The sequence below is a fragment of the Giraffa tippelskirchi genome, chromosome 2 (assembly GCF_054371585.1).
Source record: "Giraffa tippelskirchi isolate mGirTip1 chromosome 2, T2T-mGirTip1v1.2.pri, whole genome shotgun sequence".
NCBI classification, from domain to species: domain Eukaryota; kingdom Metazoa; phylum Chordata; class Mammalia; order Artiodactyla; family Giraffidae; genus Giraffa; species Giraffa tippelskirchi.
The window spans coordinates 217,171,628-217,243,716 of NC_137276.1; positions in this window are offsets into that span (position 1 = coordinate 217,171,628).

Sequence of the window (72,089 nt, forward strand, 5' to 3'; positions counted from 1 at the left end):
TGTCACCACCTTTATGGAAGAAAGTGAAGAAGAAGTAAAGAGCCTCTTGATGAAAGTGAAAGAGGAGAGTGAAAAAGTTAGCTTAAAACTCAACATTCAGAAAACTAAGATCATGGCATCTGGTCCCATCACTTCATGGCAAGTAGATGGGGAAACAATGGAAACAGGATCAGTTGTTTTTAGGGGGTGGGGAGTAGGCTCTAGAATCACTGCAGATGGTGACTGCAGCCATGAAATTAAAACACACTTGCTCCTTGGAAGAAAAGTTATGCCAACCTAGACAGCATATTAAAAATCAGTCTTTATTTTGCCAACAAAGGTTTGACTAGTCAAACTTTGGCTTTTCAAGTAATCATGTATGGATGTGAGAGTTGGACTCTAAAGAAAGCTGAGCACCAAAGAATTGATGCTTTTGAACTGTGGTGTTGGATAAGGCTCTTGAGAGCTCCTTGGACTGTGAGGAGATCCAACCAGTCCATCCTAAAGGAAATCAGTCCTGAATATTAATTGGTAAGAGTGATGCTGAAGCTGAAACTCCAATAATTTGGCCACCTGATGCTAAGAACTGACTCATTTGAAAACACCGTGAAGTTGGGAAAGATTGTACACTGAGGAGAATGGGATGGCAGAGAATGAGATGGTTGGATGGCCTCATCGATTCGATCGACATGAGTCTGAGTAAGCTCCAGTGTTGGTGATGGACGGGGAAGCCTGGCTTACTGCAGTCCGTGGGGTCTCAAAGAGTCAGACGTGACTGAGTGACTGAACTGGACTGAACTGAATTGCATTTCGGACTTTTGTTGACTCTGGGGGTTAATCCATTTCTTCTACAGGATTCTTGCCTACAGTAGTATATATAATGTTAATCTGAATTAAATTTGCCCCTTCATGAGCATTTTAGTTTACTCAATCTTAGAATATTGATGTTCACTCTTGCCATCTCCTGTTTGACCACTTCCAGTTTACCTTGATCATGGGGCCTAACATTCCATGTTCCTATGCATTGTTGTCTCCTACAGCATTGGACTTTGCTCTCACCACCAGACACATCCACCACTGGGTGTTGTTTCCGGTTTGCCTCAGCCTCTTCATTCCTTCTGGAGTTATTGCTCCACTCTTCTCCAGTAACATATTGTACACTTACCATCCTGGGGGATCTCTCTTTCAGTTTCTTATCTTTTTGCCTTTTCATACTGTTCATGGGATTCTCAAGGCAAGAATGCTGAAGTGGTTTGCCATTCCCTTCTCCAGTGGACCACATTTTGTCAGAACTGTCCATCATGACCTGTGCATGTTGGGTGGTCCTGCATGACCTGGCTTATTGTATCATTGAGTTAGATAAGTCTGTGAACCATGTGATCAGTTTCTTTTTAGTTTTCTGTGATTGTGGAATTCATTCTGTCCACCCTCTGATGGATGAGGATAAGAGGTTTGCGGAAGTTTTGTAATGGGAGGGCCTGGCTGTGGGGAAAATTGGGTCTTGTTCTAGTGGGCAAGTTCATGCTCAGTTAGTCTTTAATCCAATTTTTAGCTTATGGGTGGGGGTCTATTCCCTTCCTGTAATTTAGCCTGTGGCTAAATTATGGTAGGGGTAATGATGACCTTCTCCCTTAGGACTTATACCATCACCCCACACCTCTCACGACTGATATAGTCAGTGCCCCTGACCCCGCGCCAGTCCACTGTAGACCCACGCCTCTGCCAGAGACTCCTAGACACACATCGGGAAGTCTGGCTCAGTCTCTTGTGGGGTCTCTGCTCCTTTCTCCTGGGACCTGGTGGGCAGAAGCTTTTGTTTGTGCCTGCCAAGAGTCTCTGTTTCCCCACTCCTGTGAAAATTCTGTAATAAAATCCCACTGACCTTCAAAGTCATATTCCATAAGAATACTCAGTCCTTTTGTTGGATGGCCAGATTGGGAAATCTGTTGTGGGACTTAGAACTTTCTCAGTAGTGCAAGATCTTTTTGATATAATTGTTCTCCAGTTTGTGAGTTGCCCACCCAGTGGCACTATAGTGGGGCTAATAGCAACCTCCTCCAAGAAGACTTATGCCACATGCCACCCCTCCCAGGACTGCTGCTGCCAGAGCCCCTGTACCCCAAGCAGGGTACTGCTGACTCATGCCTCTGCAGGAGACCTTCAAACACTCAAAGCCAGGTCTGGCTCACTCTTGTATGGGTCACTGCTCCTTTCACTCCATCCTGGTGTGCACAAGGATTTGTTGGTACCATCCAAGCATCCCTGGCACCTAAGTGGTTTGGTTTTGAAGGTGATTGCTGCCCTCATACCATCTTGTTGAGGCTTCTCCTTTGCCTTTGGTTTTGGGGCATCTTTTTTTTTTTTTTTAACTACACCAGTTCAGTCAGTCCAGTTCAGTCGCTCAGTCGTGTCTGATTCTTTGGGATCCCATGGACTGCAGCATGCCAGGCCTCCCTGCCCATCACCAACTCCTGGAGAATACTCAAACTCATGTCCATTGAGTCAGTGATGCCATCCAACCATCTCATAATCTGTCGTCCCCTATTCCTCCTGCCTTCAATCTTTCCTAGCATCAGGGTCTTTTCAAATGAGTCAGTTCTTCTCATCAGGTGGCCAAAGTATTGGAGTTTCAGCTTCAACATCAGTCCTTCCAATGAATATTCAGGACTGATTTCCTTTAGGATGGACAGGTTAGATCTCCTTGTGGTCCAAGGGACTCTCAAGAGTCTTCTCCAACACCACAGTGCAAAATCATCAATTCTTTGGTGCTCAGCTTTCTTTATAGTCCAACATCCGTACATGATTACTGGAAAAACCATAGCTTTGATTAGATGGACCTTTGGTGGCAAAGTAATGTCTCTGCTTTTTAATCTGCTATCTAGGTTGGTCATAATTTTTCTTCCAAGGAGCAAGCATCTTTTAACTTCAAGGCTACAATCATCATCTACAGTGGTTTTGAAGCCCCAGAAAACAAAGTCTGTCACCTTTTCCCAATCTATTTGCCATGAAGTGATGGGACCAGATGCCATGATCTTAGTCTTCTGAATGTTGAGTTTTAAGCCAAGTTTTTCACTCTCCTCTTTCAATTTCATCAAGAGGCTCTTTAGTTCTTCTTCACTTTCTGCCATAAGGGTGGTGTCACTTGCATATCCCAGGTTATTGATATTTCTCCTGGCAATCTTGATTCCAGTTTGTGCTTCATCCAGCCCAGTGTTTCTCATGATGTACTCTGCATATAAGTTAAATAAGCAGGGTGAGAATATACAACCTTGATGTACTCCTTTCCCTATTTGGAACCAGTCTGTTGTTCCATGTCCAGTTCCAACTATAGCTTCTTGACCTGCATGCAGATTTCTCAGGAGGCAGGTCAGGTGCCATCTGATGGAGGTATTCCCATCTCTTTCAGAATTTTCCACAGTTTATTGTGATCCACACAGTCAAAGGCTTTGGCATAGTCAATAAAGAAGAAGTAGTTGTTTTTCTGGAACTCTCTTGCTTTTTAGATGATCCAACAGATGTTAGCAATTTGATCTCTGGTTCCTCTGTCTTTTCTAAATCCAGCTTGAACATCTGGACATTCACGGTTCATGTATTGTTGAAGCCTGGGTTAGAGAATTTTGAGCATTACTTTACTAGCTTGTGAGATCAGTGCAATAGTGTGGTAGTTTGAACATTCTCCGGCATTGCCTTTCTTTGGGACTGGAATAAAAACTGACCTTTCCCAGTCCTGTAGCCACTGTTGAGTTTTCCAAATTTGTTGGCATATTGAGTGCAGCACTTTCATAGCACCATATTTTAAAATTTGAAATAGCTCTACTGGAATTCCATCACCTCCACTAGCTTTGTTTGTGGTGATGCTTCCTAAGGCCCACTTGACTTCTCATTCCAGGAAGTCTGGCTCTAGTTGAGTGATCACACCGTCGTGATTATCTGAGTCATGAAGATCTTTTTTGTATTGTTCTTCTTTGTATTCTTGTCACCTCTTCTTAATATCTTTTGTTTCAGTTAGGGTCATACCTTTTCTTCCCTTTATTGTGCCCATCTTTGCATGAAATTTTGACTTGGTATCTCTAAATTTCTTGAAGAGATCTCCAGTCTTTCCCATTCTTTTATTTAACTACATGGACAAATTCAAATAATTATTGCTTTAGAAAATTTGCCATTCTTCCATGTTTTTTCAAGTTTTCTCTAATTGACTCCATGGTTTTAAGTGTTTTCAAAATTTCGCATCTTTAGATGTGTTTCTGAATTTAAAAACAAATTTTTAAAAAATGAAAACCTTTAATGGAATATGGTTATAGCTTAATTCCTTGTGGTCCAGTGGCTAAGGCTGCCCTCTCAGTGATGGGGGCCTGGATTCAGTCCCTTCTCTGAAACTAGATCTCTCATGCCACAACTAAAGCTTTAGAATTCCACAACTATTAAACAACAACAATTAAACAATGCTCCCACATGCCACAACTAAGACCTGGTGCAGCTAATTAAATAATTCTTCCACTTGGCCATAAATAGGGCTACATCATAAACTAAAATTAAAATTGCAGAACTGAAGTTTTCAATAAAATGATGGATACTTGATTTCTTCATTGCCGTTTCTCAGTTGGTAAGTTGTGTCTGACTCTCTGTGACCATGTGGACTGCAGCACGCCAGGCTTCCCTGTCTTTCATTATCTCCTGGAGTTTCCTCAAACTGGCATTCACTGAAGCAGTGATGTCATCAAACCATCTCATCCTCTGTCACCCCCTTTGCCTCTTGCCCTTCATCTTTCCCAGCATCAGAGTCTTTTTGAGTGAGTTAACTCTTCACATCAGGTGGCCAGAGTATTGGAGCTTCAGCATCAGTCTTTCCAATGAATATTCAATGCTGATTTCCTTTAGACTTGACTGATTTGATTTCCTTGCTGTGCAAGGGACTTTCAAAGTCTTCTCCGGCTCCACTGTTCGAAAGCATCAATTATTCAGTGCTCAGCCTTCTTTATGGTCCAGTTCTCACAACCATGCATGACTACTGGGAAAACCATAGCTTTGACTATACGGACTTTTGTCAGCTTGGTTTCTTGTTTCTTTTCTCATCACTATTACTCAGTCTATAAAACACCAACTATCCATAGAAAATCCTGTTGTATGTTTTAGCCTCATGCTTTCCTGATTTTACAGTAGTGTAAAATCAAGGGTTGAGTTTAGCCTATAGTATGTATAATAATAGTGTTTAATTTTATCTTGGAGTGGAACCAAAATTATTAGAGCCCAAAATTCAGTCACCCAACAGGAATATAATTCATTCATAGTGACCTTCCCAGTGGGTTCTTGGACTACAAGGGAGACTCCTCAGCTGGCATTTGGCTTTCCTGTGTCTCCCAAAGCAAGAGAGGGGTGGAAACACTGTGGAGTGTCCTTCCCTTTGCTCTGTAATTTCCTACCAATGTGTCCCAAAACTTGTCCTTAGGTGGAAGACAGTTGACAAGGGAGCCATGTGACCATGATTGTCACAAGATATTTGCATCTCTCATCAGAGAACCAAAGCAGATAAATGATGAACACAATAGTGTTAATCATTATGCCTTTGATTTATACTGCCTAATCTATTGGAAAACTTTCTTCATAGTCTATCAGTAGGTAATATGGAGGAAGAAAAAGTCTTAATAATTACTAGCCTTGTACAATTATATGAATTTCTAATTTGCAAAGGGAAAGCTTTAATAACTTTAGATATTTGTAGGTATGCTTTTCTATATTGTAGCACCACTGTGTTCTAGTAATGCTATGTGATATGCTCTACTTCAAATTTATATTTTTAGTTATTTTGATATTCATATAATCATACCGATCATATATTATTCAATGTTTAAAATTCCTCCTATCTATGTTCATACTGAGCAGAATCCAAAGAACTGTTCAACATCTTTATAACTTATATATTGGCACATATGGTAAATTGCTAAGTCAAAATAACAATATTTTGAATAAAATTTATATAAATTATGTCACATAGTATATTATTTTTAAAACTGAATTAGTGATTGTATAACAATCACTAAGTACTGATTTTACAGCTCAATGTTAGTCATTCTTTCATACTTTGTCTGCCTTCCTGCACTTCAAATGTCTATTTGTCTAATTGGACCTCTTTGTTCTAATTTGGGATAATATCACTACCCTTTTAAAATTCCTCAACATGTTTTAACATATCAATGACTTTATATTCTTTAAGTGTTAGTTACAATAATATTTTACTCTTAAATTTCCATTGAAAAATTTCATTTAAAATAACTCCAGCAAATATTAGCATGGCTCATTTTACCCAAACAATTATGCTTTCATTTCTTTTATTTTGAGAGATAGTATAGCCCATGAAGAACACAAACTCTGGTATCAGTTTTTCTGAATTCAGATCTGTTTTGCAGCCTTAGAGATATGTGACCTTGAACAAATTCTGTTTCTTATTTTCCTTTCCATAATAGTAGCCAACTGGGTTGTGAAGAAAATTAAAGGATTAAATTCTTATAAAGCACTTTCCACATTGTCTGACACAAGATAAATATGAGGAAAGTATTAATTAATAGTTCTAATATTAATGCTTATTAAACAATTGAGATTCTTTTTCCTTTTACATAATTTAAAGTGTCAGTATCAAAATCAGTTTTTATTAACACATGCATTTTATGTTTATCTATTTTAGGAATTACTTAAAATCTACTTTTATTGAAAGTGTGATAAAAGTTTTGCCCTTGAGAAGTTTTAGCCAATTGTTTTTATAATTCAATTGGTAGTTTTAGAATTTATTCTCTTATTATTTATTTGATTATGCTGGGTCTTCATTGCAGCATGCAGCGACTTCTCTCTAGCAGTGGCATGAGGGCTTCTGGTGGTGTGTGGGCTTCTGTTGTGCAGCATGGGCTCTAGAGCCTATGGGCTTCAGTAGTTGTGGTGCACAGGCTCCCTAGTTGTCGCACATGGGCTTAGTTGCCCTGGGGCATGTGAGATTCTTGTTACCCAGCCAAGGATCAAACCCACGTCACCTGCATTGCAATGACGGTTTCTTAACCACCGGACCACCAACCACCAGAGAAGCCTCATAGTTGGAAATTTATATGTGAATAATATCATGAGATATTGAACTTATGACTTTGTTTGATTACATAATATTCATAAAACATTAAGCTAAAATATTTAAAGTTTTGCCTGGTAGCTTAGTGGTAAAGAAGTTGCCTACCACTGCAGGAGAAGCAGGTTTGATCTCAGGCTCAGGAGGATTCCCTGAAGAAGGAAGTGGCAACCCACTCCAGTATTCTTGTCTGGGAAATCCCATGGACAGAGGAGCCTGGTAGGCTATAATCCATAGGATCACAAAAGATTCAGACACCACTGAGCAACCAAACAACAACAACAAAAAACTATTTACATCTTTTAGCTTATGTGCGTGTGTGCTCAGTCGTGTCTGGCTGTTGGTAACCCTGTGGACTGTAGCTCACCAGACACCTCTGTCCATGGAATTTTCCAAGTAAGAATACTGGAGTGGGTTGTCTTTACCTCCTCCAGGGGATTTTTCCTGGTCAAGGAAACTGTGTCTTCTGTGTTTCCTGCATTGGTAGGCAGATTCTTCCACCTGTAAGACCTTTTATTTTTCATACCCTTCATGGGATTCTCAAGTCAAGAATATTCCCAAGTATATAGGTGCTCAATATGCTACTGGAGATCAGTGGAGAAATAACTCCAGAAAGAATGAAGGGATGGATCCAAAGCAAAAACAACACCCAGTTGTGGATGTGACTGGTGATGGAAGCAAGGTCTGATACTGTAAAGAGCAACATTGCATAGGAACCTGGAATGTTAGGTCCATGAATCAAGGCAAATTGGAAGTGGTCAAACAGGAGATGGCAAGAGCGAATGTCAACATTCTAGGAATCAGTGAACTAAAACGGACTGGAATGGGTGAATTTAACTCAGATGACCATTATATCTACTACTGTTGGCAAGAATCCCTTAGAAGAAATGGAGTAGCCATCATGGTCAACAAAAGGGTCCAAAATGCAGTACTTGGATGCAACCTCAAAAACAACAGAATGATCTCTGTTCATTTCCAAGACAAACCATTCAATATCATGGTAATCCACGTCTATGCGCCGACCAGTGACACTGAAGAAGCTGAAGTTGAACGGTTCTATGAAGACCTATAAGACCTTTTAGAACTAACACCCCAAAATGCTGTCCTTTCCATTATAGGGGACTGGAATGCAAAAGTAGAAAGTCAAAAACACCTGGAGTAACAGACAAATTTGGCTTTAGAGTCCAGAATGAAGCAGGCAAAGGCTAATAGAGTTTTGCCAAGAGAACACACTGGTCATAGCAAACACCATCTTCCAACAACACAAGAGAAGACTCTACACATGGACATCACCAGATGGCCAACACCGAAATCAGATTGATTATATTCTTTGTAGCCAAAGACGGAGAAGCTTTATATAGTCGGCAAAAACAAGATCAGGATCTGACTGTGGCTCAGATCATGAACTTTTTATGGCCAAATTCAGACTAAACTGAAGAAAGTGAGGAAAACCACTAGACTATTCAGGTATGACCTAAATCAAATTCCTTATGATTATATAGTGGAAATGAGAAATAGATTTAAGGGACTGGACCTGATAGACAGAGTACCTGATGAACTATGGACAGAGGTTTGTGACACTGTACAGGGGACAGGGAGCAAGACCATCTCCAAGAAAAAGAAATGCAAAGAAACAAATGGTTGTCTGAAGAGGCCTTACAAATAGCTGTGAAAAGAAGAGAGGTGAAAAACAAAGGAGAAAAGGAAAAATATGCCCATTTGAATGCAGAGTTCCAAAGAATAGCAAGGAGAGATAAGAAAGCCATCCTCATTGATCAATGCAAAGAAACAGAGGAAAACAATAGCATGGGAAAGACTGGAGATCTCTTCAAGAAAATTAGAGATACCAAGGGAATATTTCATGCAAAGATGGGTTCAATAAAGGACAGAAATGGTATGGACCTAACAGAAGCAGAAAATATTAAGATGAGGTGGCAAGAATACACAGAATAATTGTACAAAAAAAGATCATCATGACCCATATAATCATGATGGTGTGATCACTCACCTAGAGCCAGACATCCTGGAATGAGAAGTCAAGTGGGCCTTAGAAAGCATCACTATGAACAAAGCTAGTGGAGGTGATGGAATTCCAGTTGAGCTATTTCAAATCCTAAATGATGATGCTGTGAAGGTGTTGCAGTGAGTTTGTCAGCAAATTTGGAAAACTCAGCAGTGGCCATAGGACTGGAAAAGTCAGTTTTCATTCCATCCCAAAGAAAGGCAATGCCAAAGAATGCTCAAACTACCGCACAATTGCACTCATCTCACGGGCTAATAAAGTAATGCTCAAAATCCTCCAAGCTAGGCTTCAGCAATACATGAACCGTGAACTTCCAGATGCTCAAGCTGGTTTTAGAAAAGGCAGAGGAACCAGGGATCAAATTGCTGACATCCACTAGATCATCAAAAAAGCAAGAGAGTTTCAAAAAGATATATATTTCTGTTTTATTGACTATGCCAAAGCCTTTGACTGTGTGGATCACAATAAACTGTGGAAAATTCTTCAAGCGATGGGAATACCAGACCACCTGACCTGCTTCTTGAGAAACCTGTAGGCAGGTCAGGAAGCAACAGTTAGAACTGGACATGGAACAACACACCGGTTCCAAATCCGGAAAGGAGTACATCAAGGCTGTATATTGTCACCCTGCTTATTTAACTTATACTCAGAGTACATCATGAGAAATGGTGAGCTGGAAGAAGAACAAGCTGGAATCAAGATTGCTGGGAGAAATATCAATAACCTCAGACATGCAGATGACACCACCCCTATGGTAGAAAGTGAAGAAGAACTAAAGAGCCTCTTGATGAAAGTGAAAGAGGAGAGTGAAAAAGTTGGCTTAAAACTCAACATTCAGAAAACTAAGATCATGACATCCGGTCACATCCCTTCATGGCAAATAGATGGAGAAACAGTGGTTGAATTTATATTTTTGGGATCCAAAATCACTGAAAATGGTGACTGCAGCCATGAAATTAAAAGGCACCTGCTCCTTGGAAGAAACGTTATGACCAATCTAGACAGCATATTAAAAAGCAGAGACATTACTTTGTCAACCATGTTCCATCTAGTCAGGACTATGGTTTTTCCAGTAGTCATGTATGGATGTGAGCGTTGGACTATAATGAAAGCTGAACACAGAAGAGTTGAAGCTTTTGAACTGTGGTGTTGGGGAAGACTCTTGAGAGTCTGTTGGACTGCAAGGAGATCCAACCAGTCCATCCTAAAGGAGATTAGTCCTGGTTGTTCATTGGAAGGACTGATATTGAAGCTGAAACGCCAATGCTTTGGCCACCTGATATGAAGAGCTGACTCATTTGAAATGGCCCTGATGCTGGGAAAGATTGAGGGCAGGAGAAGAAGGAGACGACAGAGGATGGGATGGTTGGATGGCATCACCAACTAAATGGACATGAGTTTGGGTAAACTCTAGGAGTTGGTGATGGACAGGGAGTCCTGGCATGCTGCGGTTCAAGGGGATGCAAAAAGTCGGACACGACTGAACGACTGAACTGAGCTGAAGCCCTTTTAGTTTATAGATCATTCAACAGTCCCCTTGATTGATACAGTTATTAATTACAATTTTCAGATGAGGAGACAGAAGCTTAGGGAGTTTAAATATATTCCTAATACTGCACAGCTGGTTGCTGCACATAGAAGTGATTTTCCTGAATGCCGAGCTGCATATCTCAGGCATTTTGCTTTGTAGATTTGTTTTAATACTCTTTATAACTGTAATGAGATTGTGTTGTTTTTTCTGGAATATTCTTGCTTATATTTGTTACCTTAGCTCAATTATTTGTGCACTTTACATAAACAAGGGACATCCCTGTAGCTCATATGGTAAAAAGTTTGCCTATAATGCCGGAGACCTGGATGGAATCCCTAGGTCAGGAAGATCCTCTGGCAAACTGAATGGAAACCTACTCCAGTATTCTTGCCTGGCAATCCCTTGGACAGGTGAATCTGGTGGGCTACAATCCGTGGGATCACAAAGAGTTGGACACAACTGAGCAAGTAACACAAACATTTTTCAGTGAACTGAGTATTCTTTTCTTGAAAGAAGCAGATATTTAATGTCACTAACCTAGCTTTATTGAATTTTTCCCATGTTAACTTTCAAAGAAAGTATGAGCAAACACACACACCATCATGATATGAATGTTTGGCTTCCCTTGTGGCTCAGCTGGTAAAGAATCCACCTGCATTGTGGGAGACCTGGGTTCCATCCCTGGGTTGGGGAGATCCCCTGGAGAGGGGAAAGGCTACCCACTCCAGTTTTCCAGCCTAGAGAATTCCATGGACTCTATAGTTCATGGGATCGCAAAGAGTTGGACGTGACTGAATGACTTTCACTTCACTTCATGAGCAAACACACACACACACCATCATGATATGAATATGTTAGCCATGTCAGATGAGGTGCTTACATTTCAAATGATGTGAGATTTTTGAAGAGCTAAGGATTAAATGCGGGATGTCACTTGAAAGCCCATTCTCATCTCCTCAGCCTTCTCTGGGAAGGAACAGGTAGACTGATGATGAAATGGAGCTGACCTATGGGGTCTTCCCAGGACAACCCCACTCACGTCCTCTGTCCACCTCTTCTCTGTGGGAAAAAAAAAAGAAAAAAAAAACTTCAGTCAAGGAATAATTTTAATCAGAGAAGTTAAAAAGGGTAGGGACAAAGAAGAAGCAGTCAAATAGGCCAAAGTAATAATTAAAGTGAAAAAAAATCAAAGTTTTAGTTGCTCAGTCTGTCTGACTCTTTGTGACTTCATGGACTATAGCCCACCAGGCTCTTGTCTTCATGGAATTCTCCAGGCAAGAATACTGGAGTGGGTTGCCATTCCCTTCTCCAGAGGATCTTCCTGACCCAGGGATCAAACCCAGTTCTGCATTGCAGGCAGATTCTTTACTGACTGAGCCATCTGAGAAGCTTCAAAATAGTTTAATCATTAAATAAAGTCAAGGACATTTAGTTCCTCTTCAAGGACTATAGATAATATTCTTAGCTATATCCATTGAGATATATTGTAGATACTAAATATTGTAGATACTAAAATCCCCACCAGGTGGAAAGGTCTACTATAATACATGATGATCCATTGTAGCCATAACATAAGTAAGTAAGAAAGTCAAAGTCATTCAGTCGTGTCTGACTCTTTATGACCCCATGAACTATAGAGTCTGTGAAATTCTCCAGGCCAGAATACTAGAGTGGGTAACCTTTCCCTTCTACAGGGGATCTTCCCAACCCAGGGATTGAACCCAGGTCTTCTGCAATGCAGGTGGATTCTTCACAAGCTGTGCCACAAAGGAAGCCCAAGAATACTGGACTGGGTAGCCTATTCCTTCTCCAGTGGATCTTTCCAATCCAGGAATCAAACTGGGGTGTCCTGCATTGCAGCCATAACATAAACTGCCATAATTCTTCTGAAATATCCCCATTTCTCAAGGAAATGGGAACAAATTGACCCTGAAACTGAAGTTTAACAGTGCTGAAAAGAATTCCTATGAAGCTGATGAGAGCACTACATGACCAATTTCAAGATGACTTCTCTTTGTAATATAGAATCAAGAAATCAAAGAGAAAAAAAATTAAAATATCGAAGTGCTGAAAAAAGTCAACATTTATATATATATATATATATATATATATATATATATATATATATATATATATATATCCTCCTTAAATTCTTGGGAATTTTTTAATCTGGCTTTGCTACTTTAGAAGTAACTCTGAGAAACTTGTATTTCTAACACTTGAAGATAAAGACTGAATCAAGTGAGGTCAGAAAGCCTTCTGAAGATCTAATAACATCACAGGAGGAAGGAATCCAGGGTGACAAATCTATACTTTTGGATAGTCAATAGCAGTTTTGAACACAGGCATCTCTATCTTGAAAGAAAAAAAAGAAAAAAATTCATATTATTATTATTTTTTTTTAGCCCTTTTGAATATACTAAACCGTCTTTATTTGGTTATTTCTATTGACTTTATAATCTTACTGACACAATGAAAGAGTTCAAGAAAACAAGCTTAGCATAACAATGCAACTTGAATCAGCAAAGTAATGAATGTGTTGTTCTGTCAAATCCCATTGCCACAATAGCTCTGTCAATTTATTTGAAAAATAAAAAAAAATAATACAAAAAAAAAAATATACAACCCTGGAGTCTCAGCACCACTTAACAGCCAAGGAGAACAGAGTGTGTACAGTGAGATACAAATCTTCTATACCATTAGTTCAATATATTTCTGCATAGCAGCTTTTCAAAAATTGGAAGCATATTTTGGCACTATGCTGTTTCAAAACAACAACAAGAGCTGTGAGATATATGCTGAAATCTGTCAGAACTTAGAAACACTGCTTTTGATTTCTTTCCCATAGAACTTCTGCCTGCTTGGCTTGCTTCTTTTTCTCTATATCTTTACGAAGTTTGCATTGAAAATATCACCAGGTAGACTTAAAGTTTATTGTGTACATGTGTGACGTACAGAACTTTGAACAGGGTGAATAAATAAGTTTTAAATTAATAATCTGCAGACATATTATAGAAGGGCAGGCTTTATATCTTACAAGAGGGCAGGAAAAAATAAAGCAACTAAAAATCAGTACCACCTGGAACATCACCTTCAGAGCACCAAATAAGCATTGTTTGTATTTTCTTTTCTTAAAAGAAGGGGTATGCAAATGACTGGAGGCAAGTAGTTTAAAATTAAATTAAAAATTTTAAGTAAATAATTCTCATTTGACATTATTTCTACTGAGTAACACTGTTAGAAGATAATGCTATAATTTATATCTTAATAAAATACCCTTGTACGTTAATGATACACATATCATTGTGTATGTATAATTAGATACTATTTATTTTCAAAAACTATGCTAGTTACTTACATGCATTCGCTTGAATTGTCACATTAATTCATTTTAAGTTTTTTTTTTCTCTCTCTTTTTCTGATGAGGAATCTGAGACTCCAAGAGAGTTGAAAATCACATAACTAAAAATAAAATAATTTCTTTGATTTCAATAGAATTATTTTATATTTGCAGAAGTAACTACTGATGATATTACCAGTACTCTTAAGAATAATGCTCAGGATAAAATTCTCAAGTTTGAGATAAGGTTTCACTGTCAAATATTGGATATGAAATATAATATAATAGTTAATGCTATTTTCTTAATAAACAATATTTTTTGTGTCAAATATATGAACAAATAAGAGTGCTTATTGATCATATAGTGAAATAGCCTAAAAATCCAGCTAGTTAATGTTTAGATATGTCTTATGGAATATAAAATATATTTTGGAATAGACTCTTGAATATGAGTGAGCCTTCCATCCATCCATTTGATTTGCAATAAAGGAAAAGGTAAGAACATTTTTACTGACTCAGCTGAGAAGAATGGCAGAACTTCAATCACATAACATGGAAGAGAAGCAATTCACTCAGGAATGAGTGGGACCAGATTTAAAGGAAAGTGAACACAAGTGTAGAATACACTCTTGCAGAGAAGAGAAGCTGCGTGGCGCAGGCCAACTTTGTCTAATTTTTCTTGTCTGGTGGAATGGCAGGAGGACTCCCCAGGAGTGAAGGCAAATATAAAGCAGCCAAGGGCATGGTGTCATGAAAAGAGTGGGTCTTTGGTTCATTTAGTGTGTGGGAAAGAGAAAGTCCTAGAAACCTTTTCAGAGAAACAAAGCTGATAAGATCTAGGAAATTATCACAGGTTCAAGCAAGGGATCTGGGCTACAGGAAAAAAAAAAAAAATAGAAAAGTTAAAGAGGTGGCAGAAAACTGAAATGTTCCATCAGAAACCAAGGTGAGATCTCTTTTCTAATGTTGCTGAGCGTATAGATGCCCAAGTCCACTCATAGCCATAGGAAACTGGAATTTGGACTCTTAGACAGATTCCAGGATCAGCTGGAGTTTCTAACAAGTTTTCTGAAGAATGCCCATCTGCTAAGGAAATGGATGACTTGGTTAAAAGTCTACATTCCTAAATGGAGGACAATCTGAAGCATTGCAAACCCTCTTAATGTAAAACAAAGTTCAAATGTTATCTAAAAGACTCAAGGCATTCAGATACTTGCCATCAGAGAGTTCTGAACTTGCTCACTTCAGGGAAAGGGCATCTTAAAAAGATAATGCTATCTATATGTGACAGGAGTCATTTCTATAGCTAGCCTATGGTCTTTGGTGTCTTCTATAAAGTCCAATGGAAGAAAAAAAAAGTGTATCATCTAGAATAGAATGAAATTGAAGAAAATTTATTAATTTTTGATGAGCAAGTTAATTTATGTATGCTAGTAAATGTATTTTCCATTAGTCAATTTTTTTATTTAGCAAAAATTCATTGAGCATCCAATATATTCTAGATTCTGTACAGGTTTATGGAGAAAAAAATAATAAAACTTAGTCAATCTTCTGAAAAGTTAGAACCGTTCTGTTGTTGTTGTTGTTTTTCAATCGCTAAGTTGTGTTCAACTCTTTAAGACCTAATGGACTGTAGCACACCAAGCTCTTCTGTCCTCTACTATCTCCCAGGGTCTGCTCAGATTCATATTCATTGAGTCAGTGATGCTATATAACCATCTTATCTTCTGACATCCCTTTATCCCTTTGCCTTCAATCCTTCCCATCATCAGTGTCTTTTCCAATGAATTGGTTCTTCACTCAGGTGATCAAAGTATTGCAGTTTCAGCAACAGACCTTCCAACGAAAATTTAGGGTTGATTTCCTTTAGAATTGACTCATTTGATTGCCTTGCTGTCAAGAGTCTTTTCCAGCACCCAAATTCAAAAACATCAAGTCTTTGGTGCTCGGCCTTCTTTACTGTCCAACTCTCACATTCGTATATGACCACTGGAAAAACCATAGCTTTGACTATAGGTACTTCTGTCAGCAAAGAGATGTCTCTGCTTTTTAACATGCTGTGTCATGGTTTTCCTTCCAAGGAGTCAGTGTCTTTTAATTTCATGGCTGCAGTCACTGTCTGCATTGATTTTAGAGTCCAAGAAAAGAAAATCTGCCACTCCTTCCCCTTTTTCTTCTTCTATTTGCCATGAAGTGATGGGATCAGATGCCATGGTCTTAGTTTTATGAATGGTGAGTTTTAAACCAGCTTTTACACTCTCCTCTTTCACCTTCATCAAGAGACTCTTTAGTTCCTCTTTACTTTCTGCCTTTAGAGTGGTATCATCTGCATATCTGAGGTTGTTGATATTTCTCCCCACAAGCTTGATTCTAGCTTGTGATTCATCCAGTCTAGCATTTCCCACGATGTACTCATTGAAGGAAAATAAGCAGAGTGACAATATATAGTCTTGTTGTACTCTTTTCCCAATTTTGAAGCAGTCAGTTTTTTCTTGTTTGGTTCTAACTGTTGCTTCTTTACCCACATATAGAACCATTCTATTATGAGTAGAATTGTTAAGTAGAATCTCCCTTTTTCAGATAAGAAAGTTAATAGCAAAATTTTGGTGACTTGTCTGATATTGTAGTCCCACCCACAACTTTGAATTGCATTTTTTCCCATAAAACAATGAATCAGAAAAGTAATCCTCCTATCTAACTTAAATGATATATAAATGCTAGACAATATTGTTAGGACTTTAAAGACCATGGCATTATGAATATTAATTCATAGCAACATCATTTGTTGTAGTCAGTGCAAATAAACCAAGTATTTTTACACTGATGGATGGATAAATACAACATTGTATATTTATGCAATGGAATATACTGTGCTCAGTCACTCCTGTCATACCTGACTCTTTGCAACTCCATGGACTGTAGCCTGCCAGACTCCTCTGTCCATGGGATTCTCCAGGCAAGAATACTGGAGTGGATTGCCATGTCCTCCTCCAGGAAATCTCCCCAACTCAGGGATCAAACCTGTGTTTCTTATGGCTCCTGCATTGGTAAGTGGTTTCTTTACCATTAGCCCCTCCTGTGAAGCCAAATGGAATATTACACATAAATAAAAATGAGTGAAGTACCAACTTATTCTACAATATAGATGGGTCTTGATAACATTATGCTAAGTAAAAGAAAACAGTTGAAAAAGACCATGTATTATAACATTTATTTGTAATTTCAAAATAAGCAAATTATAAGAGTCAGAAATTAGATTAGAGGTTGCCTACAGCCTAACAGTTTGGGGGAAAAGGAGAGATTAAATAGTGTGGAGTTACGTTTGGGGGCGGGTGATGAAAATGTTCTAGAATTGATTGTGGCAATATATGTAAAATGTGTAAATACACTAAAAAACATGAATTTGCACAAATGAAATGAGTGAGCTGTTTGGTATATGAATTACAGTTCATATAACTGTAAACACACACACACAATGCTAAAGATTCTTTAGCCTCAATGTGTTATTTAAGTCCCAAATGTTCAATTTACCAGATTATGATCTTGCTTCCCTGGTGGCTCAGACAGTAAAGCATCTGCCTGCAATGTGGGAGACCTGGGTTCAAACCCTGGGTTGGGAAAATCCCCTGGGGAAGGAAATGGCAACCCATTCCAGTACTCTTGCCGGGAAAATTCCATGGACTGAGGAGCCTGGTAGGCTACATACAGTCCATGGGGTCACAAAGAGTCGAACATGACTGAGTGATTTCACTTTCAAAGTTACTTAATCTCCTGTGTCACATGTTCATAGTCTTGTAAAATGGGTATAAAAAATACTACTGACTTACTATATAGGATTATAGTGAACATTTAAATAAATTGATAAGTATATACAAAGAATTGACAAGAATGCCTGGCATATTCTTGCCAGGTATATTTTCTTCTGCTGCTGATGTTATTATTTTAACAGCACTATAAGTAGTGCAATAAAAGTATTTATTGTCATCATAATTATTGCTGTTATAAGTCCAACCTAATTGTTTAACCCATGAAAATAGTATCTGATCTCCTTTTAGTAATTTAACTATTCCCTTTGTTAGTTAAATTGTAGCAACATATTTATATAAAGCTAAAGTTTATTGACAAGCAAATATGTTTGTTAATATATTCTAATCAGTTATATAAAAAAGTCTTGTGACTTAAGTTCATATTTCTTTATGAAAATATTAACATCTTATTTGATATGAAATAGGGAGCTGTATTTTTTTTTTCCTACTAAGACAATGAAAATATTATTTGCACACCCTACTCAATTAAACCCAACCTATTGAGCTGGATAATGGTTCTCATTACACACCAGCTCACTATGTATTTCCAAGTAGGATGTCAGAGTTATAATGTCAGTTATATGGCAAGAATATGGGATAATAACACACCACTAAGAGACTGACTATAACCACTTAATTTTTTCACATAAAGTACTCAGGATATAGTCCCTCCACAGGGAAAAAGAAAAATCTTTAACTATTATAGCTTCTACCCTCTTTTTTTTTTTATTTTCACATCTCTATAAGTCTTGACTTAGTCTAAATGCATCATTAATCTTTAATATATCCACCTAAGAACACAATTAAAGTCACATAGAATAATGAGTGGCATTACAAGGAATACAAAGTAACACAGTGGAGAATGGATTCAGTGATTCCATATGTTATGTAATTACACACACCCACTCATTTGCACCGTGCCAGTTCTAGAAAATAATTTTAACTCGTTGCTGAATAAGAACCAACATATTTATATTATCAGTTAATTTGGAAACAAAATAAAAAACTTCAGAAGGTTAGCTTGTAACGTGAAATCTGTTCAGGCATGAATTGCACCATCAAGCTTTATATTCATGTTTTATTTCTTCAGGTCTTACTGTGATTTCAGAGAAATTTAGCTTTAGTTATAGATATGCTTTTTACTTATTGGGTAACAGTGAGTGAAATCTTAATCTCTGGGCATCTCAGTTTCCCAAACTCTTATATATAGGAGGTTGATTATTTCACTGATTCTCAATTTTCACCCAGAATTATCTGAAGCAAACCCTGAGATTGACACACTCACAGAGATATGGTTCAGATGGTTATTTCAATGTACAGCCAGAACTGGGAAGTTATTGGACAAATAATATTAGTTGTCTCCCGATTCTATAAGCCTAAAGTTTTCTATGTGGGTGTATAACCTGACTCAGTTCTCAATAGTAACATAGCATTACCTCACAGAAAAGTAAGTTTAAGTGATTAGTAATTACAGTTGAAAAAATCTTACTAATTTGATTTCACATGCACGAAAAATCAAAGGAAAAGCTATTTTATCACCTTGCATTAACACACACAAAAGGCTTCAATACAGAGAAGAAATAAAACAAGTCAATCCAAAACAAAGACAACACAAAAATCTACCATCCGTACATTATATTTTCTCACTGTGCATGATATACTTATAAAAATTTGTGATACCCTTTGCTAGACAAAAGAAAAAAGCTTAAACCAAATATTTAAAGATGTTATGTACTATATTCTATTATCATAATCCAATATAATTGGAAAATAATTAAGTTGATGATAGAACTTTCATCTACTTAGAAATTCTGAAACACATCAGTGAAAAATCCTCAAGAAATATTCTTGTTTTTGAAGAGTTTTTATATGGGATTGGGCCAAATTATTCAAGAATTCAAAACTCAATGTGGAACATGTGATAAGTGCTATGGAAGACTAGATTAAATTAAGGAGAATTGGAAGTGATACTGTATTAGTTTTCTGTTGACAAATAACGAAATACCATAAACTTAGTGGCTAAAAACAGCAGAAACGTTTTGATTGTGAACATGGCTTAGCTGGGTCATCTGATCTGAGTCATAGAAGACTACAGCCAAGGTGTCAGTTGGGCTGCAGTGTCATTTGAAACTTGGGTTTCTCTTCCAAGCTCATTAATTATTGGCCTAGTTCAGTTCTCTGCAATTTTTAAGACTGAGGACTTTAGGTCCAAATATATTTTTCTACAACATGGAAGTGTTCTTTAGTCTCACCAGATTATCTACGGTTTCAAATCTCTCTCTTCAAAGAACGATTGAAAATAAAAGGGTTAGTCACTCAGTCATGTCTGACTCTTTGTGACCTCATGGACTGTAGCCCGCCAGGCTCTTCTTTCCATGGGGTTTTCCAGGCAAGAATACTGGAATGGGTTTCCATTTTCTTCTCCAGGGGATCTTCCTGATCCAGGGATCAAACCCAGGTTTCCTGGATTGCAGGCAGATTCTTTACCACCTGAGCCACCAGGGAAGCCCCAAAGAGAAAGATTAGACTCAGTTTAAAGAGCTCACAAGATTAGATTGGTTCTATATACTATAAGCCCACCATTGATTCATTTGATGCTAACTGGATATAAAATTTAATTACATCTGCAAAATTCCTTTACCACTGTTATTTAATCTAACTTAACCCCATGGACAGAGGAGCCTGGTCGGTTACAGTCCATAGGGTCGCAAAGAGTTGGACACGACTGAGAAGAAAGCTGAGCGCCGAAGAATTGATGCTTTTGAACTGTGGTGTTGGAGAAGACTCTTGAGAGTCCCTTGGACTGCAGGGAGGTCCAACCAGTCCATCCTAAAGGAGGTCAGTTCTCGATGTTCATTGGAAGGACTGATGTTGAAGCTGAAACTTCAATACTTTGGCCACCTCGTGTGAAGAGTTGACTCATTGGAAAAGACCCTAATGCTGGGAAGGATTGGGGGTGGGAGGAGAAGGGGACGACAGAGGATGAGATGGTTGGATGGCATCACCGACTCGATGGACATGGGTTTGGGTGAACTCCGGGAGTTGTTGGTGGACAGGGAGGCCTGGTGTGCTGCGATTCATGGGGTCACAGAGTCGGACATGACTGAGCAACTGACTCGATGGACATGGGTTTGGGTGAACTCCGGGAGTTGTTGGTGGACAGGGAGGCCTGGTGTGCTGCGATTCATGGGGTCACAAAGAGTCGGACATGACTGAGCAACTGAACTGAAATGAACTGAGCAACTAACGCTTCACTTCAATCACAGGAGAAAAAGCATATTAAAAATTCTGTTCTACACTCAAGATAAAGAGATAATAGAGACAATGTACATAAGAGAGAAAGAACGTTGGGGAACCATCTTAGAATTCTGCCCACTACCTGTAGAGAATAGTTTTCATTACTGAATAGCAAGATCAGGCTTAAATGTGTACAAAACATCAGCACAATTGAAGAAGCTAATCAAACACATATCTTGATGAATGTTGCTCAAGCTTGATGGAATAGTCAAGTATGCATGGAGCAGCGTATTTGAGGAACATCAGATAGGTTTGATTTTTTGGAGCCAAGTGTGCAAAAAGGGAACGCTTTAGAGGATGAATTCAGAAATGAAACAGAATCTTGGAGGCTATTGCAAGGACTTTGGACTCATTTACTCTGAGTAAACGGGAAGACACTTAGAATTGCAAGGAATGAGTCAGGAAAATAAAAAGAGAATATGGTATATGGTTGCCTGAGAATATCAAAAGTCTTCTTGTTATTCATGCAGGTCATCAAATTTATATAGAGAACCATTGGTATGAATGTTCTTTTTCTTCCAGTACTAGGCAACAGTAACAGTACAGGATCAGATAAAGTGGAGAGATAGATGCAATCAGGCTGGAGGTTATGCCAAGGGGAATAAGGAAATGAGATAATGGCAGAGTAGACAGAGATAGAACAGAAATTAAATGCATTAGAGCGATTAAAATGATTAGCCATGGATTTTAAGCTGGGTGAACAAACAATGAAAATGAGATAGAAAAAAATAAGTGGTAGTGATAGAGTGATCTGATGTGTAAAACTGGAATAAAACAAAAAAAGAAACATGACATGTAAAAATTTGGCATGTAAAATTTTAATATCATAAAAATATCAGTCTTCTGAAATTAATAATTATATCTAATATGAAAATATTGAAATTTAATTAGAATCACAGCAGCATTTTTTACTTGAACAAATTACCTGAAATTTTTATAGACAGATACCTGCAGGATGTTTAAAAAGAAGACTACTAATGGGAAAAATTTCACATACAGAAGGGCTATAAAGATACTAAAATCAATTCAATGTTATATTTCAATAGAAATGAATAATTTGATCAGTGAGACAGAAGAAATTATCTAGAAATATATAGCATTTATGTGATAATCTTATTTATGTACAAAGCCATTTTATACACTGACAAGCAGTCCCAGTAAGTAACACAATTAAAAACAAAAAAATGTGACACCAGAACAAGCCTCTGGCTGCTGGTGTCTGCCACTGCAGGCACTTCATGCACGTATCAGTTGTGGCTGTCATACTCCTCGCAGGCCTGAGCAAGCATCCTCTGGACACCAAGACCCAGGTCCACTCAACTGCCTTCAGGCTCCACTTCGTTTCTCCTTTGATAACCATAAGCTTGCTTTCTATGTCTGTGAGCCTATTCCTGTTTTGTAAACAAGTTCATTATCATTGTTTAGAGTCCACATATCAGTGGCATCGTATGATATTTCTCTTTCTCCCTCTGACTTACTTCACTTAATGTCATCATCGATAGGTACATCCTTGATTACTCACCTAGAGCCAGACATTGTGGAGTGTGAAATCAAGTGGGCATTAGGAAGCATGACTTCAAACAAAGCTAGTGGAGGTGATGGATTTCCAGCTGAGCTATTTCCATGCTAAAAGGTGACACCATTAAAGTGCTGCACTCAATATGACAGCATATTTGGAAAGCTCATCAGTGACTATAGGACTGGAAAAGGTCAGTTTTCATTCCAATCCCGAAGAAGGAAATGCCAAACCACACTCAAACTACTGGACAAAAATAAATAAATAAATAAAATAAAGTATTTTACTGTTTCCACTCTTTCCCCATCTATTTGCCATGAAGTGATGGGACCGGATGCCATGATCTTAGTTTCTGAATGTTGAGCTTTAAGCCAACTTTTTCACTCTCCTCTCTCACTTTCATCAAGAAGCTTTTTAGTTCTTCTTCACTTTCTGCCATAAGGGTGGTGTCATCTGCATATCTGAGGTTATTGATATTTCTCCTGGCAATCTTGATTCCAGCATGTGCTTCCTCCAGCCCAGCGTTTCTCATGATGTACTCTCCATATAAAGTAAATAAGCAGGGTGACAATATACAGCCTTGATGTACTCCTTTTCCTATTTGGAACCAGTCTGTTGTTCCATGTCCAGTTCTAACTGTTGCTTCCTGACCTGCGTACAGGTTTCTCAAGAGACAGGTCAGATGGTCTGGTATTCCCATCTCTTGAAGAATTTTCCACAGTTTATTGTGATCCACAAAGTCAAAGGCTTTGGCATAGTCAATGAAGCAGAAATAGATGTTTTTCTGGAACTCTCTTGCTTTTTCGATGATCCAGCAGATGTTAGCAATTTGATCTCTGGTTCCTCTGCCTTTTCTTTGAGAGGCGTCATACTTTTATGAACTTATTCTGAAAGCAGTATCTCCCTCTTTTATTGAAGATACTGCATTTTTCTATTGACTACAAAACTTGAGAATGGTTTCTTTTCATAACTGTTCCACATGCTTACTTTCTCAGGTTTATTTATTATTATTATTATTTTTTTCTGGAGACTAATCATCTTTCATGTAAGTATAAGTCTGATTTCTTGTACTGAGTATGAAGTGGTAGCTTGGTTCAGAGGAAGTCTTTTGAGAAAAAAGATAAAACTGAGTAACATAAAAATATCAGCTTTTGAAAATATCAAAGAGCTGTGATCAAAGTGGCAATAATGAACATGATGAGTGGGTGTGGAGCATGATGCTAAAGAGTAGTAATATGACTTATTGTTTTACACATGCCTGACATTCTCTGCCTGGTCTTCCCTGGTGGATCAATGGTAAAGGATCTGCCTGCTAATGCAGGAGATGCAAGTTTAATCCCTGGAAGAGTCCCTGGAGAAAGACATGCCAATCTACTAAGGATTCTTGCCTGGAGAATCCCATGAACAGAGGAAGCCTAGCGGGCTATACAGTCCAGGGGGTTGCAGAGTCAGACATGACTGAGCGACTTAGCACGGCACAACACAGTTATTCATAACTTGAAAGCCAATTTGGGATATCGTGCTGTCTGCAAACATCCTTTTGAAGAATATTTTGTTATTTATACAGTTATTTGATCAATTTTTATTTCTGATTTTTTTCTGAGTGGCATAAGTTCTGGAAAAATAAGTATTTCTTTTGATATATTTGAGGAAGAAATATTCTTTTAAAGTACTTATGTTTAATAATTTGATAGTGGGCTAGTTTTGTGCTGCTACATGTTTAAGTTGATGTTCAGCGTATTCACTCTTTACAAGTTTTAAAATTATAATTTGACTTCCTATAGTCATTTATAACTTAAAGGAAAAAAGGGAATTTACATAAATTACTTTAATACATCTGTGCTTGAGACATACTATAGAATTGAGGGCTTTGGATAAATGTACATCCATTTGTCGAAATGAATGTTTATTAACTAGTTAAGATGTTGAGCTTTGTTATTTTTGTACTCTAACAACAATCTTTTGGCTTTATAAAATAACGTTTTGTCAACTATAATTCAAACATCGGGTTTCAGTTGTACGAAGAAACCTAAGTAGAAAGAAGGAGAGGGAAATAAACAGTCAAGTTTTAACAACACACATAAGAACATTCTGTTCTTACTGTTTCAATTATATATACTATCTAATGTGATCATGGAAAATACTAAATATGGAAAATAGTAAATTATTATTATTTTTTTTTTCCAATAGGTTTCAAAACACAGCAGGTTTATGTGAGGAAGGAAGTTAACAGGCACCGTTAATCTTTTGTCATGGAGTTACATGAGTCATGTTCCATGAATGGAACACTCAATTCTAGGTCCATTTACAAAGAAAAAAATCAAAATAACTGAATGGTGACTGCTGAGTTAGTAACAAACAACTTTTTTTTCTTTCCTGTTCTATGAAGATTTCGTTTTCATTTAAAGGAAAGGAATGTTTATAATCGTTACTGGATGCAGCCTGGGGAAGCTATCCAGTTTTCTGATATGACTGCTGATAAGTATATATACATACATGAAGTGAAGTGTTAGACACTCATTTGTATGTGACTCTTTGTGACTCCATGAACTGTAGCCCACCAGGCTCCTCTGTCCATGGGATTCTCCAGGCAATAATAGTGGAGTGGGTTGCCATTTCCTTCTCCAGAATATCTTCCTGACCCAGGAATCGAACCTGAGTTTTCTGCATTGCAATTAGATTCTTTACAGTCTGAGCCACCAGGGAAGCCCATATAAATATGCATATATAAGCTATCCATCAAATTTTGGTTTGCATTAGGAATCACTGCTTACTTGTGAAATTTTTACTATTAAAACTGAAATTATAGCACCATAGCTATTTCTTTAAAAATTCTGAATTAACATACATTCAGAGATAAAATTAATAAATGTAAATGTATTCCAAACAAAGAAAAATGGTATGACTGTAAGACCTTGCTCAATAAAATGTTTATGCACATGTAAACATTTGGAAGAACTCTCTAACTTGAAAATCATAAGTATAGTGAAAATTATTTGTTGAGACAAACTCTAATCTAGAAAGAAAACAATATCCATTGTATTTTTAGTATGTGTATAAATATACATAGCATACAACAAGTTTTGTTGTTCAGTGGAGTCCAAAGTTAAATTCTCATTATTTAACACCATTAAATAATAATATTTTATCTTTGTCATGTTAACTTTGCAAAATAATAATAAGTAATATTTATTGACCTTATTGAAAATATGTGCCAAATTCTCTAAAGCAGTTTACATGGATGATTTGTTGCTCACAACAACCCTTTGAGGAAAATATCAATACTACAATTACAATTCCCATTCTATATAAAAACAAACACTTCAGTAAAGGAACATACTCAGATTTGCTTTAATTGGAAGCTGAAAAGGGCCTCTCACACATAAGCCATCTGATCCCTGTCCATCACATGTCATTAACCAGCATTTGTTGACTTTAAGTATAGACTTATTTGAATTCATGGCTTGAATCTGTTATATTTTTCACAGAGCCTGACTGGTCCCTAATGCACTCTACAAAGTACTAGCTCTCTGTTTGACTTGCTGACCCTGGTTGCTCCTCTCTTTATCCCAGTAGTATCCAGTCTTTGAGCTTGGCACAATTTGCCCATGTCCATGAATTCTGCCTCACTGTGTTTCCTCTGCTGGCATCAATTTCCACCTGAGAACTTGACAAGAGAAAAATATGATCAGATCTCTGTTGGAGCCTGAACAAAAAATCACACCTAATGTCCCAGTGAAGTGAAACTTCCTGTTGCACATAGTGAAAATACTCTGATGGTTCTAGTTGTTTATCAGTATTTCAATGAGCTGTAGGAATACAGCTCATTGCTGATTAGAGTTAAACCTCAGTGACAGAAAATACTGCCACTCTTTTCAAATAAAAGAAGAGAAAAAAAGGCAGTAGGCATTGCAAGTAAGGGAGAATTAGCGCTCTTTTTTTTTTCTTTTGTAAAAGAAAATTTTATAAACTTTATTTTTAAAACAATATTTACTTTATATTAATTGATATTAATATTTTCAGTGCAAAATATTTTCACATCACTTATGACACAATCATGCTACTTTACATTCTTTGCAGAAAGAAAATATAACTTTGCTTTCATTTTTTCATATTATACATATTACTTTTTAAAAATAATTCTGAAAAATAATTAAAATGACATAAGCCTCAAAAATAGTTAAAATTATATAACATCAATAAGCATATCAAAAGATGCTAAACATCACTAATCATTAGAGGAATGTAAATCAAAATTACAATGAAATACCACACCACACCTGTGAGAATGGCTATTATAAAAAGTCAAAATATAAAGATGTGGAGATGATGGAAACTTGGTAAGAATATAGATTGATGATGGGAATGTTAATTGGTGCAACTGTTATGAAAAAGAGTGTGAGGATACTCAAAAAGTAGAAAAGAGATTTGTCATATGAGATAGAAATCTCACTTCCGGTTATAGAACCAAATGAAATAAAATTACTCTCTTGAAAAGATATCTATGCTCCTATGTTTATTGTAGCATTATTTATTTATAAGAATTCAAGATAAACAATTTAAATGTCAGTGTGAATGATAGATAAATGGAATACACACACACACACACACACACACACACACACATATATTATTCAGCCTTTGAAAAAGGAATTTCTGCCATTTGTGACAACATGGATGGAAACTAGAGGACAATATGTTAAGTTAATAAGTCAGATGCAGAAAGATAAATACTTCATGATCTAATGTATATGTGGAATGTAAAATATAAAGAGTGATATTCATAATAATAAAGAGTAGAATGGTGGTTATCAGGGCCTGGAGGGTTTGGGAAAAGGTGAAACTGTTGGTCAGAGGTTTCAGACTTTCAGTTATAAAACAAATATATTCTCAAGACTTAATATACAGCAAGGTGACTACAGTAAATAATAATACAGTATGTAATTTGAGACTAAAGAAGCTATTGATGAGAGTGAAACAGGGGAGTGAAAAAGTTGGTTTAAAATTCAACGTTGAAAAAACTAAGATTATGGCATCCAGTCCCACCACTTCACAGCAAATAGATGGGGAAACAAAGAAAACAGTGACAGATTTTATTTTCTTGGGCTCCAAAATCACTGCAGATGGTGACTGCAGCCATGAAATTAAAAGATGCTTGCTCCTTGGAAGAAAAGCTTTTACTAACCTAGACAGCATGTTAAAAAGCAGAGACATTACTTTGCCAACAAAGGTCCATTAGTCAAAGCTATGTTTTTTCCAGTAGTCATGTATGGATGTGAGAGTTGGACTACAAAGAAAGCTGAGCTCCAAAGAATTGATGATTTTGAGCTATGGTGTTGGAGAAAATTCTTGAGTCCCTTGGATGGCAAGGGGATCAAACCAGTCAGTCCTAAAGGAAATCAGTCCTGAACATACATTGGAAGGACTGATGTTGAAGCTGCAACTCAATACTTTGGCCATATGATGTAAAGAACTGACTCATTTGAAAAGTCCTTGATACTGGAAAAGATTGAAGGCAGGAGGAAAAGGGGACAACAGAGGATGAAATGGTTGGATGGCATCCTTGACTCAATGGACATGAGTCTGAGCAAGCTCTGGGAGTTGATGATGGACAGGGAAGCCTGGCGTGCTGTAGTCCAGGAAGTTGCAAAGAGTTGGACATGACTGAGCGACTGAACTGAACTGATGTACTTTGAGGACGTCCCAGGAGGCAATAGTGGTAAAAAATATGCCTGCTAACCCAGGAGACTCAAATTTGATCCCTGGGTCAGGAAAATTCCTTGGAGGAGAGCATAGCAAACCACTCCAGTATTCTTGCCTGGAGAATCCCGTGGACAGAGGAGCCTGGAAGGCTATGATCCATTGTGTTGCAAAGGGTCTGGCAGGACTGAAGTGACTTAGCATCTGTGCATATACTTTGAATTTCCTAATAGAATGGACCACAAGAATTCTCACTATAACTTAGTGAGTTGGCTCCTTGTAGAGGACAGATCACTTAGCAACTTGTACCTATTGTACAAACATTGGTGCTTAATCTATGTGACATGGGTATCCATCAAAGTAATTTGATTTATAGAATTAGATAACATGACAACTTATTCAAAGATTACTTTGATGTCTGATTAACATTAGATCATAGAGAATGAGAGGGAAAGCAGAAAGACCAAATACAGTCACTACACTACTTGCTGTAAGAAATCTGAAGTGAAATTACAGTCTTTATCTGAAAAAGTAAAATTCTAGTAGTTCATTAAAGAAATCCATATTTCTAAAAACTAACATGGCCTTTATATTTTTAGAACTCTCATCCATTTTCATTCTTGTACGCAATACCAAGAAATTCATTTTGTTTAAATCTTTTTTTAGGAGACCTTTGGTAAAAAATAAATAATAATAATAATAATAATAACACCTGCCAATGCTGGAGAAATAAGAGGGGTAGGTTTGATCCCTGGGTTGGAAAGACACCCAGAGGAGGAAATGGTTACACACTTCAGTATTCTTTCCAGGAAAATCTCATAGACAGAGGAGCCTGGCAGGCTACAGTCCATAGGGTTGCAAAGAGTCAGACATGACTGATGCAACTTAGTACACACTAATGTATATCTTTAGATTTCAATATAACAGAGACAACAATTCTTATATTCACAAATTGCAGTTTTTTCATTCATTATCTTCTCATTTGCATATAGTACCATTAATGCAGTTTTTCTAACTTTTCTGGGCTTAGATATATTGATTATATCTACTTCCTTAGATTGCTTGCTCTTCGTTTCACTTATATGAAATGTATTAAAAATGAGTATCTGTTTTGAAACTTTTATCTAGTTTACCTTGAATCATTTTTGAACTCATAAACTTCTGCTAAGTTATGAAGATCTTGTGACAACAATTTTCATCAAAGTAAGTCCTAGTCTGTAAAAATTGAGAGGAATTGGTAGGAATAAAACAGAACTATTAGTGTTAAGAAAGGAAATAAAATATTATACCCATTAAAATGTTTAAAACTTAAGTAAAAATCATTTGAAACAGTTTGTCTTGTATAATTACATTGCAGAGATTTTGAGCAGAAGTTAGTTCTGTCACTAAATTGTGACTGACTCTTGGAGACCCCATTGACTGCAGCACGCAAGGTTTTCTTGCCCATCACCACACTTGAAGCTTGCTCAAACTCATGTCCATCTAGGCAGTGATGCCATCCAAACATCTCATCCTCTGTCATCCCCTCCTCCTCCTGCCTCAATCTTTCCCAGCATCAGGGTCTATTACGATGAGTCAGTTCTTCTGATTAAGTGGTCAAAGTTTTGAAGTTTCAGCAGCAATCCTTTCAATGGATATTCAGGACTTATTTCCTTTGGGATTGACTGGTTGGACCTCCTTGCAGTCCAAGGGAACCGCAAGAGTCTTCTCCAACACTATAGTTCAAAATCATTAATTTTTCTTTGCTCAGCTTTCGTTGTGGTCCAAATCTCACATCCATACACGACTACTGGAAAAACCATAGCTTTGACCAGATCGACCTTTGTTGGCAAAGTAATGTCTCTGCTTTTTAATATGGTGTCTAGGTTATTAAAAGCTTTTCTTCCAAGGGGCAGGCATCTTTTAATTTCATGGCTGCAGTCACCATCTGCCATAATTTTGGATTCAAGAAAATAAAGTTTGTCACTGTTTCCAGTATTTCCCCATCTATTTGCCATGAAGTGATGGGATAAGATGCCATGATCTCAGTTTTTTGAATGTTGCTTTTTAAGCTAATTTTTTTCACTCTCCACTTCCACTTTCATCAAGAGGCTCTTTAATTCCTATTTGCTTTCTGCCATAAGGGTGGTGTCATCTGCATATTTGAGGTTGTTGATAGTTCTCCCAGCAATCTTGATTCCAGCTTGTGCTTCATCCAGACTGGAATTTCCCATGATGTATTCTGCATTTAAGTTAAATAAGCAGGGTGAAAATATACAGCCTTCATATACTCCTTTCCCAATTTGGAACAAGTCTGCTGTTTCATGTCCATTTCTAACTGTTGCTTCTTGATGTCCATACAGATTTCTTAGGAGGCAGGTAAGGTGGTCTGGTATTCCCATCTCTTGAAGAATTTTCCACAGTTTATGGTGATCCACACAGTCAAAGGCTTTGGCGTAGTGAATAAAGAAGAAGCAGATTTTTTTTGTGTGTGTGTGAACTCTCTTTTGTTTTATATGATCTAATGGATGGTGGCAATTTGATCTCTGTTCCTCTGCCTTTTTTAAATCCAGCTTGAACATCTGGCTGGAAGTTTTCAGTTCACATACTTTTGAAGCCTCGTTTGGAGAATTTTGAGCATTACTTTGCCAGCGTGTGAGATGAGTGCAGCTATGTGGTAGTTTGGATATTCTTTGGCATTGTCTTTCTTTGGGATTGGAATGAAAACTGATCTTTTCCAGTCCTGTGGCCACTGCTGAGTTTTCCAGATATGCTGGCATATTGAGTATAGCTCTTTAACAGCATAATCTTTTAGGATTTGAAACAGCTCAGCTGGAATTCCATCACCTCCACTAGCTTTGTTCATAGTGATGCTTCCTAAGGCCCACTTGACTTTGCACTCCAGGATGTCCAGCTTTTATGTGAATTATCACACTATTGTGGTTATCTGAGTCATGAAGATCTTTTTTGTTTAGTTCTGCGTATTTTTGCCACCTCTTCTTATACCTTCTGCTTCTGTTAGGTCCATACCATTTCTGTCCTTTATTGAGCCCATCTTTGCATAAAATGTTCCCTTGGTATCTCTAATTTTCTTGATGAGATCTCTAATCTTTCCCATTTTGTTTTCCTCTATTTCTTTGAGAAGAGAGTTATAGCTATTTTTTTTAATTACAATGTCTAATAAGATATAGCAATAAAAGAGTTGGAAAGGCATATCAACTATTTTATGTTAAATGGTGATATAACAGCATGTAAATCATGAAAATACTATGCTTTAGACAATGTGCTTTAAAGGTGTATATTATAAAACTTCTGTAGTTCTTGTCTGATTTCAGTCTCTGTATGTACCAAACAAGGGGTCTTCCTGGTGGCTCAGTGGTAAAGAATCTACCTGCAATTTAGGAGAAACAGGTTTGATCCCTGGGTCAGGAAGATCCCTTGGAGAAGGAAATGGCAGCCCACTCCAGTATTCTTGATTGGGAAATCCGAAGGACAGAGGAGCCTGGTGGGCTACAGTCCACAGGGTCTCAAAAGAATTGGATGTGACTTAGCAACTAGACCACAACATGACTAAAAAATGCTTTCTTGCTCATGCTATCAAATGTGTAGTCCATATAAAATGTGTGACTATATTTCTAGAATAGCAAAGAGTATATTTCCTAATAGCAACCTCAAACCTTATTAAAGTAATTCTAATTTATTTTAAGCAATGGAGCGATTTATATAAATATTTTCTAAGCAAATTATTAGAAAATAACAAAAATGTATGTAATTTATGTATTTGTCTTCCTATTAACCCTCCAGATCTATGTTTTTCAGCAAAAAATACAAATAGATTAGAAGCACTCACTGACATGTTCTACATAGCTGAAGCAATAATTAGGAAGAATACCATGACATGGTAAAAAAGAAAAAAACACATAAATAAAATTTTCAGAGCAAGTGTTCTAATAGTCATAATGCAAATGTGTGCTCTTTTCCACAGAGCATGCATAAAGGCCTGCATGTGCTTGTATGAATATTAATGTACATATGTGAAAATATATTTATGTGTATACATATATATTTGTCTTTCCATTTATTCATACACAGCCCCAATTATTAGTTAACTTATTCTGCCTAAATGTCATCTTTTATTACTCTACCAGTGTATAATGCAAATAGTAAATGCAAATCACATCAACAAATTAAAATGTTTCCAGTAGTCACACTCAAATATGAAAAGTAAAAGGTGAAATTAAAAATGAAGGGTCACCATATTTTCTTTAAATCCACTATAGGCAAATAGTATTTCATTGTGTGATTACTATAAAAGGTATTAGGACATACTTTACATTATTTTTTCAAGCTAAGCTTTGGAAATCAAAATGTGTTTTATACTTTATACTTAGAGCATATCTTTACTAGGATTAGTAATGTTTCAAATATTCATTAACCATATGTGTCCAGTGGATACTATATTAGACATCACAGCTCTGGAGTGATTTCAAGAAATCACTTTAAATTGTTCCTATGACTGAATTCTCTTAAAAAAATGGCATACCTTCTAAGGAAATATAAAGGACATCTCAGCTCCCTTTATCAAAAGAAAATGTTTTTACTTAAAATTTTAAATGTATAATATAGTATATACAGATACAGATATCTCAAACCAATGTTCAGGCAAAAAAAAAAAAAAAGAAGATGTCTTTTATGAGAAATATAAAAATCATTCATGCATTCCAAAACTAGATTGAAAATATTTCAGGTGTTTATTTTGCTCAAAAGATTAACATAGAGCAGGTTCAAGTGAATCCAGTTAAAGGAAACCATAACAAGGTAAAAAGGTGGCAGCAAACCCAGGAGGCTTGAAAGCACTGAATGACAGAATCCAGAATCCTCAAGTGTTTGAACAAGGAAACTTGAAAGAGAGGTTTGATCTTGAGAGACTGTGAATGCCGGGGGGCTATTAAAACTACAAGATTGCCTTCTAAAGCTCTTTATTCCTGAAAGTGAGTGGGGAAATCTCATGGCCAAGGGAAAACAGAACTGAATGAGCTTCTTGAATGTCTTGGGGTTAGAGATTCACATTTTTTTCTCCTGGTGGAAGATGAAAACATGGGGAGAAAAATACAAATTCGACTCAGAGATCCGAAAGGGAGAAGATACCAAGTTTATTTAAAAAGATCAAAATTCTAACATTGGAAATTTGTTTCAATGTATCCTGTGTCTGAATTGTTGTTTTGATTAATGAACATCCTTAATTTACAAAACTGGGAGCCAGCTGGGTGAAAAGTTTCTCTTAAAAAATTGACTCCTTTGCTTAACTCCTCACAGTGCTTGAAGTACTGCTGAAGCAAAACCAGAATTCTGATGCTTCTGTTTATATTAATACTTCATAATTGGTCAAGGTTCATATTTTTAAAAGGGAATTTATTATTTTATTTTGTTCTAGAGAAATGATAGAAAAACCAACCCAAATAAAGAAGCCAGTATTTCTTCTTCTTCCATATATCTCCCCAGAAACCCTTTTTTAGAGCATCCCTTCCTTGTTATAATCTTTGTCAGGATCCATCTTGTATATAAAGTTGTTTTAGAAGTTACCCTCTCAGAATTAAGTTCATCTGACAATAACAAAAGGAGAAAAACCAAATGACTTTATTTAATGAAATTTAGTTTGTTTGAAAATCTGGTTATGAGGAAATTATTTTCAACATTGAGGTTTCTCCTGCCATTCTGAATTGTATCAAACATGCAATGACCATTTACAGTTCAAGTTCAGAAGTGACTATCCACATCCTAGGAAGTTAGGATATGGTAGCAGCAATAGTGGAGCAGGAATATCAATGATGGGGAAGGAAAGAGGAGAATTTGAAAAAGATCATTATATTGAAATAATCATACCTATAGCCCACTAAATTGTAGACTTTGTCATTCTAATTAGTTGAAGTAAATATGCATTTACATAGTAGTTTCTTCTAACGAAGGCCAACAACTCTCATCCTTCTTGTCATCTTCTCCAATGCATAGCAAGATTAAAAATGTAATAAAAATGAACCTTGGCTCAAGGCTAGTTGGACATATTCTCTAACATGAAACAATTTCACTACATCAAGAAAATATTTACTTTTGTTTCCCACTTCTCTGTCTTTGTGACAGCCTACCGCTTACTCCTTGGAAAGAAAGTTATGACCAACCTCAACAGCATATTAAAAAGCAAAGACATTATTTTGTCAACAAAGGTCCGTCTAGTCAAGGCTATGATTTTTCCAGTAGTCATGTATGGATGTGAGAGTTGGACTAGAAACAAAGCTGAGCACCGATGAATTGATGCTTTTGAACTGTGGTGTTGGAGAAGACTCTTGAGAGTCCTTTGGACTTCAAGGAGATCCAACCAGTCCATCCTAAAGGAGATCAGTCCTGGATGTTCATTGTAAGGACTGATGCTGAAGCTGAAACTCCAGTACTTTGGCCACCTGACGTGAAGAGCTGACTCATTTGAAAACACCCTGATGCTGAGAAAGATTGAAGGTGGGAGGAGAAGGGGATGACAGAGGATGAGATGGTTGGATGGTATCACCGACTCAATTGACATGAGTTTGGGTGGACTCAGGGAGTTGGTGATGGACAGGGAGGCATGGCATGCTGTGGTTCATGGGGTCGCAAAGAGACATGACTGAACAACTGAACTGAACTGAACTGAACGCTTAAAAGTGTCATGATGTGTGACATGTCATGTCACACATCATGACATGTCTGTGATCATGTGGACATTCTGTCCTTATCTCCCTGTGCTTTTATGAATATCTTATCTACCTTATTGACCTTAAAGGTTTTATATCTATTTTTAACTTTCTTTTAAAATTTATTTATATTACTTCTTATTTCAGTTTCAAGCTACAACTTCGGCTTTTATTTTAATATCAGCGGACTTCCTGGTGGCTCAGTGGTAATGAACATGTCTGCCAATGCAGGAGACGCAGGTTCAATACCTGGGTCAGTAATATCCCTTGGAGAGGGAAACAGTATTCTTGCCTGGGAAATCTCATGGACAGAGGAGCCTGGTGGGCAACAGTTCATGGGATCTCAAATAGTTGGACATGACTTAACAACTAAACCATCACCACCATATTAATATCAAGATCAGACATTACATATAAAATCAACAGTAAAGGCACATTCAATATGTTGTTGGCTCTTCAAAGAAATAAAAATTTAAATTGTATGCTTTGTTAAAACTTATATTCTAAATCTTTGTTGTAAATCGCACGGTTTGAATAATTATGAAAAAATACACATAATTGATACATTTATCAGACAATTAGTGTATGCTTGCCTTAATGATTTTTGGTCTGCATCAGTCAGGCAATTTAGTTGCTCAGTCCTGTCCAACTCCTTGTGACTCCATAGACTGCAGCATGCCAGGCTTCCCTATCCATCACCAAATCCAAAGCTTACTTTAACTCATATAAATCGAGTCAGTAATGCTATCCAACCATCTCATCCTCTGTTGTCCCCTTCTCCTTCTGCTTTCAGTCTTTCCCAGCATCAGGTTTCTTTCCAATGAGTCAGTTCTTCACATCAGGTAGCCAAAGGATTGGAGAGTCAGCTTCAGCATCAGCCCTTCCAATGAATATTCAGGACTGACTTTCTTTAGGATTGACTAGTTGGAGCTCCTTGCAGTCCAAGGGACTCTGAAGAGTCTTCTGCAACACTAAAATTCAAAAGCATCAATTCTTCGGTGCTCAGCTTTCTTTATAGTCCAACTCTCATATCCGTACATGAATACTGGAAAAACTATAGCTTTGAATAGATGGACCTTTGTCGGCAAATATCTGTGCTTTTTAATATGCTGTCTAGGGCTTCCCTGGTGGCTCAAATGGTAAAGCATCTGCCTGCAATGAAGGAGATCTGGGTTCAATCCCTGGGCTGGGAAGATCCCCTGGAGAAGGAAATGGCAATCCACTCCAGTATTCTTGCCTGGAAAATACCAAGGATGGGGAAGCCTGGTAGGCTACAGCCATGGGATCACAAAGAGTCGGACACAACTGAGCGACTTCACTTCATTTCACTTCAGGTTGGTCAAAGCTTTTCTTCTAAGGATCAGGTGTCTTTTAATTTCATGGCTGCAGTCAATATCTGCAGAGGTTTTGGAGCTCCCACCAAAAAAGTCTCTCACTGTTTCCATTGTTTCCCTATCTATTTGCCATGAAGCGATGGGACCAGATGCCATGACCTTACTTTTCTGAATGTCGAGTTTTAAGCCAAATATTTCACTCTCCTCTTTCACTTTCATCAAGAGGCTCTCTAGTTCTTCTTTGCTTTCTGCCATAAGGATGGTGCCATCTGCATATCTGAGGTTATTGATATTTCTTCTGGCAATCTGGATTCTAGCTTGGACTTCGTCTAGCCCAGAATTTCACATAATGTGCTCTACATAAAAGTTAAATAAGTAGGGTGATGATATACAGCCTTGACATACTCCTTTCCCAATTTAGAACCAGTTTGTTGTTCCATGTTCAGTTCTAACTGTTGTTTCTTGATCTGCATACAGATTTCTCAGGAGGCAGGTCAGGTGATCTGGTATTCCCATATCTTTAAGAACTTTCCATAGTTTGTTGTGATCCAAAGAGTCAAAGGCTTTGGCGTAGTGAATAAAGCAGAAGTAGATTTTTTTGTGGACCTCTCTTGCCTTTTTGATGAGCCAACAGATGTTGGCAATTTGATCTCCAGTTCTTCTGCCTTTTCTAAATCCAGCTTGAACATCTAGAAGTTCACGGTACAGGTACTGTTGAAGCGTGGCTTGGAGAATTTTGAGCATTACTTTGCTAGCATGTGAGATGAGTGCAATTGTGTGGTAGTTTGAACATTCTTTGGCTTTGTCTTTCTTTGGGGTTGGAATGAAAACTGACCTTTTCCAGTCCTGTGACCACTGCTGAGTTTTCCAGATATGCTGGCATATTTGGTCTGCATAGCAATATATTAATACTGTTGAAATTAAACTTATGAAAGCTCTAGTCAATAAGATTAGTTAATGTCATAATGTGCTGTTTGAATTAACAAGAAAAGATAAAAATATGTTAAATTTGATGGCAAGATTTAGAATATAAGATTTAGACAAAAGAGTTTCAAAGAAAGACCTGAGCATCTTAGAATATTGCGTTTAGACCTCTCCAAAGTTAGCTAACTGGTTTGCCATTAGTATTATCAGTTCTGTGTATTGCCTGCATTCTATTTTTAATCACAAGTATTATATTAATTCACATGGCATATTCTTATACAATCTTGTCCCCTGCCAGTCTACCCAAAAGAAGCTAATTCTAGTTGATCAACATATAATTAAGAAAATTAACCTTCCTTTATTGATTTTGCAATTATTTCATATGGAAACCTCAGGATTTTAGTTTATTTCTCCATATAATAAATTCTAGTCTTTCAAAATAAAATTGCCAAGAAAGAGAATAAGAAAGATAGTACAGGAACCAAATGAGTCAAAGGGTTGGAAAATAATGACCAGTGATTACAGTTCAAAAGTAAATAGAGCAACAGCCATTTTTCTTGATGATTAGGTAAAAATAGTGGAGAAGCAGCTATAAAATTTGGCAAGTGTGACTGTACATAAGCCAAGGTATCCAGTTATATAATATTTAAACACTCACATATTTTATAGCTAAGCAATTCTGATAACTTAGGAGTAAACATCAGACAGAGAAAACCTGGCAAAATGCCAACATATGTCAGTAATAAATGATGACTTATATGAAGATTTTAAGAGAGAAAAATCTCTGTCAATTATGGATACTTTGTTTATGGAATGAATACAAGAAGTCACATTGCTATTCTATATCATTTCTCAGATAAAATAATACTTGTCAATCTTTTAACATAGTAAGATGCTAAGATAATTTTAACTGTTTCAGAGACATATTATAAGCCCATGATGAAGCAAGTCAAAAATAGACATTTTGTGTTCTAATCTTACTTATGAAGAATACTTAAAATCTAAAAGTGAAAACTAGTTATATTTTCATTAGACTTGTAACATTAAAAATCAAAATATCTGACAAGAGTATGAGTTGGTAGATGACTATTTGCTAGCAGTTCTCCAGTAAAAAATTAGAGTTATATTATCCACTGTGTAATAAATATATCTTTCATGAAAGTTCAGTTGCTTCTATTATTCTGTAGCATGCATATGTCAAATTCATTAATTCTTATAATACGGACAATATACATCCCCAAAGAGACAGTGATTACTCACAGCAATGCATTTTCTAGTCTCTTTAGACTAGTAATGCCTTATTATAACAATGGACTTAATATTTGCCCTCATGATAGTAATCTTTGCTTATTTTTTGCATTAGTATAGTTCTGGGTTCAGTTCAGTCAGTTCAATCACTGTCATGTCTAACTCTTTGCAACCCCATGGACTGCAGCATGCCAAGCTTACCTGTTCATCACCAACTCCCAGAGCTTACTCAAACTCATGTCCATCAAGTCAGTGATGCCATTCAACCATCTCATTCCCTGCTGTCCTTTTCTCCTTTGTCTTCAATCTTCCCCAGCATCAGGGTCTTTTCCAATGAGTCAGTTCTTCCCATCAGGTGGCCAAAGTATTGGAATTTCAGCTTCAGCATCAGTCCTTCCAATGAATATTTAGAACTGATTTCCTTTAGGATTGACTGGCTGGATTCCCTTGCAGTCCAAGAGACCCTCAAGAGTCTTCTACAACATCACAGTTCAAAAGCATAACTTCTTCAGTGGTCAGCTTTCTTTATGGTCCAACTCTCACATCCTTACATGACTACTGGAAAAACCATAGCTTTGACTAGATAGACCTTTGTTGGCAAAATAATGTCTTTGCTTTTTAACATGCTGTCTAGATTGGTCAAAGCTTTTCTTCCAAGGAGCAAGCGTCTTTTAATTTCATGGCTTCAGTCACCATCTGCAGTGATTTTGGAGCCCAAAACAATAAAGTCTGCCACTGTTTTCATTTTTACCCCATCTATTTGCCATGAAGTGATGGGACTGGATGACACAATCTTAGTTTTCTGAATGCTGAGTTTTAAGCCAACTTTTTCACTCTCCTCTTTCACTTTCATCAATAGGCTTTTTAGTTCTTCTTTGCTTTCTGCATAAAACTATAATTTCTTAAACAATTATTTTTGCAAAATGTGCAAATATAAGATCAATCAAATTTATCAAATCCAGGGAATCTTGGGTTCATGCTTAAGTTCCTAAGCAAATTAGTTTCTTCACTCTGAGAACTCTAATTTAATTCTTCATATAAAAAACATGAGGGAAAAAGATATGGGAAGAAGTTGATCTTGAAAAGTTCACTATGGGCCATGGACTCCTCCATTTTCTCTGAAACTTTGCGCACTCACCACAAGACTTCTTAGCATTTGTTATTAATAATTTGTGATAAAATCATGATGCCAGTCTTAAAAATAGAAGTCATACCCAGTCATGCAAAATCACTATTTCTGATAAAATAAGTGTCGCTGGTCCACAGATATTAGAGTGTGTGTGTGTGTGTGTGTGTGTGTATAATGTTTTATTGTCCTTTGTTTTATAGATTTTTTTTCCAAATTAATAGTTTGTGACAACCCTGTGTCAAGCAAGAGTATCAGCACCATTTTTCCAACAGCATATTTTTCACTTTATGTCTCTGTGTCATGTTTCGGTAATCCTGACAATACTTCAAATTTTCTCATTATTATTATTATATTTATTACAGAAACCTGCAATCAGATCATCATATTACTATTATGGAGGCACAAGCTGTGCCCATGTAAAAGGACATAGTCTTAATCAATAAATGTTGTGTGTGTTCTGATTGCTCCACTGATAGTCCATTCCCTATCTCTCTCCATCACTTCAAGCCTCCTTATTCCCTGAGACACAGCAATATTGAAATTAGGCCTCATGGATGAATCACAAGCTGGAATAAAGACTGCTGGGAGAACACCAACAACCTCAGATATGCAGATACTACCATCCTATGGCAGAAAGTGAAGAGTAACTAAAGAGCCTCTTGATGAGGGTAGAAGAGGAGAGTGAAAGACCTGGCTTAAAACTCAACATTACAAATAAATAAAACCTAAGATCATGGCATCCAGTCTCACCATTTCATGGCAAATAGAAGGGGGAAAAGTGGAAATAGTGAAAGATTTTCTTTTCTAGGACTCTAAAATCACTATGGCTGGAGATTGTAGCCATGAAATTAAAAGAAAGCTGCTCCTTTAAAGGAACACTATTTAACAATGCTAGACAGTATATTGAAAAGTAGAGACATCATTTTGTGAACCAAAGTCCATATAGTCAAAGCTATGGTTTTTCCAGTATTCATGTAAAGATATGAGAGTTGGATCATAAAGAAGGCTGACCACTGAAGAATTGATATTTTCGAATTGTGGTGTTGGAGAAAACTCTTGACAGTTCCTTGGATAGCAAGGAGATCAAACCAGTCAATCCTTAAGGAAACCATCGCTGAATATTCATTGGAAAGACTGATGCTGAAGCTGATGCTCCAATACTTTGACCACCTGATGCGAAGAGCTGACTCATTGGAAAAGACTCTGATGCTGGGAAAGATTGAAGGAAAAATGAGAAGGGAATGGCAGAGGATGAGATGGTTAAATAGCATCATGGACTCAATGGCCATGACTTTGCGCAAACTCTGGGAGATAGTGAAGAACAGAAGAGCCTGAAATGCTGCAGTACATGAGATCACAAAGAGTCGGACATGACTTACTGACTGAACAACAACAAATAATTCTTCAATGGCTTCTAAATGTTCAAATGACAGGAAGACTTGCATATTGCTCAGTTTACGTCAAAAGCTAGATTATGCACAGTGAGGGAGTCATGTTCAAAATCAACATAGGCTGAAAGCTAGGCCTGACACTGGGAAAGATTGAGGGCAGGAGGAGAAGGGGACGACAGAGGATGAGATGGTTGGATGGCATCACCAACTCAATGGACATGGGTTTGGGTGGACTCCGGGAGTTGGTGATGGACAGGGAGGCCTGGCGTGCTGCGATTCATGGGGTTACAAAGAGTTGGACATGACTGAACAACTGAACTGAACTGAAAGCTAGGCATCCTCTATCAGTTAGCCTAATTGTGAATGGGAAGCACAATTTCTTGAAGGAAATTAGAAGCGCTACCCCAGTGAACACAGAAATGGGAAACAGCCTTATGGCAGATGTTGAGAATGTTTTAGTGATCTGGATAGAGGATGAAACTAGCCATGACATAACAGTGTCTTGAGCTAAAGTCTAAATCAGAGCAAGGCCCTAAATCTCTTTCATTCTATGAAGGCTGAGAGAGGTGAGGAAGCTGCAGAAGAAAAGACTGAAGCCAGCAGAGGTGGGTTCATAAGGTTTAAAAAAGAAGTTGTCTCCATAACAGAAAAGAACAAGGTGAAACAGCAAAGGTTAATGTAGAAACTACAACAAGTTATCTGGAATACTGAGCTATTAATAAGGTACGATTTTCCCAACCCAGGGATAAAACTCAGGTCTTCCACATTACAGGCCAATTCTTTACCACCTGAGCCACCAGGGAAGACAAATTAATGAAGGTGGCTACACTAAACCTGGAGAAGGACATGGCAGCCCACTCCAGTATTCTTGCCTGGAAGATCCCATAGACAGAGGAGCCTGGTGGGCTACAGTCCATAAGGTTGCAGAGAGTCAGATATGACTGAAACAACTCAGCACACGTGCATGTACCCTAAACAAGAGGTTTTCAGTTTGGATGAAACAACCTTATATTGGAAGAAGATGCCACCTAGAACTTCCAGAAGAGAAAAATTAAAAAAATAATAATAACAATCAACATCTGATTTCAAAGTTTCAATGGACAGGTAGAGTCTCTTGCTAGGGACTTAGTCAGGTGATGATTTTAAGCTGAGGTCAATACTTATTTACCATGATGAAAATCCAAGGGTCCTTAAGAAATATTCTAAGTCTACCATGCCTGTACTGCATATATGGAACAACAAAACATAGATGACAGTTCATCTGTTTATAAGATGGTTTACTGAATATTTTAAGCTCACTCTTAAAACCTATTGGACCTCCCTGGTGGCTCAGACTATAAAGAATCTGCTTGTAATGCGGGAGGCCTGGACTCAGTCCCTAGGTAGGGAAGATCCCCTTGAGAAGAGAATGACAACCCACTCTAGTATTCTCGCCTGGAGAATTCCATGGACAGAGAACCTGGTGGGCTACAGACCATGAGGGTCACAAAAAGTTGGACATGACTGAGGGACTAACACTTTCACTTTAAATCTCACTGCTCTGAAAAAGATTATTTTCCAAATGTTATTTCTTGCTTAGAATGTACCTAGTCACCCAACAGCTCTGAGAGAGATACACAATAAGATTAATGCTGTTTTCATGCCTGCTAACACAATGTTCATTCTGCAGCCCATTAGTAGAGGAGTAATTGTGACTTTCAAGTTTTGTTGTTTGAGAAATACTATACTAAGGCTATAGGTGCCACCTATACTAAGGCTATAGATGCCATAGAGAGTGATTCCTCTGATAGATCTTGGCAGAGTAAATTGAAAAGTTTCTGGAAGGAATTTACCATTCTAGATGTCATTAAGAATGTTCATAACACAAGGGATGAGGTCAAAACCAAATATTAACAGGAGTTCAGAAGAAGTCAATTTCAACCCTCATGGATGACTTTGAAAAATTCAAGATCACAATGAAGGAAATAACTGAAGACATGGTGGAAAAAGCTAAAGAGCTGAAATGAGAAGTGGAGCCTGAAGATGTGGCTGAATTGCTGCCAACTTTAACAAGTGAGGACTTGTTTCTCATGGATGGGCAAAGAAAGTAGTTTCTTGACTTGGAATCTACTCCTGGTGAAGATGCTATGAATGTTATTGAAATCACAGCAAAGAATTCAGAATATTATGTACACCTAATTGATAAACCAGTGGCAGGGTTTGAGAGAACTGATTCTAATTTTGAAAGAAGTTCTACTATGAGTAAAATGCTAACAGACAGCAGTGCATGCTACAGAGAAATCATCCCTGAAAATGACAATAGATTCAGCAAATATTAATGTTGTCTTATTTAAAGATCGTTACCCATGTTTCTGCAGCCACCACCCTGATTAGTCAGCAGACATGGACATAGAGGCAGACCCTCCACCATCAGAAAGATTCCATCTCCCTGAAGGCTCAGATGATATTTAGTATCTTTTAGCAATGAAGTATTTTAGCATTTTTATTTTAATTTTATACTTCATTTTAACTTAAAAAATTACTTTTTAATAAGAAACTCATTTTATTTATTTATTTATTATCAGTGCTGTGTGGCCTGTGGAGTCTTCCCTGAACAGGGGTTGAACCCATGCCCCCTGCAGAGGCTTAACCACTGAACTGCCTGAAAAGCCCCCCAAAGTATTTTAAAATGCTTAATGTGCTTTCTTTTTAGGCATATTGCTTTTGCACTTTTAACAGAGTACAGTTTAGCCTAAAAATAACTTTTATATGCATTAGGAAAACAAAAATTATGTGAATCACTTAATTATAATTCTTTATTGTGGTGGTCTGGAATAAAACTGATAATGTATCACAGGTATGCCCATTTTCACCCTAGAAAGATAATAAAGCAAAATAATGATAGTTAAAAAAAAAAAAAGCAATAACCACTTGTGATAATTTGCAAACCTTCTCACAATTTTCATAGTACATGTCATGCTAGTTTATCTTTTCATAGTTCTGTATGTTAAAAGCTGGTTAGTTTTCATTTTACAGAGAAACAAAATGAACCTATGGTGTGAAATTCTCTAAAACTAGACTGGGAATAATTATCAGAGGGCTTAAACTTGAGATTTATGTCTCTAAATATTGCATTTATTATACTTTAAAATGCTGAATGTTCCATTTGAACTTCACAGAGATATCCCACATGCATGTCTCTGAATGATTGATGGTAAGCTATCACATCACCTTTTAGGATCTGAAACAGCTCAGCTAGAATTCCATCCCTCCACTAGCTTTGTTTGTAGTGATGCTTCCTAAGACCACCTTGACTTCACATTCCAGGGTGTCTGGCTCTAGGGGAGTGATCACACCATCGTGACTATCTGGGTCATGAAGATCTTTTTTGCATAGTTCTTCTGTGTATTCTTGCCACCTCTTCTTAATATCATCTGCTTCTGTTAGGTCCATACCACTTTTGCCCTTTATTGTTCCCATCTTTGCATGAAATGTTCCCTTGGTGTCTCTAATTTTCTTGAAGAGATCTCTAGTCTTTCCCATCTTATCATTGTCCTCTATTTCTTTGCACTGATCACTGAGGGAGGCTTTCCTGTCTCTCCTTTCTATTCTTTGGAACTCTGCATTCAAATGGGTATATCTTTCCTTTTCTCCTTTGCCCTTAGCTTCTCTTCTTTCCTCAACTATTTGTAAGGCCTATGCAGACAATCATTTTCCCTTTTTGCATTTCTTTTTCTGGAGATGGTCTTGATCACAGCCTCCTGTACAATGTCATGAACCTCTGTCCATAGTTCTCCAGGCACTCTGTCTATTAGATCCAACCCCATGAATCTATTTATCACTTCCACTGTGTAATCCTAAGGTATTTGATTTAGGTCATACTTGAATGGTCTAGTGGTTTTCCCTACTTTGTTCAACTTAAGTCTGAATTTGGCAATAAGGGGTTCATGAGCTGAGCCAGAGTCAGCTCCCAGTCTTTTTTTTTTTTTTGCTAGCTTTATAGAGCTTCTCCACTTTTGGCTGCAAAGAATATAATCAATCTGATTTTAGTATTGATCATCTGGTGATGTCCATTTGTACAGTCTTCTCTTGTGTTGCTGGACGAGGGTGTTTGTGATGACCAGTGTGTTCTCTTGGAAAAACTCTATTAGCCTTTGCTCTGCTTTATTTTGTACTCCAAGGACAAATTTGCCTGTTACTCCAGGTGTCTCTTGACTTCCTACATTTGCATTGCAGTCCTTATTATAAAAAGGACATCTTTTGGGGGTGTTAGTTCTAGAAGTTCTTATATGTCTTCATAGAACCGTTCAACTTCAGTTTCTTCAGGAATACTGGCTGGGGCATAGACTTAGATTACTGTGTTATTGAAGGTTTGCCTTGGAAATGATCATTTTGTCATTTTTGAGATTGCATCTGAGTATGGCATTTTGGACTCTTTTGTTGACTATGATGGCTACTCCATTTCTTCTGAGGGATTCTTGCCAACAGTAGTAGCTATAATGGTCATCTGAATTAAATTCACCCATTCCAGTCCATTTTAGTTCACTGTTCCTAAAATGTTGATGTTCACTCTTGCCATCTCCTGGTTGACCACTTCTAATTTACCTTGATTCATGGACCTATCAATCTAAGTTCCTATGCAATATTACCCATTACAATATTGGACTTTACTTCCATCACCAGTCACATCCACAACTGGACATTGTTTTTGCTTTGGCTCTGTCTCATCATTCATTCTGGAGTTATTTCTCCACTGATCTCCAGTAGCATATTGGGCACCTGCTAGCGTGGGGAGTTCATCTTTCAGTGTCATATCTTTTAACCTTTTCATAATGTTCATGGGGTTCTAGAGGCATGAATACTAAAGTGGTTTGCCATTCTCTTCTCCAGTGGTCTATGTTTGACAGAACTCTCCACTAAGATCCGTCCTTCTTAAGTGGCCCTACATGGCATGGTTCATAGTTTCATTCAGTTAGACAAGGCTGTGGTCCTTGTTATGAGTTTGATTAGTTTTCTGTGATCATGGTTTTCATTCTGCCTGCCCTTTGAAGGAAAAGAGACTTATGGAAGCTTCCTGATGGGAGATACTGACTGTGAGGGAAACTTGGTCTTGTTCTGATGGGCGGGGACATGCTCAGTAAATCTTTATTCCAGTTTTCTGTTGATGGGTGGGGCTGTGTTCCCTCCCTGTTGTTTGACCTGAGACCAAACTATGGTGGAGGTAATGAAGATAATGACGGCCTCCTTAAAAAGGTCCTGTGTACACACTGCTGCACTCAGGACCTCCGACCCTGCAGCAAGCCACTTTTGACCCATGTCTCTGCTGGAGACTCCTGGACACTCACAGGTGAGTCTGGGTCAGTCTCTTGTGGGGTCATTGCTCGTTTCTCCTGGAAAAAAAATGGAAAACTCAGCTGTGGCCACAGGACTGAAAAACATAAGTTTCCATTCCAATCCCAAAGAAGGGCAATGCCGAAGAATGTTCAAACTACCACACAATTGCACTCATCTCACATGCTAGCAAAGCAATGCTCAAAATTCTCCAAGCCAGGCTTCAACAGTATGTGAACCACGAATTCAAGATGTTCAAGCTGTATTTAGAAAAGGCAGAGGAACCAGAGATCAAATTGCCAACATCTGTTAGATCATTGAAAAAGTACGATAGTTCCAGAAACATATCTACTGCTTTTTTTTTTATTATTATTATGCCAAAGTCTTTTACTGTGCAGATCACAACAAGCTATGGAAAATTTTTAAAGAGATGGGAATGTCAGAGCACCTTACCTGCCTCCTGAGAAAGTTGTATGCATGTCAAGAAGCAACAGTTAGAACCAACCATGGAACAACAGTTTGGTTCCAAAATGGGAAAGGAGAACATCAAGATTGTATAATATCACCCTGCTTATTTAATTTATATGCAGAGTACATCATGCGAAATGCTGGGCTGGATAAATCACAAGCTGGAATCAGGATTGCCAGGAGAAATATCAATAAACTCAGATAGACGGATGATACCACCCTTATGACAGAAAGTGAAGAAGAAATGGAGAGCCTCTTCATGAAAGTGAGAGGAGAGTGAAAAAGTTGACTTAAAATGCAACATTCAAGAAACTGAGATCATGGCATCCTGTCCAATCACTTCATGGCAAATAGATGGGGAAACAATGAAAACAGTGACAGATTTTATTATCTCGGGCTCCAATATCACTACAGATGGTGAGTGCAGCCATGAAATTAAAAGGTGCATGCTCCTTGGAAGAAAAGCTATGACCAACCTAGACAGCATATTAAAAAGCAGAGACATTACTTTGCTACAAAGGTCCATCTAGTCAGAGCTATGGTTTTTCCAGTAGTCACGCATGGGTGTGAGAGTTGGACTATAAACAAAGCTGAGCGCTGAAGAATTGATGCTTTTGAACTGTGGTGTTGGAGAGAGTCCCTTGGACAGCAAGGGGATAAAACCAGTCCATCCTAAAGGAAATCAATAATATTAATTGTAAGGACTGATGCTGAAGCTGAACCTCCAATACTTTGGCCACCTAATGTGGGAACCAATTCATTGGACAAGATCCTGATGCTGGGGAAAATAATTGAAAGCAGGAAGAGAAGGGGACAACAGAGGATGAGATGGTTGGATGGCAGCACTGACTCAACGAAAATGAGTTTGAGCAAGCATTTGATGATGCACAGGGAAGCCTGGTGTGCTGCAGTCCATGGGGTCACAATGAGTCAACACGACTGAGCCGCTGTACTGAACTGAACTGAGGTTATCACAACACCAGTTAGCTAAGATTAGAATTCAGTTCTGAAGAAATGAATAGGCAATTTAGCTCTTTTCATTCAAAGGTAGCTCACCAGTGTTGAGTTTTAAATTTTTGTCTTTATTTGTAGCACATTCTTTTTGACTTGGTAAAAAATATTCAACCACTCTTCTAAATTCCTAACACAAACAAACATGGAGAAGTACTTTCTAAAAACTGCATACCCCATATTCAGTGCCATCCTTGTTAAGATATTTTCTTGTAATTTCACTCACTAAATAATGATGAAAATGCCTACATCTCACCAAATATTGATATATATAAACAAACATATTATTTGTTTTTCCAGAGACATACTTTTGGCAATACATAGCATTCCAAAGGTGATTTATTGTTATTATTGTCTACTATTTCTATTATGAAATAACATTGGTATCATACATTGCCTATGTTAAATAATCTAAGTCAACACTTCTAGTAATTATTCTAGTGTATTTTTCAGCACTTTCCTGGAAAATGTCTTATGAATTTCTGTTAGAATAAAATTCATATATTCATATATTTTGACAAGCCATCAAAATTGAATACATTTTCAGTTCAAGAAGAGAATAAATGACTCAAAAGCATAAATCAAAGATATAGCATAATATATGAGATTTTTTTTTTTCAGGTGAAAAGGGCTGTTTGGGAGGAGAAACCTAATATTAGATTTTTAGTGAGCTCAGAGTCAAAGTGAGGATGTGGAAGTCAATTAAAAGTCAAGAACACATTACTAACTATCTAGCATGCCATTTTAATAAAATAACTGTGTACTGTTTATTTTCATAATATATATAGAAAAAATAGATTTCTTTCATGAGGTTAAAGTGTCTCACAAATATCTTCTTTGAGTAGATACTTCAAAGAAGATATGTGATAAATAGTTCAGTAAAATTCATAGCAAAGAGTAAAATTTCCTTTTAGATTAATCTCACCATGAGTTTTAGAGCTTGAAACTAGAAATCTTAAATCTTTTTACACTTGATTTTCATCTTTGTAAGTAGCAGATAGATTGGGTCTCTATCAACTCCAGTAATTTTATTTCCTGCTTTATGAATAGGTTGCCCCTTTGGATCAATGTAGCAAGGAGTAATAAATGGGGTAGCTTAAACATATCTAAGTATCCTGTTGCTTCACATTCTCTTGACATTTTTCACTTATATTATCTTCTAGAACTGGATGCATGATTCATGATTCATGAATGCATGATCTTATGAATTTCAAGTAGCCTCAATAATAAATTGCACTACTAATGGCCAGCCTATGTGTAGCTTTTTACTGACTCTTTTTCTGTATATTTTCTAATTTAATGACATTCTTGAAATTTTGGCTATTGATTAATAACTGATTAAATATTCATTAACTGTCTACAGTGCAATAGTCCTTATGCTTGATGTGAGGGAATAATGGTAAACAACAACATACAAGCCAAACTCCTTACTTGCAAAGCTTGAAATTGGCAATGAATACAGGTATTAATAAAGTCATCACCCTGACAAGTGCTGTGAAGTTAATGACCATATGAAAGATGATAATTAGGGATCTGACCTAATCATGCAGGTCTTAAAAGTCTGAGGTAAGTATAATGGAATTGAGGTGTAAGGTTGAAGGGAAATAGAGAATGGAGGTGGGGTGTAGGACCTGGCTTGGCACTTGTAGTGAGGTAAATAAGATTAGTGTGGTTGACATTGATAGGGTTGGAAGGAACACGATAGGAAATAAATGTGGAGATGTAGGCCATATCTTTATTGGCCATGCTAACAGTGATTGAAATTAGAACAGATGGCTAAATATAAATTTGAAAAAAAAAATAAACTGGATTTAGTGTTTGAAATATTTGTGCATATTGTATACATGAATATCTAGTAGAGAAGTGGGAATACGAGTCATTAAATATCACAATCACCTATGTGTGAGATTGGACTATATATGGATGTGAGAGTTGGTCTATAAAGAAAGCTGAGCACCGAAAAACTGATGCATTAGAACTGTGGTGTTGGAGAAGACTCTTGAGAGTCACTTGGACTGCAAGGAGATCCAATCAGTGTGGAGTGGCTGATGGATACCCAAGGGGAGATATCATGTGGGCAGTTTATTGTGTTCAGAAGAGAGATCATAGCCAGAATAGTATCCTTATCTGTCAACAGCCTAATATAGGGTAATAGAAGTTTTGCTTTCTACAGAAACTTATGTACTGATGTGGGCATAATGCTTTGATGAAACAATATGAAAATAATGTGAAATTTGATTTTGCAATTTTCTTGCAAACAGTAGTAACTGTATGACACCTTGGACAATACGATTAATTTAGAGCTTTTGAAATTATTATGGGGTTGGTTTTATGGATACTTCAATCAGATAAAACCTGAAAACAAATTATTTGGTTTACAATCCAATGCATAAAATTGACAGGCTGACAGTTCACTAAAAGAATTGAAATTATTTCTAAAAGAAGCTAGTCAACTGTGTATTTAGTGCATATTTGTGTGTCTATATGATTTATCTAATAAACACTTGCATATAGAACTCAACTATTCCAGAAAGTATTCTACTTGCTTTATTTAATTTAACCAGTTAATTCTCAAGAAACCCTCTATGGTATCAGTTCAGTTCAGTTCAGTCACTCAGCCCTGTCCGACTCTTTGAGACCCCATGGACCGCAGCACGTCAGGCCTCCGTGTCCATCACCAACTCCCGGAGTCCACTCAAACTCATGTCCATAGAGCTGGAGATGCCATCCAACCATTTCTTCCTCTGTCATCCCCTTCTCCCTCTGCCTTCCATCTTTCCCAGCATCAGGGTCTTTTCAAATGAGTCAGCTCTTTGCATCAGGTGGCCAAAATATTGGAGTTTCAGCTTTAACATCAGTCCTTCCAATGAATACTCAGGACTTATCTCCTTTGGGATGGACTGGTTGGATCTTCTTGCAGTCCAAGGGACTCTCAAGAGTCGTCTCCAACACCACAGTTCAAAAACATCAATTCTTCAGCGCTCAGCTTTCTTTATAGTCCAAATCTCACATCTATACATGACTACTAGAAAAACCATAGCCTTGACTACATGGAGCTTTGTTGGCAAAGTAATGTCTCTGCTTTTTAATATGCTGTCTAGGTTGGTCATACCTTTCCTCCCAAGGAGTAAGCATATTTTAATTTCATGGCTGCAGTCACCATCTGCAGTGATTTTGAAGCCCCCTAAAATAAAGTCATCCGCTATTTCCACTGTTACCCCATCTATTTGCCATGAAGGGAAGGGACCGAATGCCATGATCTTAATTTTCTGAATGTTGAGCTTTAAGCCAACTTTTTCACTCTCCTCTTTCACTTTCATCAAGAGACTCTTTAGTTCTTCTTCCCTTTCTGCCATAAAGTTGGTGTCATCTGTATATCTGAGGTTATTGATATTTCTCCTGGCAATCTTGATTCCAGCTTGTGCTTCTTCTACCCCTACATTTCTCATGTTGTACTCTGCATATAATTTAAATTTACAGGGTGACAATATACAACCTTGACATACTCCTTTCCCTATTTGGAACCAGTCTGCTGTTCCATGTCCAGTTCTAACTGTTGCTTCCTGACCTACATACAGATTTCTCAAGAGGCAGGTCAGGTGGTCTGGTATTCCCATCTCTTTCAGAATTTCCCACAGTTTATTGTGATCCACACAATGAAAAGATTTTGGCATAGTCAATAAAGCAGAAATAGGTGTTTTTCTGGAACTCTCTTGCCTTTTTGATGATCCAGTGGATGTTGGCAATTTGATCTCTGGTTCCTCCACTTTTTCTAAAACCAGTTTGAACATCTGGAAGTTCATGGTTCATATAAGTTCATGGTTTTAAGTTTGGTTTGGAGAATTTTGAGCATTATTTTACTAGCATGTGAGATGAGTGCAATTGTACGGTAGTATGAGCATTCTTTGACACTGCCTTTCTTTGGGATTGGAATGAAAACTGACCTTTTTCAGTCCTATGGCCACTGCTGAGTTTTCCAAATTTGCTGGCATATTGAGTGCAGCAGTTTCACAGCATCATCTTTTAGGATTTGAAATAGCTCAACTGAAATTCCATTACCTCCACTAGCTTTGTTCATAGTAATGCTTTCTAAGTCCCACTTAACTTCACATTCCAGGATGTCTGGCTCTAGGTGAGTGATCACATCATCGTGATTATCTAGGTCGTGAAGATCTTTTTTGTACAGTTCTTCTGTTTATTTCCAACTCTTCTATGGTATAGGAACCTTTAGTTTCCCTTTTTTGCAGATGAGAGAAATAAATTATAAAGGATCTAAGTGTTTTTATAGATTATCCAGCTAGTAAAGGAAACAGAAATCAAACATTGTTGGCTTGTTTTCAACATTCCTGCTCTTGTGTGGATGGTACTAATATTTCAGTTTTTTTCACTTGCCCATCATCCTTGTCATGATTCCTTACCCTCATCCCATCAACATGACTTGCATAGATTTTCTATGGGAAGAACATTTTCCCCCATCTCATCTGTTCATGCTGGCCATTTAACTTGCTCTGGCCAAGTGGTTCTGGACACTTAAACAGAAGTGCAAGATGCCAGCCTAAGCATACAGTTTAACAATAATCAAGTGCTTTTACAACTTCTCTTCCTTTTTGATTCAGCAACAGTTTGTAACAGATAGGGTCTACTCCTTCAATTTGGGCTCCAGAATAAGTCCCTTGAGTAGAAACATAAACAACCCACTGCTGCTAAAGGAAAAAAATAAATGTGTGCTTGTATCACATTCAGTGTGGATAGAAATAATTTAATTTTAATTTAATGTTTCTCCTTATGAGAATGATAATGAATAAAACATTGAGAAATATTATTGTAGGCAATGGGATTTTGGAGTGGCTGTCCCAACAACTTTATTTAATGAAGCTTAACTTGGCAACTTTTAATTACTGCATATTGATTCCTCACAAGAAAAATGTGTTTTTTTAATAAGCAAGTAAATGATATACTCAAAATATTAAATGCATTAATGCAATAGAATGGTATCATCACAGATATCTTTTTGAAAATACATACTGTTTTGTCACTACATTTTCTCATTAAAACTAGAACTTTTCCAATGAGCTTGGAAAAACTGAGAATTCTCTGGGTATTTCATTGACAATCACCCTTATAAAATATATTCTAATACAAATATAAGTTTGATATATTTAAAATTCAATATTTTATTTTACTTAGAACTTCACAAGTGGAGTAGTATGGATATGCCCATGTAATCAAATATTCCAAGTTAACAACATAAATAATAAGACATATCATGCACACCTTTGATGAGGTACCAAGTAGATCACAATAATATTTTGACATTACTGAAAAAATGCATAATCTCAATATAACCCTGAAAAAGGCATCAGGCAAACCCCAAATTAAGATCCATATTACTGACCAGAACTCTTCAAAATTATCATGCTAGGGAAAGACAAGGATATACTGATCTGAAATTTTAAAAGGGAATTCAGAGAATGTTTGGTAAAATTATGAAAAAAATCTATATAAATAGTTAATAGTATTGTGCCCATTCTAATTTTATGGTTTTGTTAATAGTACTATGCATACATAAGTTGTTACTGCTATAGTAAGCTGCATGAAGGATACACGTACACTATGATCAGTTTTGACAACTTTTCAATAAATCTGAACTTGCTTTAGAATTAAAAAGACTAATTTATATTGGATGACTCTTTCCTTCCTTAATGCTATAAAATTTAATAAGCAAAATTTGAATACTTTAATAAAAATACTCTATTACTGTCATTTAACAAGCAATCCAAAAGATATTGCCTTAAACTGTTCACTTTTTTAGAATTCTTTGGATCAGCTATTGATGGTATGGCCCTGCCTAGCCGATCTTTCTGTTGGGATTTCTCATGTTAACTGAAGTGTTATCTAGCAGTTAGATGATTATATCTTATGGCTGGGGCATCTTAGTTTGCTGCCAAGTGGTCTTTCATCCTCCAGGAAGCTTTGTTGCTGTTGTTCAGTCTCTGAGTCGTGTCCAACTCTTGGCTTCCTTGCCTTTCATTATCTCCCAGAGTTTGCTCAGATTAATGTCCATTGGGTTGATGATGCTATCTAACCATCTCATCCTCTGCTGTCCTTTTCTCCCTTTTCTTTCAATTTTTCCCAGCCTCAGGGTCTTTTTCAATGAGCAAGCTAGCTCAGGCAGTTTTTCACATGAAGGTTTCAATGTTTCAATAGTGCAAGCAGGAAAAGTCCCAGTGTTCAATATTTCTTAACCCTTTTCTTATATAATATTTATTAATGTCATATTGGCTAAAACAAATTATACACCATAATCTATCTCTTAATGTAGAGCTACAATATCACATGACAAAGTTAAGTCTACAGTCAGAAATGGATGGAATATATTATCCTTCTTTGTGCGATCTTATCTCAGTTTTTCTATTTTTTTACATTAGATGTTTTCATTTGTGTTTTAGAAACAACTATCTATTCAGTGCCAGAGATTATGTCTAATTAGTTCTTTGTAGCTAGCATAATGCAAAAATTCAATATCTGTTAAAGAATAAAGAAATGATTGATTAAATGAATAACTTATTTGTAGACTCATAATGATGAACAGGAATTTGGAAGATTTAAAATGTAAAATATATTATTATTCTCCATTTGTTTTCATAATGCTGTGTACAATTTTCTATAAGACTTTTAGACTTTTGTCGTTCAATTCTTTAATTTATCTAATTTTTATTTTATTTTCATTCTAATAAATGGTGCACTATGGCTATAATTTTATTCTTGCTCCTCTGCATTTTGAATTTTAAAGAGATCCATATTTATTAAATTTTTATGTTTATTGACTTTTTATTGAATTTTATTAATATAGAAGTTTACTTCTATAAACATCTGTGGAATTCTTTCTATGGACATCTGCGGAATTCTTACTATGGGATAAGAAAATGTTTGTCTTCAAAATCATGTTTCCAAAAATTTTTACTTTATTTTAAACAATCAAGTGCATTGAACTTTACCACTGTTTAATATCAGCAGCATCATCAATAACAAAAACAAAATTGATGAATTACTTCAAATTTGAATAATGGTTACTAAATAAACAAACCATAGAAAATACAATTCACAAACAAGAACTATTAAGATTTATATGAAATTATATTAAATTAAACCAATTCAGATATATTTGATAAATAAAAAAAATAATTTAAAGATTAATAATTTTTATCTCTAGAGTGCTTAAAAATTTTGTTTTTAGTTATTTGAGGAAAAACATCAGGTTTTGTTCATTATCTTATATTCAGCATTTGCTTCAATGACTGTTTCATATTGTAAACAAGCAAAAAATCCAGTTGGAGTCAGGATATAATAAATGATTGTGGTTGGCATTATCAACAGACTGGGTACTTCCCTAGGAAATTCATCCTTTGACTGTTTATTCCCTTCATTTATACACAGCTGTGAAAAAATTTCTTTATTAAATGTCTTTTATTCATTAGTAACTTTGCTTAAGCATTTTTTACATGGAAGAAAAAAGTTGCATACTGCTAGAATATTAGAGTGAATTAATTTTCTTTTAATTTACTATCTCTCCTATAGTTCCAGAGAAGGCAATGGCACCACACTCCAGTACTCTTGCCTGGGAAACCCCATGGACGGAGGAGCCTGGTAGGCTGCAGCCCATGAGGTCGCCAAGAGTCGGACACGACTGAGTGACTTCACTTTCACTTTTTACTTTCATGCACTGGAGGAGGAAATGGCAACCCACTCCAGAATTCTTGCCTGGAGAATCCCAGGGATGGAGAAGCCTGGTGGGCTGCCGTCTATGGGGTCTCACAGAGCCAGACATGACTGAAGTGACTTAGCAGCAGCAACAGCAGCTCCTATAGTTCATTTAATGATCATGGCTTATATACTTTTATTATATTTTTTGAAAAGCATTAGAGGAACATTAGCTTCAGAGACCTATAATTTTAGCATCTCTTTGAAAGCAGTAAAATTGTTGTTTGCTAACCAGTACCTCTAGCCTCTTATTTCTTTGGATTCTCCACATAATCTCTGTTTCTTGTAAAGAAAATCCCTAAGGAGAGAAGTCACAGCTTAGCACTTTGTTTTTACAGAAGATCAGAGCATAATTCTTTTACCCTACTTTATTAATACTCAAGGCCTTTACATATTTAAGAAAATAAATAAAATGTAAGTTAAATATGAGAAAAAGAGTGAAAATAAATTTAATTTACTTTCTTTTTATCTTCTGTTTTCCTTCTTCATTTATTTTCTACAGCAAATTCATTCCTCAAAAATTGATAATGACACTTGAAATAATAGTCTCTAAACAAGCTGAGAAAATAAAGAATGTTGAGTTTTCTTTCTTTTTTTCTTTTTTTAATTTCCTATTCCTAGACACATCAACAGTCTCTTGCTGAATAAAGCAAGCAAGTCATTAATTAGTATAAACAGTGGTTACTCTGAAAATCAACAAGCTTCCAACACACAATCAAAGCCAGTCGTCTCCTTAGAAGGCACCCTATAATCAGATCAGAACCGTTGTGCATAGCAAGTAAGAGATAAGTATAGCAGACATTTGGCCACAATAATTCAAGATTTTAGTCCAAAAACTTTTTTTTTTTTTTAAATCAAACCAATCCAGTTAGAGCAACAAAATTAAAGCTACCCTATTATTTAAGTAATAAACCATCTGCAGAGTAGTGTAGGTAAAGCACACTCAGCCATTCCCCATGATATCCATATACCCTGTGGATGCACCCCAGGGTGTTTCTCTACATTAGGAAGCATATTTGAGAAATGGTTCATCCCTTTTCATTGCAGTACTAACCAATATAAAGCAGTACTTAAAACTATGTGTTTCAGTCCTGAAGCTTATTGTCTCCTATAGTTTCTTTCTACAATGTGATTTTACCTGCATGGTAGATTTGTTTTATATTGAAACAGATCTGAAAGATTATAGAGGGCTAAAAGCATCCAGTTTATGAACTGTCTTGGATGAATTCACCCTTGCTTCTTTTGAATAATAATAAGAGAACAGAAGATTCAGTTCAATACAATAAAACCTGCTAAGTTATATTAACTCTCTCATCATTCCTATCTCTCATCTATTTTATAAGCAGTGTAACATGTGATTTCCTGAAATAACAATCTTTTAAAATAGTTTAAAAGATTAAATTGTGTTGTTATCTATGACAAGTGATGTAATGGTCCATTCTAATTAAGTTGGGAAAAAGCCATATGACCTTTATACATTTAAAACTATAATCCTAAGACTTGTGTGGAGTATGGGAAAAAAAATGATACAAAGGCTGTTTATCTATAGGCCAAAGAATGTAGTTAAAATACAAACTTGGCACTAAATATTTTAGTGTTTCTTGAACAAATTACAAGGGGAGAAAAGGCAAAACGTTTGTTTCTTCAATCTCCTGCTAAGTATCCTATTTTAATTTCATTGTCATGACCATTGGTACCAACTTTATAGCTTGTGCTCACATTATGTCCCTTATTCTTGAGAAACTCAATTGCTTCCACCTGTTATATTTTCAGGGGATGTTCCCAGGAATGTGGAATAAAAGTTACAATGACTGATTCCTCCAGCATTTTACTCCATAATCAGTATTCAGCAAAATGTCCTATATCTTCAATCTTTTCTAACTTTTTTTTTTTCATCTGACTGAAATTTGACTTTTGCCTGAAGATGTTAACTTCGCTGCATTCCTCTAAACAGGTAGCTACTTTATGCCACCATGGCCCAATTTCCACTAGGACTTGAGCTAGAAGCATCATTGTTCCTTACGACCCCATTCTAATAACTTTCCTCCATGGTTCCCTACAATCTTAGCATTAAATCTCACTTTATCAGACCATGCCACCAGGAATACTGCATTACTGCTGACATCATTTGCTGACAATCAATTCAGTTCAGGTCAGTTGCTCAGTTGTGTATGAATATTTGAGACCCCATGGACTGAAGCACGCCAGGCTTCCTTGTCCATCACTAACCTTCAGAGCTTACTCAAACTCATGTCCATAGAGTCGGCGATGTCATCCAACCATCTCATTCTCTGTGGGCCCCATCTCCTCCTGCCTTCATTTTTTCCCAGCATCAGGGTCTTTTTCAGTGAGTCAGTTCTTTGTATCAAGTGCTCAAAGTATTGGAGGTTCAGCTTCAGCATCAGTCCTTCTAATGAATATTCAGTACTGATTTCATTTAGGATGGATGGGTGGGATCTCCTTGCAGTCCAAGGGACTCTCAAGAGTCTTCTCCAGCACCACAGTTCAAAAACATCAATCCTTCAATGTTTAGCTTTATTTATAGTCCAACTCTCACATCCATGCATGACTACTGGAAAAACCATAGCTTTGACTAGAAGGACATTTGTAGGTGAAGTAATACTTCTGCGTTTTAATATGCTGTCTAGGTGGGTCATAGCTTTTCTTCCAAGCAGTAAGTGTCTTTTAATTTCATGGCTGAAGTCACAATCTGCAGTGACTCTGGAACACAAAAATGAAGTCTGTCACTGTTTCCATTGTTTCCCCATCTATTTGCCATGAAGTGATCAGAACAGATACCATGATCTTAGTTTTCTGAATGTTGAGTTTTAAGCCAAATTTTTCACTCTCCTCTTTCACCAAGAGGCAATTGAGTGCTTCTTCACTTTGTGCCATAAAGGTGGTGTCATCTGCATATCTGAGATTATTGATATTTCACCCAGACATCTTGAATCAAGCTTATGCTTCATCCAGCGTGGCATTTCACATGATGTACTCTGCATATAAGCAAAATAAGCAGGGAGAAAATATGTGGCCTTGAAGTACTCCTTTCCCGATTTGGAAACAGTCTGTTGTTTCATGTCCAGTTCTAACTGTTGCTTTTTTACCTGCATACAATTTTCTCAGGAGTCAGGTCAGGTGGTATGGTATTCCCATTTAGTTAATAATTTTCCATTGTTTGTTGTGATCCAAACAGTCAAAGGCTTTGGCGAAGTCAATAAAGCAGAAATAAATGTTTTTCTGGAACTCTCTTGCTTTTCCAATAATACAGTGGAGGCTGGCCATTTGATCTCTGGTTCCTCTGCCTTTTCTAAAACCAACTTGAAAAAGTGGAAGTTCATGGTTCACATACTGTTTAAGCCTGGCTTGGAGAATTTTGAGCATTACTTGCTAGTGTGTGAGATGGTTGCAATTGTGCAGTTGTTTGAGCATTCTTTGGCATTGTCTTTCTTGGGTTTGGAAGAAAACAGACCTTTTCCACTCCTGTGACCACTGCTGAGTTTTCCAAATATGCTGGCATAGTGAGTGCAGCAACAGATTCAAGATATTAGATCTGATAGACAGAGTGCCTGGTGAACTATGGACAGAGATTTGTAAAATTGTACAGAAAACAGGGATTAAGATCATCCCCAAGAAAAGGAAATGCAAAAGAGTAAAATGGTCGTCAGAGGAGGCCTTATACGTAGCTGTGAAAAGAAAAGAAGTGAAAAGCAAAGGAGAAAAGGAAAGATATTCCCATCCGAATGCAGAGTTCCAAAGAATTGCAAGGAGAGATAAGAAAGTCTTCCTCAGTGATCAATGCAAAGAAACAGAGGAAAACAAAAGTATGGGAAAGACTAGAGATCTCTTCAAGAAAATTAGAGATACCAAGGAAACATTTCATGCAAAGATGGGCTCAATAAAGGACAGAAATGGGATGGAACTAACAGAAGCAGATAATAAGAGGAGGTGGCAAGAATACACGGAAGATCTATACAAAAAAGACCTTCACGACCCAGATAATCATGATGGTATGACCACTCACTTAGAGCCAGACATCCTGGAATGCAAAGTCAAGTGGGCCTTAGGAAGCATCAATACAAACAAAGCTAGTGGAGGTGATGGAATTCCAGTTGAGCTATTTCAAACCCTAAACGATGATGCTGTGAAAGAGTTGCACTCTATATGCCAGCAAATTTGGAAAACTCAGTAGTGGCCACAGGGCTGGAAAAGGTGTTTTCATTCCAATCCCAAGAAAGGCAATGGCAAAGAATGCTCAAACTAACTCACAATTGCACTCATCTCACACGCTAGCAAATTAATGCTCAAAATTCTAAAAGTCAGGCTTCAACAGTGCATGAACCACGAACTTTCAGTTGTTCAAGCTGGTTTTAGAAAAAGCAGAGGAAACATGGATTAAATTGCCAACATCCGTTGGATTATTGAAAAAGTAAGAGAGTTACAGGAAAACATATATTTCTGTTTTATTTACTATGCCAAAGCTTTTGACTCTGTGGATCACAATAAACTGTGGAAAATTCTTAAAGAGATGGGAATACCAGACCACCTGACTTACCTCTTGAGAAATCTGTATGCAGGTCAGGAAGCAATAGTTAGAACTGGACATGGAACAACAGGCTGGTTCCAAAAGGGAAAAGGAGTATGTCGAGGCTATATACTGTCACCCTGCTTCTTTAAATTCTATGCAGAGTACATCATGAGTAACACCGAGCTGGAGGAAGCACAAGCTGAAATCAAGATTGCGAGGAGAAATATCAATAACCTCAGATATGCAGATGACACCACCTTATAGCAGAAAGCAAAGAACTAAAGAATCTTGATGAAAGTGAAAGAGGAGAGTGAAAAATTTTGCTTAAAGCTCAACATTCAGAAAACTAACTTCATGACATCTGGCCCTATCAATTCAGTTCAGTTCAGTTCAGTGGCTCAGTTGTGTCCGAATATTTGTGACCTCTTGGACTGCAACAAGCCAGGCCTCCCTGTCCATCACCAACTCTCAGAGTTTACTCAAACTCATGTCCATTGAGTAAGTGATGCCATCCAACCAACTCATCCTTTGTCATCCCCTTCTCCTCCTGCCTTCAATCTTTCCTTCATTAGGGTCTTTTCAAATGAGTCATCAGTTCTTCAAAATAGGTGGCCAAAGCATTGGAGTTTCAGCGTTACCATCTTTTCTTCCAGGGAATAATCAGGAATGTTTTCCTTTGGGATGGACTGGTTGGATCTCCTTGCAGCCCAAGGGACTCTCAAGAGTCTTTTCCAACACCACAGTTCAAAAGTAACAATTCTTTGGTGATCAGTTCTGTTCCCATCACTTTATGGCAAATAGATGGGGAAACAGTGGAAATACAGACAAACTTTATTCTTTTGGGCTCCAAAATCACTGCATATGGTGACAGCAGACATGAAATTAAAAGATGCTTACTCCTTGGAAGAAAATTTATGACCAACCTAAACATCGTATTAAAAAGCAGAGACATTACTTTGCCAACAAAGGTCCATCTAGTCAAAGCTATGATTTTTCCAGTAGTCACGTATGTATGTGAGGGTTGGACTATAAAGGAAATAGAGCGCCGAAGAATTGATGCTTTTGAACTGTGGTGTTGGAGAAGACTCTTGAGAGTCCCTTGGACTGCAAGGAGTTCCAAGCAGTACATCCTAAAGGAAATCAGGCCTGAATATTCATTGGAAGGACTGATGTTGAAGCTGAAACTCCAATACCCTAGCTACCTGATGCAAAGAGCTGACTCATTTGAAAATACCCTGATGCTAGGAAAGATTGAAAGCAAGAGGAGAAGGGGATGACAGAGGATGAGATGGTTGGATGGCATCACTGACTCGATGGACTTCAGTTTGAGTAGTATCCGGGAGTTGGTGATGGACAGGGAGGCCTGGCATGCTGCAGTCCATGGGGTTGCAAAGAGTCAGACATGACTGAGCTATTGAACTGAACTGTGTGCAGCATTTTAACAGCATCGTCTTTTAGGATTTGAAATAGCTCAGCTGGAATTCCATCACCTCCGCTAGCTTTGTTAGTAGTGATGCTTCCTAAGGTCCACTTTACTTTTCATTCCAGGATGTCTGGCTCTAGGTGAGTAATCACAGCATCGTGGTTATAAGGGTTATGAAGATTTTTTTTTTTTGTACATTTCTTCTGTGTATTCTTGCCACCTCTTCTTAATATCTTCTGCTTCTGTTAGGTCCATATCATTTCTGTCCTTTATTGTGCACATCTTTGCATGAAATTTTCCCTTGGTATCTCTAATTTTCTTGAAGAGAGCTCTAGTCTTTCCCATTCCATTGTTTTCCACTATTTCTTTGTGTTGATCACTGAGGAAGATTTTCTTATCTCTCCTTGCTATTCTTGGAACTCTGCATTCAAATGGGTATATCATTCCTTTTCTCCTTTGCCTTTTGCATCTTTTCTTTTCTCAGTTTTTTGTAAAGCCTCCTCAGACAAGCATGGTGCCTTTTTGCATTTCTTTTTCTTGGGGATGATCTTGATCCCTGTCTCCTTTACAATGTCAGGAACCTCGGTCTATAATTCTTCAGGCACTCTGTCTATCGGATCTAATCCCTTGAATCTATTTGTCAGTTCCACTGTGTCATCTTAAGAGAGTTGATTTAAGTCATACCTGAGTGGTCTAATAGTTTTCCATACTTTCTTCAATTTAAGTCTGCATTTGGCAATAAGGAGTTCATGAGCTGAGCCACAGTCAGCTCTTGGTCTTTTTTTTTTTTTTTTTTTTTTTTGCTGACTGTATATAGCTTCTCCATCTTTGGCTGCAAAGAGTATAATCAATTTGATTTTGGTATTGACCATTTGGTGATGTCCATGTATAGAGCCTTCTTTTGAGTTGTTGGAAGAGGGTGTTTGCTATGACCAGTGCATTCCTTGGCAAAACTCTGTTAGTCTTTGTCCTGCTTCATTTTGTACTCCAAGGACAAATTTGCCTGTTACTCCAGGTATCTTTTGACTTCCTACTTTGCATTCCATTGCCCTGTCATATCCACAACTGAGTGTCATTTTTGCTTTGGCTCCATCTCTTCATTCTCTCTGGAGTCATTTCTCAACTGATCTCCAGTAGCATAGTGGATACCTACCAACATGAGGAGTTCATCTTTCAGTGTCCTATCTTTCTCCCTTTTCAAGACAAAAATACTAGTGTGACTTGCCATTCCCTTCTCCGATGGACCACTTTTTGTTAGAACTCTCCACCATGACCCATCCCACTTTGGTGCCCCTGCACATCATGGCTCATAGGTTCACTGAGTTAGACAAGGTTGTTTCCCATGTGATCAGATTGGTTAGTTTTTTGTGATTGTGGTTTTCATTCTGTCTGCCCTCTGATGGAGAAGGATAAGAGGCTCACGGAAGCTTCTTCATGGCACAGACTGACTTAATGGGAAACTGGGTCTTGTTCTAATGGGCTGGACCATGCTCGGTAAATCTTTAATTCAGTTTTCTCTTCATGGGTGGGGCTGTGTTCCCTCCCTGTCGTTAGACCTGTGGCCAAACTATGGTGGAAGTCATGAAGATAATGATGACCTCCTTCAAAATGTTCTCTGCATGCACTGTGCACTCATGCCCCAACCCTTCAGCAGGCCACTGCTGACCCACGCCTCTTCTGGAGACTCCTGGACACTCACAGTCAAGTCTAGGTCAGTCTCTTGTGGGGTCACTGCTCCTTTCTCCTGGGTCCTGGTGCTCACAAGCTTTTGTTTGTGCTCTTTAATAGTCTGTTTCCCCAGTCCTGTGTAAATTCTGGTGGCTCTATGGTGGAGCTAATATGCTATACTCAGGTCTGCTGCACCCAGAACCCCTGCCCCTGCAGCAGTCCACTGCTGACCCATACCTCCGCAGGAGACATTCAAACCCAGTTCTCGTTCAGTCTCTGTGGACTCTCTGGGTCCTGGTGCACACAAGGTTTGTTTGAGCCCTCCATCTATGGCTGGTATGAGGTTTGATTCTAAATACAATTTCATCCCTCCTACCGTCTTGCTGGGGCTTCTCCGTCACCCTTGAACATGGGGTATCTTTTTTTTGGTATGTTCCAACATTCTCCTGTTGATGGTTTTTCAGTAGCAAGTTGTAATTTTGGAGTTCTCTCAAGATAGGATGAGTACACGCCTTTCTACTCCAACATCTTGGACCCTTGACATCTGATTGTTCTCCTTTATTTTTGACAACTTCAGTCTCCAATCTGCAATCTCCCCAATATAACTGATTTTAATTGTAATCATTATGAAATCATCTATAAAATGTTTTCAGTGCTCCTGAATCTTTTGATTTTTCCCCAAGATTTATTTCCATCTCAAAATTATGCCATCTGCTCACTCCTCTGATCATTAGTTTTGCTATTAGCAGTAGTATGTTTTTATTGAAAAAAAAAAGCTTTTATGTAGACCATTTTCAAAGTCTTTTCTGAAGTTTTTACAATATTGCTTATATTTTATGTTGTGGTTTTTTGGCTGCAAAGCATGTGGGATCATAGCTCCTCCATCAGGGTTTGAACCGACAACCCTTGCATTGGAAGGTGATGTTTGAACCACTGAACCACCAGGGAAGTCCTCTTGTGTTTGTTTTAAAATGACCAATTCTACAATTCTTCTATGCTCCAAGTGATGGGAATTCACTGTCCACCAATTTCTGTATTCTGGCTCACTTCGTCTAGAACATGGATTTCAGTAATTCTGCATCTTCATTAGAAGCTCTGGTTTCCTGATCCTATCACCTCCTCCATTGTTCCTTACTATCTGGGATATTCTTACTCCATTCCCTGGACCCCCTTTCCTTTCCTTGTTTTATTTGATTTGCTTAGAAAAATCACTTTGCTTTTTATTTTGAACCTGCACATATGCCAGCAAACCTGGAGAAAGAAACACCCCCATGGTAATTCAAATCACTAAAGCCACAGTCACAAAACTGAAGGATGCTCTTGGTGTTGTTAGAATATCTCACCTTTGCCTTAACTCCTTCACTTTTTCACTCAATCACTTAACACCTTTCCCTGCTTCTCAAGTCTCCTCTCCATTTTGAATTTTAGCTAATTAACTTCATTCCATTTCTCTGAAAAAGTCAAGCAACTAGCAGAAAACACCACGAATTTCCACTATCAGAAACATACACATGCTCACCACTTTTGGTCTTACCATTTATGTCACATTTATCTGCCTGTTACCACAGATAAATTATTCCTACTCAGGCCTATGCCCAACATCTGTTTGGACACTAATTTCAATCCTCTGTTGCTTGATGTTAGGATATTTATCCATCAATTCTTCCCCTGTCCTATATCATCATATCCCCCTCCCCACTAGATCATCCAAGATAATTTTTTATAGTCAAACGTGATTTTTAGGAAGCTGTATTTTCTTCAGCTATTTAAACATGTTAGAATTCTTAAGTGGCTGGTTTGTTCATGGCTGTTAGTTTCATTTTTTTTTTAATAAATTTATTTATTTTAGTTGGTGGCTAATTACTTTACAATATTGTAGTAGTTTTTGCCATACATTGACATGAATCAGCCATGGGTTTACATGTGTTCCCCTTCCTGGACCCCCCTCCCACCTCCCACCCCATCCCATCCCTCTGGGTGGCATTGGTCTGCAGAGGCTTGAAGCAGGGCTTCAGTTCCTAGCCAGAGATTGAGGTCAAGTCATGGCAGTGAGAGCACAAAATCCAAAGGCACTGGCCCTTTGGCTTTGCAGAAAAAGAATTCCCACTAAGATGGAAGGTGGTGAAACATGTCTTTGTTAGAAGGGAAAAAAAGAGTACAGTACATGTGGGTAGACACATGGGTAGGCTCAGAGAGAGTCTCTGAATCACTCCCTAAAGATAATTTGAATTACTTTTGTGGGACATCTCTTCTGAGTTTCATTTGGTCAATCATTTTGACTTACCGGGTTCAGGATCCATATTTGGTATATCTCATGATCCTCTTATGTGTGAGCATGCATCTCTTAGCCAAGATGGATTCTACTGAAGAGGCCTAAAGGTAGAGCATAACTTAGCATTACTCCTCTTTGAACTAAAAGGAACCTTTCTGTATATGTGTAGTCAGGGAGATCTCTGGACTTCAAGAATGAAAAATATGTGCTCTCTCACCTTCTATCTGAGCAGTGCCCAGGCTCTTCTCTCAGTCATCTTGCTGCTGATATTTTGGAGTTTTGGTCCACAGGGTTGTTGCTGTTGTTCAGCCACTCAGTCGTGCCTGACTCTTTGTGACACTGTGGACTGCAGTACACCAGGCTTTCCTGTTCTTTGCCAGAATTTGCTCAAACTCATGTCCATTGAGTCAGTGATGCCATCCAAACATCTCAGCTTCTGTTGGCCACTTCCCCTCTTACATCCAATCTTTCACAGCATCAGGGTCTTTTACAATGAGTCAGCTGTTTGTATCAGGTGGCCAAAATATTGGAATTTCAGCTTTAACATTAGTCCTTCCAGTGAATATTCGGGGTTGGTTTCCTTTAAGATTGACTCTTTTGATATCCTTGCTGATCAAAGTAATGAATCTCAAATTGCTGTACCCTGGGGGGGCCATTTCCCTCCTGCTTCAATTTTTAAACTTATTAAGTATAATTAATAGATAGACACAATCAAATATACACACTCAAATTTATAACATACATATCACTCTTTTATATAAAATAATTCATAATTAAATGTTTAAAAGAATGATTTTAAATATCATTTAGAGGGTGACAAACTTCATTTTCTCGGCAGAACAAATTTTCATTAAAAATTACACAAAATATTCAAGCCTCTTATAAACACACACACACACAAGATTTCAAATTATATCTGAGCTAGTTCAGAGGTAATAATGGCAAGGTTTGTAAGATGGCAGCTCCTGTGTTGCAGGAGAGGATGAAGAATAAAGGCTGATAAACTTCTTGGTTAGGGCTTTCCAGGTGGCTCAGTGGTAAATAATTATCTTGCCAATCCAGGAGATATGGGTTGGATCCCTGGGTGGAAAAGATACCCCGGAGAAGGAAATGGAAGCCCACTCCAGTATTCTTGCCTGGGAAATTCCATGGACAGAAGAGCCTGGCTGGCTATAGTCCATGGGGTTGCAAAAGAGTTGGACAGGACATAGTGACAAAACAACAACAACAGAACTTTTAGATCAAGTGTACTTTCCAGGGCCTCATTTGTATCAGAAAGGATTCTCAATGCTTTTCTATTTTCTGTTGTAATCTACCTAAAAGCCTCAATTAATTCTGAACACAATTTTTAAAAATAATTTCTTAATGTGTTAATGTCACTGAGTAATCTCAAAGTTAAATCCCCTGTTTCTTCTCCTCAATTTACTGTGTTTCCCTCCTGATTTATCAATTATAAATGTTCAAATATATGTATGTTATGTGTGTTAGGTGCATGACCATAATTTCATACTGGCTAGATTTTTGATTACCAAACTAGTTACTTAGTTTTTGCATCCTTGTGCCTTGAAACTATTTAAGTCAAAGTTTTAATATATGGAACAAAATTATAAGGCTAATCTCCCAACAGTTTCATCTCCACTTTCATGGTTTTACTCTTGTCTCATTTTAATGGAACTATTATTTTTCCCAAATTTATCAGATCTATTTTCTGTGATGGCTTCCCTGACACTTCACATCCATACTGATCTCTCCTTTTATTTTTCCTGAAATATCACAGTAATTGTAATACTACATCGAAACAGCATATAGATGACATAAAATGATCAGCGGGTATTATTTGTTTCTCAACATGAATGCTAACAACAATAAGAACTCTAGCCATATCCTCTCAAGATGTTTCTTCATCTCAAAATGTTAAAATATGGAGAAAAAATGACCATGCAGCAGATTGTTTGGCATATCATAATTGAGTATAATTCACTCTAGGCTCAAAGATCCCTCTTATTCTTAATGAACAGATGGGTTAGGAGAAATATTTTGCGGCAATATTATTTCAGAAGCACCTTTTTTTTTTTCCAAGTCCAGTGCAGTGTAGCTAATGTTATCTTTCCATAAACCCTCAGTTGCTATTTATTTTGTTGTCACTTCTCCACCAATACAAATGCATACAAAAACAAAAGGACAGAATATGGTCTTATCTTTTTTTTTTTACTCCTATCTTGACTTTTAGGCCTTAAAAATAGGCCTTCTGTAATATTTTCTTGAGTTTTTGCTGTTTTAAACCCCGGAATTATCCGCTTTGTTTTAGTTTTCAGTGTTACTCCAAATGTATATTCTTTTTATCCACACTTACAGAATATTTGTGTGTTTTGTTTTGTTTTGTTTTGTTTTCCTTTTGACAGGAGAAGCAACAATCCAACTAGACATTATTTTTTTAGCAAGAGATCATAAAATGTCTCATTCTAATAAGTCCATAGAGAGAAAATTATAACCACTACCTCAAAATAATTTTCTAGTAATTTATGGTTGAAAGCTCAGCCTCTTTATTCCCACAAGTTTCTTCTCTGTCTCCAGGTTTTATCTAGTATTGAAAGCACAGTGAAGAAAATAGCCCTCTGATCATTTCAGAAACCATAATCACTTGTAGAAGAACTAATCCCTGAACTCAGGTCTTAACAGGTAAAGAAAAAAAGCAATCTGTTCATTTTTAAAGGCAAAACTATAATCATATTTTTTGTGTGCTTTCCCCCTTTTACTGCAGCTTCATATACAATATGCTAGTAATTTCAGTGGGAAGGGTACACTTTATGGAGTAGATTTTATTTTATATTTTTTTATTTTCCCATAATGTTTCTTCTATTACTAACCTCTCATGCTATTAAATCCCACTGTGATATTTTTTCTTGCAATAAAGTCTATGAAAAGTACAATTCTTCAGAAATTTTATTAAGACCAACCCACGAACTGCTTCCTGACTTATTCCTGCATGAATAGGGTTACTCTCATCTTTTCTCCTCACGGCACTCAACTGCCATTATGTCTGAGGAAAGAAATCAGATTTGCAATTTTCTGGGCAGTGAGGAGGAAATTTCTACTTTTCAAGAGCCTAAAATCTCAAGTATTATTTACACAGTCTGAATTAATGTAGGTTAACAGCAGATAGGATTTTAAAGTTTTTTTATGTCTATGCAGGGTAATGAACACTTCTTTAGATTAAAACAAAAAATTAGACTAGCCATGACTGTATTTTCCACAATGAAACCAAGAAATAAAGGATATTTTTGCTTTTGGAAAAAAAGAAGTGCAAATAATTTTTGTGTGTTGCATTTTGAAAGACCATCTTAACAAAATAGACATAGTACAGATCACTGTTGGTTTTATCGTCTAGTGGAAATACACCTCCAATATTAAAATATAGTGCTTCCTTTCTTCTAAACCACCCCCCGGTTTTACTATTAATCTTATCTGAAGTCAAAAACTTTTTAAGTCTGGGTCCCATGATATCCAAAGGATCTGCTTAGTTGCCTACTTCAAAATGACAATTATTTGTCACATTTTGTTTAGTTACTATTTGTTTCCTGAGGTTGTTTCCTAATGTTGTTGTGTTAGTCCGTCAGTCATGTCCAACTCTTTGAGAACCCATGGACTGTAACTCATCAGGTTCCTCTGTCCATGGAATTCTCCAGCAAGAATACTGGAGTGGGTAGTCATTCCCTTCTCCAGGGAATCTTTCTGACCCAGGAATTGGGCCTGTTTCTCCTGTATTGAAGGAGGATTCTTTACTGTCTGAGCCACAAGGGAAGCCCTCCTGAGTTATGGCTTGCAGCTATTCCCAACATCCAACTTTCTCTTTGATATCCCATTATACTAACTTGTGGGCACTCAACCCAGCTCACACAGCCCCTTGTCTTATGGCTCATTGAGTAACAGAGGAGCTGTGAGCCCCGGCCCTCTATGGAGTGTGCTTTCCTCATTTGGTCTTGAAATGACATTTCATATAGAAGTGGTGAACACAATACTTATCGGTAGACATGTGAGGGAGTGAAAGGAAATTGGATGTGATTCTAAAATACCAACACAAGGAATCCTTGAGATTGTGCAACTGTTCTGTATCTTGAAAGAATTGGTGGAAGTCAAATGTATCTGCCCATGAGATGAAGCTGCATGGAACTAAACGCACATACACATAAAAGCATGAAGACAAGTAAAACTGGGGAAATCTGCACAAGATGGGTGGATCTTATCAATGTTCACTTTCTGGTTGTGATATTGTATACAAATTAGGAGAAATTGGGTAAAAGCTGCAAGAAATCTCTCCGTGTTGTTTCTTAGAAATGCAGGAAAACCTACAACTATGAAAATGAAAACTTTAATAAACTTGACAGAGATGCTTGGTGCACTATTTTGTTAATAAGATACAGAGTAGCACCCACAGATTTAGGATAAATACTACAGAGTTACTGTTAACTGCTAAGAAGGTTTTTTGGGAAATCATACTATAAATTGCAGCCTGAAATCTTGTGAGAATTTAGAGAAAACCACACTTTATTTAGGAGCAGAAATATAAAACTCTTCTCATTTATAAAATTTGTAATTTCTGAAATGTAAGGAGAAAGACTAAGAATACAGTTGTTATCACTAATTAACATAAACAATTAAAAATACTGCTATAGATTTTAAAGTTGAAATGACTTTACCAGTAACAATGACAATACCAGTAACAACAAAAATAGTTTCACATCTAGTAAAATCTCCTTTTCAGAAATACAGGAAAATGGGAGAAATTCTACAGCAACTTGAAAGCTCACACAAATACTGAAAACTTGCCTTAAATAAGGCATTTAAATGTCATTCAACCTTTTCTTTCTATTCTATCATTTTGATTCTAAAATAAAGGCAGGCTTTCAATGTTACTTGTTTCTAGGTTTTAGTTCAGTTCAGTCGCTAAGTTGTGTCTAACCCTTTCTGACCCCATGAACTGCAGCACACCAGACTTCCCTGTCCTTTACTCTCTCCCAGAGTTTGCTTAAACTCGTGTCCATTGAGTTAGTGATGCCATCCAACCATTTCATCCTCTGTTGTCCCCTTCTCCTCCTGTCTTCAATTTTTCCCAGCATTAGGGTGTTTTCCAATGAGTTAGCTCTTCGCATCAGGTGGCCAAAGTATTGGAGCTTCAGCTTCAGCATTAGTCCTTCCAGTGAATATTCTGGATTGATTTTCTTTAAGATTGGTTTGCTTGATATACTTGCTGTCCAAGGGACTCTCAAAAGTCTTCTCCAGCATCACAGTTCAAAATCTTTTAAAAATGGTCAACATTTGCTATAGTTCCTGGATATTTGAAATTAACTATATTTAAAATGCTTCAGCTTTCTTAGTTACCTATAATTTAAAAAAAAAGTTCTTAAACTTATTATATAAAATTTTATTCTTCACTTGAAACATATAACCATGTGTTAAATTTCTCATTATGACCATAGTATCAAACAAATAATGACAAATAACTATATGCTCTTCATTGGGTAACTGTCTCAAAAATGCTTGGATTGAATAAGTCCCAAAGCAATGGTATATATATATTTTTTTTTAATTCCAATTTTCTTATTCACCATTTTGGCAAACATTTTTTTTTTAATTGTCATTTGTAAATTTTGTTTTGCTAAAATAAAAAATTGAGCACTTTAATTTTAAAATGCCCCCCAAATATTTGGCTAACACATAGATACAAAATAAAGGGTCTGTATATATTCATTGAATTTTATTTTTGCTAGAATTAAATACTAGTTTGTGGCATGAATACATGAATGAAACTTACATGAATATGACTATAGGGATTCAAAAAGGAAAACTAAAAACTGTAATTTTGTACTAAATATCCCCAGTGTATATCACACAGGCATATAAAATACAATGGATAAAATGCTTTTGAAATTCAAAAAATTTCATGTCTTGCTTACTTAAATATCAAGATGCTCAAGTATTTTTGAATTTTTTTTTTTTTTGGTTAAACCAATGACTAAGAGGGCTTCGCTTGTGACTCAGCTGGTATAGAATCCACCTGCAATGTGGGAGACCTGGGTTCGATCCCTGGGATGGAATGATCTCCTGGAGAAGGGAAAGGTTACCCACTCCAGTATTCTGGCCTGGAGAATTCCATAGGCTGTATACTCCATGGAGTCGCAAAGAATAAGACATGACTGAGCAACCTTCACTCACTTTCACTAATGACTAAGAATCTTACTTTTAATATGACTAGTCTAATACATATTTCGTATTGGCTGAGTCTTTATTAGTTTGGGATGGCTGTCATAACAAAGTACCACAGACTGAGAAATGTTGGCTAAATGTAAATTTATTTTACTCCAGTTCTTGAGGCCATAAGCCCAAGAACAAGATGTCAGAAGACCTGGTTTCTTCTGAGTCCTCTTTCTTTGACTTGTGGATGGATTGTGTCTGTCTTCTCTCTGTGTCTTTACATGGTTTCCCATCAGTACATTTCTATATTTTCCCTTATTATGAGGAAACCAATCATATTGGATTGGAGCCCAACTTAGACCTCATTTGTGCCCTATTTACCTCTTTAAAATCCTGTATCTCATTCCAGTGACATTCTGTGGTACTGGAATA